At 42.9% G+C, this 72089-nt stretch overlaps 5 protein-coding genes and 1 pseudogene across 5 annotated transcripts; 5 read left to right on the top strand and 1 right to left on the bottom strand.

Annotated features, from left to right (window-relative positions):
* Window positions 1–16407: 16407 nt before the first annotated feature.
* On the top strand, window positions 16408–17656 carry LOC123055413 (26 kDa endochitinase 1-like). Its single transcript, XM_044479428.1, has one exon. It carries the CDS (start codon window positions 16467–16469, stop codon window positions 17478–17480), a length of 1014 nt encoding a protein of 337 aa, XP_044335363.1. The 5' UTR covers window positions 16408–16466; the 3' UTR covers window positions 17481–17656.
* An 11673-nt stretch (window positions 17657–29329) lies between these two features.
* Window positions 29330–30344, top strand: LOC123056203 (chitinase 2-like; annotated as a pseudogene).
* A 10171-nt stretch (window positions 30345–40515) lies between these two features.
* LOC123055415 (26 kDa endochitinase 1-like) lies at window positions 40516–41764 on the top strand. The gene has a single exon (XM_044479430.1). The coding sequence runs from the start codon at window positions 40575–40577 to the stop codon at window positions 41586–41588; it is 1014 nt and encodes a 337-aa protein (XP_044335365.1). The 5' UTR covers window positions 40516–40574; the 3' UTR covers window positions 41589–41764.
* Window positions 41765–53442: 11678 nt separating this feature from the next.
* On the top strand, window positions 53443–54615 carry LOC123055416 (chitinase 2-like). The gene has a single exon (XM_044479431.1). The coding sequence runs from the start codon at window positions 53444–53446 to the stop codon at window positions 54446–54448; it is 1005 nt and encodes a 334-aa protein (XP_044335366.1). The 5' UTR covers window position 53443; the 3' UTR covers window positions 54449–54615.
* A 293-nt stretch (window positions 54616–54908) lies between these two features.
* Window positions 54909–57709, bottom strand: LOC123055412 (DNA-directed RNA polymerase II subunit RPB1). The gene is made up of 4 exons (XM_044479427.1): window positions 55812–57709; window positions 55582–55653; window positions 55412–55477; window positions 54909–55304 (listed from the first exon to the last, which is right to left on the bottom strand). Exons 1-4 carry the CDS (start codon window positions 57557–57559, stop codon window positions 55211–55213), a joined length of 1980 nt encoding a protein of 659 aa, XP_044335362.1. The 5' UTR covers window positions 57560–57709; the 3' UTR covers window positions 54909–55210.
* Window positions 57710–64621: 6912 nt separating this feature from the next.
* LOC123055414 (26 kDa endochitinase 1-like) lies at window positions 64622–65870 on the top strand. The gene has a single exon (XM_044479429.1). It carries the CDS (start codon window positions 64681–64683, stop codon window positions 65692–65694), a length of 1014 nt encoding a protein of 337 aa, XP_044335364.1. The 5' UTR covers window positions 64622–64680; the 3' UTR covers window positions 65695–65870.
* The last annotated feature ends 6219 nt before the right edge of the window (window positions 65871–72089 follow it).

The raw sequence follows: 72089 nt of genomic DNA, 5'->3' as shown, positions 1-72089 counted from the left end.
GAAATCATGGCACTCGGGCCCTAGTGACAAGCATTAAGCATAGCAAAGTCATAGCAACATCAATCTCAGAACATAATGGATACTAGGGATCAAACCCTAACAAAACTAACTCGATTACATGGTAAATCTCATCCAACCCATCACTGTCCAGCAAGCCTACGATGAAATTACTCATGCACGGCGGTGAGCATCATGAAATTGGTGATGGAGGGTGGTTGATGATGACAACGGCGACGGATTCCCCTCTCCGGAGCCCCGAACGGAGTCCAGATCAGCCCTCCCGAGAGAGATTAGGGCTTGGCGGCGGCTCCGTATCGTAAAACGCGATGAATCCTTCTCTCTGTTTTTTTCTCCCCGAACGTGAATATATAGAGTTGGAGTTGAGGTCGGTGGACCATCAGGGAGCCTACGAGGCAGGGGGCGCGCCTAGGGGGTGCCCAGGGGGCGCCCCCCACCCTCGTGGACAGGGTGTGGGCCACCTGACCTTGATTCTTTCGCCAGTATTTTTTATTAATTCCAAAAATATTCTCCGTGGAGTTTTAGGTCATTCCGAGAACTTTTATTTCTGCACAAAAATAACACCATGGCAATTCTGCTGAAAACTGCGTCAGTCCGGGTTAGTTCCATTCAAATCATGCAAGTTAGAGTCCAAAACAAGGGCAAAAGTGTTTGGAAAAGTAGATACGATGGAGACGTATCAGACACCTCTCCGGTCATTAACCAATAGCGGAACCTGGATGCTCATATTGGCTCCCACATACTCTACGAAGATCTTTATCGGTCGAACTGTTATGACAACATACGTTATTCCCTTTGTCATGGGTATGTTACTTTCCTGAGATTCGATCGTCAGTATCTCATACCCAGTTCAATCTCGTTACCGGCAAGTCTCTTTACTCGTTCCTTAATGCATCATCCCGCAACTAACTCATTAGGCACATTGCTTGCAAGGCTTCTTATGATGTGACTTACCGAGAGGGCCCAGAGATACCTCTCCGATACTCGGAGTGACAAATCCTAATCTTGATCTATGCCAACCCAACAAACACCTTCGGAGATACCTATAGAGCATCTTTATAATCACCCAGTTACGTTGTGGCGTTTGATAGCACATAAGGTATTCCTCCAGTATCCGGGAGTTGCATAATCTCATGGTCGGAGGAATTTGTATTTGACATGAAGAAAGCAGTAGCAATAAAACTGAACGATCATTATGCTAAGCTACCAGATGGGTCTTGTCCATTAAATCATTCTCCTAATGATGTGATCATGTTCATCAAATGACAACACATGTCTATGGCTAGGAAACTTAACCATCTTTGATCAACGAGCTAGTCAAGTAGAGGCATACTAGGGATACGGTGTTTTGTCTATGTATCCACACATGTATCAAGCTTCCGGTTAATACAATTCTAGCATGAAATATAGACATTTATCATTTTGGCGGAAATTTGTCTTTTTCACCAGAAGTGGATTGAAACTTTTGACACAACCATTTGGTCAATTGTGCATTAAACATGGCCTAATATTTTATAAAATTGATTTGGTCCAATTTTGCAACAAATATATGGTAGGTCCTTCACGAAAAACTCATTTTGTGCACTCGAAAAAATGGAAAATGAATTTTTAGTTAACTACGACCAATTTTGTAGTTAACTACGACCAATTTAGATGGTCATGACATCGTATGTGTGTACTGCATTTTGATTGGTCCGTGGGCGTTTCATGCGGATCGTGGATGGAACACCGTCGGATTCTTGCGGATCCAACGGCAGTCCTCACCCCAAGCCCACCTAAGCCGAAACCCTAGTCCTCATGGACATTTTCCATCCACCCCCCGCCTCCTTTCTTTCTCCCCTCGCTCTCCGGCCGCGCACGCCTCCCCTCTCCTCCTCCCCTCCCCGCTCCCTCCCATGGCGAACCCCGTCGCCTCCCCTCTCCTCCTTCCCTCATGCGCGCGTCGGCCACCTCCGTCGACCCCCACCCCCCAAGCGCCGCTGCTCCACCCTCTCCCGTCACTACTAGGGAAAACCTTATACACAGAAAATTAGCAACATCGCGGGTCAAAAAAGGGCGCTAGTGCTAGATAGCAGTAGCGTTTCAGAAAAACCGCGCTACAGATACAACATTAGCAGTAGCGCGTGTAGTGGCAAAAGCGCTACTACTAATATCCCCATTGCTAGAATGATAGGCTACGCATAGCAGTAACGGGCTTGGAAGAAGCGCCCTACCGCTAGTGAATAAGTAGTAGTGCGTCTGCTAAGAAGAGCGCTACTACTAACGGAAATAAAATAAGATGAAAAACAAATAGAAAAGTAAATGAAAATGAAAGAAATAGAAAAAGGAGAAAGGAAAAAATAAAATGTAAAGCAAAATAAATGAAAAAGCGAAAAAATGGTGGAAGGCGTAGCAGCAGCGTGTGTTCATAAGAGGCGCTATAGCTAACGTAGCTGCAGCGCGTGTCCTAGACCCCCGCTATAGAAACAGAAAAGGAAACTAAAAAATGGAAGAAAATTACATAGCTATAGCAGCAGCGCGTTTTGTAAAAACCGCTATAGCTATCTTAAACGCGCTGCCGCTAAGTTTGACTTAACCAAAAAACCGTTTCCCCCCGGCCACCACTTCTCCCCCAAATCCCTCAACCCACCCCGCGCGCCGCCGTCTCCCCGATTCGCCGTCGTCCCACTTCGCCGCCGTCTCCTGCCGACGTCAACGCCACCAGAGCGGTGCACCGTCGACGCCACCGGAGCCGCCCCCAACGCCATGGAGCCGCCCGGCCTCGTCAACGCCACCGGAGCCGCCGTCGACGCCACCGGATCCTTCCTCGCCACAACTGCCTCCCTCGCCGTCACCGGAGACGCCCCTGCCTCCCTCGTCGTCACCGGAGACGCCCCTGCCTCCCTCGCCACCACTGCCTCCCTCGCCACCACCGGAGCCATCCTCTGTAAGCCCCCACCCCTCCTCTCTCTATCTCATGCATAGGTTAGCTAGTTTAATTAGGCTAATTATCTAGGTTAGGGAAAAAATTTAGTTAGGGCTTTGACAGAGAAGTAGTTAGGTTAACTAGTTTAATTAGGTTAATTATCTAGGTTAGTGCAAAATTTTAGTTAGGGCTTTGACAGAGAACTAGTCAGGTTAACTAGTTTAATTAGGTTAATTATCTAGGTTAATTAGTGCAAAAATTTATTTAGGGCTTTGACAAAGAACTAGCTGTGTTAACTAGTTTAATTAGGGTTAATTATCTAGGTAAACTAGATTAACTAACTAGGATAAATAGGTAGGTTAATTAGGTTCGTTGGATTAACAAGCTAGGTTAAATAGGTTGGCTAGGTTAGAGGAAAATTTTATTTTAGAGCATTAGGTCAGAAGGGTTAGAGAAATGGAGTTCCTTTGCAATTTAATTGGGTTCTGTCCTAGGCAGAGAAGGGTTAGAGATAATAATGTGTGTTTGTGTGAGAGAGAGGAATAGCTAGACCAACATAATTTGGGTTCTGTCCTAGGCAGAGAAGTGTTTAGTGAGGTCATTTTGCAAAGGTTTTTGATTTTTGAAAAGACCACTATTTTTCAAGGAAAAGAATTTAGGAAAATTTTATTTTAAAGATGATCCCTTCCTAGACTTTTATTGTTGATTATATCTTTTCATTGAAGTGGTCATGTTATATCTTTTCATTGAAGTTGTTAGATTGTGCCCAAGTGGCTTTGTTGTTTCCAGGGAATGATGCTGAATGGCCTATGTTTTGCCGGAATGTTGATTCATTTCTGTTCCGGCAAATTTCAGGTTCTCGATTTGTCCACTTTTTAGCAAAGGTCATGCCGAAATTTTCCGTGAATTTCGGCATGACTTGTGCTACAAACTAGGACATATCGAGTGCCCGGGATTTGCCGCACCAGGAAGGAGTCAACATTCCTGCAAAACAATAGGCCTTTTTTATGTCATTATTCATTTTATTAGGTCTAGAATTAATTGACTAGATTTAATCATAGGAAACATGGCTAGCAACGATGAAGGACAGGGTTCTGGTGATTGCGACGACGTCTACCGGGCGGCAGACGAATTTTTTAGCCTTACCGACGATCAACCGATTTGTTGCTGGGCCCACCGGTGGCATCGGGGACTGAGACCGACACGCAGTCCGGTGCTAAGACTGAGACCGGTGCTGAGATTCAGACCGGCATCGAGACCGGCGCTGAGACCGGTGTTGCCTCGGGGAGCGGAGCCGGTGTAGAACCGAAAGCAAAGAGGCAACGGGTTCCTAACAAACTCAGGACTACTAGACTGGTGGTCACGGAGGAGGACGACGGCAATTTTGAGCCAAAGGCGCCCGATGAACCGTGCGCGTGCTACGGCAATCAAATAGGCTGCAACGTACAGACAACCACCACCATCAACGATGAGAAACTACAGAAGATAGAAAATATGAGGAGCTCCCTCCTAAAGAAGTTTCACCAGATATTCTTCTTCCCGGGCTGGAATGAGAAGGATTATGAAGATCCAGACGAGGACCCGGCAATGAAGAAGATAAACAAACACGCCATGACCAAGTTTAGCGACGCGTTGGCCACCTGGAAAACTCGAGTGAAAGCAAAGATCATCGACAAGAACGAACCCTACTCCGAGATTGTAAAGGATAATCCGACAATCATGGAAGAGCAGTTTCAAATATTCAAGGAGGCTTGCGAGGCCGAAGCTGCCAAAAAAAAGTCTAAGTACATGAAGGGGCTTCAAGAGAGGAACATTGGGAGCCACCACCTCGGAAGCCGTGGTTACGGCGGAAAGAGGTCCAAATGGGCCAAGGAGGATGCGGAAGCCGCGAGTCTGGGCATCCCAGACCCCTTGGCGGATTTCACCGTCCCGCAAGAGCGTGACGTCCTGAGGGCCAGGCACCGTTGGGACCCAGTGAAGAAGGTTTACGAGACAACACCGGTCACTACGGAGTTCATGAGACTGCTGGTAATTTTAGTTTCCGATCAATTCGACTGCACACGTTAGTTAGTCATATTTGTAAACGATCCTTGTGCCTTTTGTAGAGAGAGCAGCACCGGATTGCGGCCGAAAGCGACTCGCCGTCTGAGGCATTGGCGAGGCCCAAGTGGGACACTCCATTCAACCGGGCGTTGAACATATTGAAATGAAAACCGGTGGATACTCGACCGTCGTATGGACGCGTGCACGGTGTCAGAGACGGCGCCACGTGGAAGAAGTACTACCGTGAGACCACGGAGGAGAGAAAGGAAAGACGGAGGTTAACTGAAGAAAACATCGACAAGAAGGTTGAGATTGCGGTTGAGAAGAAATCATCTCAGACAGTCGCAACAGCGGTAGCTGCCGCAAAACAGGTGGTTGCAGATTTGTCTACTTCCTTGGTGACGGGCGTTTTCACTTGGACAAGGCAAAATCCAGAAAAAAAATGCAGAGGACTTTCCCCTTGCTGACTTCATGGGAGCACCTACTCCCGCACCGGCTCCCGCACCGGCTCCCGCACCGGACGTGCTCGGTGGTGCCTCGTCTTTGGCTAAGCTCGACGCCCTCACGGTATCTGTCACACCGGCCCCCTTCAATATAAATGTATAATCTCCCGTTTTCGTTGCCTTTCGGATGTCTCCCGTCGCAGACTTTTCTTTGCAGGCCGACGAAACCCCGTGCACCATATTGTACACCATCGGCGAACAGAAGGTGGATGTGGGGAAGGCGACGATAATGGAGCCGAAGGAACCATTGTTCCACAGCCGGCCGATCCCCCCGAACGTCTTCAAGGTTTCCGTGGCCAGTGTCAAACCGGGCCACGAGAAGTTGCCTCCTCTAATACTAGTGGGGGATGACGACGAGACCCCGTGGCGGCTTGGTGATTGTTGCAATGGGTGGGTCCTGTTGTGGCCAAAGAGTCTGCTTCGTCTGGAGGCGGCCGGGAGCACACCCACGAGCACGCAGCCTCAGCAAGGTATGAACATCAACACCCCACCTACCCAATTAGCGTCGGGTGTCGGGTTGGGTGATAGCGGACGGGGTAAGGAGGAGGCTCCATTAGTCGTTGATGACGTCGCCATGGATGAGGATGAGGATGACGATGGCGCTGAACAGTATGTCTATACTGGCGCCTCCTCAGGGTTTGAGCGTCATGAGTCGGTGTCTGAATTACCGTCTCAACGTATTATGGACGACCTTCCGGTATTAAAGAAGTCTAGGAAGAGAGCGAGGAAAGGCAAAAAAGCTGATTCTATGATCCAGCCGCCTCAGCAGCCTCGGCTTCAGGACCGTATAGATATCCCCGATGTAGATAAATGGCATATCCCCGGTCAACCAATCCTACCTGCAACAGCGCTACGGGCCAGATTCGGCGATCTAAGGAGACTTCATGACGATGTGCTGCGGGTAGAGAAAGGCCTCATCGCCTCGAAAGATCCAGGATACCCACTCTACGTGGTTAACGTTCCGCGGAAAATGTCGTACATCGACAGCTTCCCCGCGGATAAGTTCTTCCTCCGATTCGATTACATATTCGACATGTTTCACGTGAAGAAGCTGGATTTTACGTTTGTCCGCCTTTATGCCTTGCACATGAACTACATCATTGGGGTTGAGCAGATACGTCATATCTGTGTCGCTAACCCGTACTACATGCACGAGGGCTTCTTGGGAGTCTGCGCAGAGCACCGTGAATACGCGAGGGATTACATCGTCAGTTTCATGCTCGCCAATAAGGACAAGGAGGCGATTCTCGTGCCTTATCATCCCGTGTAAGTCATCCGCGCTGCTATCCTTCATTCGATTTCAATAATTCATTTGCACGGTGGAGGCTAATTAATTTGAGGTGTACTTATTTTGCGCAGCGGCGGGCGCGCCGTCCTCATCATCCTCTACCCCCGATTCTCCCACGCTCTTTACTTGGACTCGTCAAAGAACATTCACAAAAAGGATTACACCCACATCAAAGATGTTCTCGACTGTGCTATGTTTTACTACCAAGCAAGGGGTGGAGAGGTTAGGGACAAGAAGAGAAGGGGCGGCAGGGTCGCATTCAGCCATAAGACCGACTTCTGCTGCATCCAGCAACCGAACGATTCTCTTAATGATGGATTCTATGTCCTACACCACATGCTGGAATACAGACGGGATCACCAGAACCTTCGCATGTCACCTAGATCTGGCGATGCCCATATTCTGCAATGGGCAAAGGACATAGGAGATATCGAGGATCATCGACTTCGAGCTGAGTTCTATAACATCCAGCGCAAACTTGCCCAAATCATCATGAAGGAGGTCGTCGGAAAAACAGGGATGTTCTACGGAGAAGGACAAATGTCGCGGGAAGACGTCCGAACATGGATAGCCTCTCAGCGTCTCGACATGAAGCCTTTCACTAAGCTCGAGGACTATCTCCCTGACATGGATGGATGGCGCGACATGGTGGAGTGATTGTCGATATATGACAATGTGTCCGTTTAGTCCATACTTTCTGTATGACAAAACTTTGAGTTATGCACGGTGAAACTTTATTTGTGATGTAATTAAACCGTCCTCCTCCTCGACTAGCGAAAATCACTCTAGTTAGGGCATTTTGGGTACGATGAACTTTGTTATTTATGCTTATGATATGTTGTTTCTATTTTTGCCAAGTCTGTCTCTTTCTGTTGCTCAACTATACATGTTGCATATCATCGACTCATGTGACGATGCAGGTGCATAGATCATAGATGGCGAAGAAGTGCTACGCCAGGAGTATATATACGACAAGTGGCCGGAGTGTCAGGCCCAGGTGTACCGGTTTCCAGTTTCCGAGCGATAGGCAGTAGTTAGTTTAGGTTCACGCTAATGCGAGAGAGGGATACGAACTCATGTACTGATTGTGATAGCTCTTCTCACGTATATCATTGTTTAGATGGATGACGATGTATTTGCTAGTAATCGAGACTTGTATCGCTATTTTCGAGATTGATGACGAGAGACCACTTTGTGTTGGATGATGATTATGATGATGACATGATTTGATGAGACTAATTGTATGTATATGCTATGATTACATTTATATGTGTATGATATGCTAAAGATTATTGTATAAAGCATATTCAAATACAAAACAAATATGCAGGAAAAAAACTAATAAAACTAGTAGTAGCGAGGGAGGAAATTTAGCAGTAGCGCCACCTTACCAGTAGCGCTTCCCTGTAAACAGCGCTGCAGATAATATCAGTAGCGCCCTTCTCTAAAGAGCGCTACAACTATTCATGTATAGCAGTAGCGTGGAACAATAGGCGCTACTGCTATACGTTAGCTGTAGCGCCTTATTAGTAGCGCCGGTCCCAGCGCTACTGAGAGGCCCAAAACCCGCGCTGCTGCTAGGCTTTTCCTTAGTAGTGCGTGCCCATCCGCAGATCGAGCGAGGGGCGAGGCAGCGCCCAGATCCACCGCCCTGCCGGAACGAGATGCAGCATCGGATCCCTCCTCTAGCGGCGCCGCGGCCATGGCAAGGATCCGAAGCAGGTCAGCCGGCGGCGGCCATGGCGCATCTCTCTTCTCAGGCGGGGCAGCCGTCGTCAAGGGGCACAAGTGGATGCGCGGGAGCCACGTGATGCGGTGGGACTGCCACGGCCTCCCCGTCGAGTTCAAGATCGACAAGCTCATCGGCACCACCAACCGCCAGCAGGTGCTCGACCTCGGCATCGGCAAGTACAACGAGACCTGTCGCAGCATCGTCGCCAAGCACATCCCTGAGTGGGAGGCCGTCGTCATGCGCTTGGGGAGGTGGATCGACTACAAGGCCGACTGCACGGGGAGGTGGTCCATCGCCTTGGCCGTCCTAACCGTCGGCTTCTCTCCTCTAAGTTATCCCACTGATTCCTCCCCTCTGCTTATCTCCCATGCTCTATGTGCTAAATCTTATGATGGCCTTGGCGCCATGGAAATTTCTGCTTTGGCCATAAGATGTTGGACTTGCTGTCATCTTGGATTGATTATAATCTTGCTGTTGTCCTGGCTTCTCAGAACTAAGAATAGTAACCCTCCAAAGTGATAATATTCAGAAGCTCGTTGCACATTTAGCTCTCAAGAATTGTTCTACTCACAATTTATATCAAACTTCTTAGACATTCAGTTCAGCTAGGACCAGGAGCTAGTAGTTGAGAGCTCGAGTTGTTGCACAATGCCAAGAACTTTGACTCAATTTGGTAGTCCTAGTGCTGGCTGCTGCTACTGTAATTCTAGATAAGATGATAATAAATTTATGTAATTATTAAGCTCATGAGGTGATGATGATAAACTAGGATACGTATTGAAGTGTATGTATTACATGGTTACTATCTCATTGCAATTTTTGTTTGTTTGGTATACATTTATTAATCAGGCTGCTAAAATAAAAATGTTGTGTGCTTTCATTGCCTGCATGTTCAGTTAACTGAGAGCCAGCTACCTGCAAGGTTGTTTGAAGGTCTAATGATGTGTGAAGAGCAGGCTTGCAATGCCTGTCTTTTCTCATACTGCTCCAAATGTAACTATGGCCTTCTCACGAGGGGATTCTATGGTATGTCCCCATTTCTCTTTGTAGGTAAAGATACCGTTGGCATATAATATCACCAGCATGTTTTCATAAACAAAATTAAAAATGTTGATTTTGGTCCAGATGGGTGTCTGCGCAATTTAGCCTTTCTGTTTCCTGCGTCCCTAGTTTAGGTGTGTGTTCAAGCAAAAAAGGTGGGTGTTGATGTTGTTATTGTGTCCTGGAGCCTCGAGTAAAGGGCAAGGACGCAATGCTTGTCTTTCTCATACTGCTCCAAAGAGTAACCGTGGCCTTCTCATGGAGAGTATGATGCCTTGTATAGGTAATTAGTATTATGTCCATGTTGTTGTTGGCTAAATGGTAATGGCACATCAGAATATACACACATGAGTGTATCATAACAATTGGCAGAGTCACCAGAATATATACACATTAAATCTATTGTTCTGTTTTCTCATTGTGCTGCATATGATTCTAACTCCACTATTTCTGTTTTTCTTTACCACCTTATCCAACATTGTAGATTCCTGTATTGATGCATGCCAACTATGAATATGATCTTGTATTAAGCTTTAGCTGGCTGTTAATTATGTTGTGCTAGCTGCTGACTAACCATGGCATGTGGCGGCTGGGTGTTTCTTTTAGGCGCAGGTGACTTGTACACGAAGTTGTACGACTAGCTAAATGGTCATGATTGGCGATGGAGAGCTTGCACCTTGAAGTTGGGATTTTCCAGTTATGTTAATTTCGTGATGGGGTAAGTGACGCTCCAGGACCATGGTTGTGATGTGCTTGGTTTTAGTGGTCCTGATGTTAATTTGCTGCTACTCCAAATTTGCTTACATGCTTGATTAAATTTCATTGTTTGCCAATTAAGTTGCTTGCTTGATGCGCCAAGATTCAGTAGAATCTTGACTATCAATTGGTTTTGTTAGTTTCCTCCCAAGTTAAAGTGAAGTTGTTAGAAATAGGTGGCTGTTATCCAATTGGTTCAGTAGAATAAAAATTGATGGCTGACATGTGTTGTTTGCTATCTTTTATCTCACCTTATGTTGTTAAAGTTATCTTCTCTTGTCTAGGTTTTTGCTGTGGTAACTATTAATTTGGAAGATACAGTGATGGCCAATTATATGTATATATCCACACAACAAATATTCCATATTGTATTATGGTTATGCTACTAGTATCACCAGTAATTTCTAGCTCTAGCACCTTTGTCTTTCTTTACTGTCTTCATATGTACTGTTTGCTCAAAATTAAGTATAAGTTAGGCCACCATGTTAAGGATAACCTGAGAACAGTTGCTCTTGTATGTCTTTATTAAGGTTGGCTAGCCTTATAAATGTCGTTCTTCTTTCATCTATAGGACAATATCATGTATATGTTTTTGTGGTTTGAACTTTGTATATGTTCATTCAGTTTGAACACTGCATGACATGAAGTAGTTATTTTCTGTGTTTTTCTCAACTTGTTTTTGCTGTCACTTCATACATACTTAATTTGTACTTGAAGTTGTGGGTTAACGATGGTGCTTTTGTTCTACTTGAATGCACTGGTACCCCCATCATCGAGCGCATGGAAGCAACGGTGGCAAGATGGTCCGTGTGCGTCATCAAGCACACCATGGCGCTAATTCACCTCCTCACAGATGCCAACTCAATCCAGATCATCGCGATGCTATCATCCTTTGGTATCTCTCTTCGCTCCCTTTATTCTCTCGTGAGTATGCGTGCTCTGACTAGTAATGTTAAATCTTGCCTGTTGAATGGTGGTTGCGGTAGTAGAATGGTATTGTTGTTTAGGCGCAATTTGTTGCAGTGAAGTTTTTTGCTCGACCCGCACATGTGCAATGCATATTCATATCGTGTCCCTGTTTTCTTGTATGAATGAGTATCTCATTTCATATTCATATCGTGTCTCTGTTTTCTTGTATGAATGAGTATCTCATTTTAGCTATCTAGAGAACAAAAAGTATGGTACTAGCTGAATTTGTGTCGTCAATCTAATATAAATAACTGTCATTTTTTGAATGGTCTCTTCTTGGTATATTGGTTCCAGTTTTTCTAATTCTATTCGGCTGATTTTTTTAACGCTAATTCTTCTCTGTTGATTCATCTAATAGGGTGACCGTGGAGGGCATATCACCGTTCTGTTAGCCCAGTCCTGACAGGAGCAGGTGCCTAGTTTACGATCGCTATCGAAGGAGCTCCATGCTGAAGAACATAGCTTGTAATCGTATCTTGTTATTACAATGTGGAGCTTGTAGTCGTGATTGCCTACTTTAAGAGATTGTAGCTAATTATTACACTTGTAGTGCTTCTGGTAGAGCTTGTATATGTTAGAGCTTATTACGTGTAGAGCTTGTAAAGTATATGTTAGAGCTTATTACCTGTTATTTGTACAATAGGAGCTCTGTACTGAATCTGGAGTATTACGTGTGTTTTTTGTTTGTGCCAATTTGAATACTGGTTATATTTTTCCTGTTAAATTGAAATATGAAGAATATGACCTTGCTAGCTGGGGCCCACTTACCAAAACCTGACAATTGGGACCCATTTGACTAGTGCAAAAAAACTGAAGCTGTTGAGGCAAAAAGGCCATGGCCCAGAAATTAAAAAGGCCGAATAGTTGGGCCTGGCCCATATAGCTGACCGAAATTAATAAGAAAAAAATATATGTAAGGCTGAATTGTTGGGCTCAGCCCATGTAAAACACCAAATTGGACCGGGCCGATTCTAATTTACGACCTTTTCAATTGGTCGCAATTTTGCCACGTCGGATCCGACGTGGCCTTGGCAGACAGCCAGTGACCAAAACAAAATGTCGTTGGTTCAACGACCTTTTGTTTTGGCCGTAAACGTCTACGACCTTATCCCGAAGAAGGTCGTTAATTTTAGTTTACGATGGCCAACTTTTGACCATCTTTTTTTGGTCAAAAAAAGGTCACAGATGGAAAACAATGACCATTCAGTGACCAATAGTGATGGTCTCAAGTTGAAGTATTTCTTGTAGTGCATTCATAATGGTTTTGTTCTTCTTTACAGGCTAATTACATGATAAATGCAATTGGAACGAAATGGTAGTAACACAGGAACTGACATAGAGCAGATGTTAGTTGATGAAACCACACACTCCAAGACCCTGCCATTATCACGTATTGAGGACATCACACGTAGTTTCTCCGAGGACCGGGAGATTGGAAGCAGTGGATTTGCAATGGTTTACAAGGTACTCCCTCCGTTCCAAAATAGATGACTCAACTTTGTACTTACAAAGTTGAGTCATCTATTTTGGAACGGAGGGAGTAGTATGCATAACGCAGGTGTTCTAGTATTAATCACGCTTGATTTGGAAACTCAAACATATGCTCATACATGTGAGTGATAGGGAATACTTGATGATAGCGCGGTCACCATGAAGAGGCTATCCAATGCTTTTATGGATGAAACACAATTTCATCGAGGGGTTGAATGCCTGATGCGGGTAAAGCATAAAAATGTGTAAGGTTTTTGGGATATTGTGCTGAAGACTACCAAAAACTGCTTTACTTTGAGTATAGACCTAAAGGGAGTCTCGATAAGTATATCATCGGTACGACCATGTATCGTATAAGCTTCTCTTTATTTTATATATTCATGTACTACAAATTGTAACATGCATCATTTGGTATTCAAAAGTTAATGCATCAAGTGTCTCATGTAATAAACCTAATTTCTCCTATCCCCTTTATAGATGCATATCCCGAGTGGGGAACATGTCATAAAACAATCTAAGGGATTTGTGAGGGTCTACAGTAGCTTCATGATAACCATATCATTCACTTGGACCCGAAACCCGCCAATATACTACTTGACGATAACATGCTGCCGATATCACCGATTTTGAACTACCAAGATGTTTTGACGAAAATCAAAGTTGGGATATTACCAAAACTACAGTAGCAACAATGTAAGCTAACTCACTTATTGAAGCTCGGTAATTTGTCCTATGTTATTTATATTGCACTATCGTTGAACTCCCTCCGTTTTTGTTTACTCCTCATATTAGATTTGACTGAAGTCAAACTTTATAAAGATTGACCAAGTTTGTAGAAAACAATATGAACATTTACAGTAATAATTTTATATGATGTGAAAATATATTCAATGATGAATTCAATGGTATTGATTTGGTGGCGTATTTGTTAATATATTTTCTACAAACTTGTTAAAAGTATATAAAGTTTGACTTCAGATTAAGTTAATATGTGGAGTAAATAAAAATGAAGGGATTACATTAATTGACGGAACTTCATATTTTCATACAGTGGATATTTGGCACATGAACTTCGTGAACGGGATGTAATCACACGCAGTGCTGACTTTGTATAGTCTCGGTGTTATTATGATAGAAATACTGACTGGACAGAAGGGTTACTAATCTACTACGGATGTATGGAAAATATATTGCCACTGCTACAAACATAATAACTCAATATCATTTTTGGCTAAGAAGAATTGACTCCAAAATAATTGTCACGATTCGACTTCACATATTTCCATTACATTTTCGTTTGAGATTTGACATAATATCATTTATGGAGGAAGAACATCTAATAGTGGAAAGCACAAATTGGATGCAAAAGAATCAACACAACATATTACCTTTTATTTATTTTTGTTAATTTGATGCTTCATTTCTGAAAGTTCAATTTTACATGGTGATAGATCTGACTACTTGGGGCAGATTGTACTTTTCAGAAAGAAAAAAAGTGTTGTTAGTTTGATGGCTGAATATATATATTTTTTTCGAAAAGGAGGATAACCTCCAGCCTCTGCATCAGTCGATGCATGCCATATTATTAAAAAGCGTAACAAAGTCTCACAATCCAAGTAAGCTAAAAAATTGCTGAATGTATATGGTTGGCATATACCATAAATATTTAAATTTCTTATATGAAAAGATGGAGTTGATACATTTGAATCATACCTCAAGACTACAAAATTTTGGGTACTTGAAAGTTGGAGTTGTGGGTTGGAGAGATCACAACGAGATACATTATGCGATCGAATATGAGAATGCTACGAGACAAATTTAGAGTCCAGAGACTTCAATCCTAAGAAGAGACCAGCTCGTGCATGTGATATTATTGACATGCTTCACAAATGTCTAGGTATATATCTTAAAAAATTAAGAGTTTCTTCCTTAAATTTTGAGATGCAATACATACCACATGCATCCTTGCACTAGAACCGTTTGAATTGCTACAGGTTGGGCTTTGGTACTTCAGGAACAGGGACAGGGGTTCCATGACGTTAGTTGCTTTACTCACATATCCCTATTTAGACACTAGGCCCTTTTCTAGATACTATATATATTCCATAATACTAGTAGTTTCAAGCGTGTGTCCTCCTCCATAGCCAAATCCAATACCAATAGCTTCTTCGATGACATTCACGACGATGGCCTTGGCCGCGCACCACGCCTCATTGAAGACGGCGGCATGGCAGTCGAGTAGACAAGTGAAGAAGTGTCGTCCGAGGCCGCCATCCTCCTCTGTAGCTCGTCGGGCAGTGCGGAGGCTACCATCCTCCTTTGTAGATCATCGGGTGGTGGGAAGGCCCCCGTCCTCCACCGGAGCTCGTCCAGTAGTGGGGAGACCGCCATCCCGTGGTAGAGCATGGTGATCTTGCCAGGTTGCAGCCTCCTCCAGCTCGTCTGACCGCGCATGGGGCAGATCCGGGGATGATGTAGGTGGTGTCGGCGCCACATACATGGATCCGACAGGGGACAGACATGTGGGTACGGTCCGTGAGGTAGGTGCATGTTGGGCCGGCCTGGACTACGCCAAGGGGTTGGCATACGAGGTGGAAGGGCTGCTCATGTAGTGTTTGAAGAAATGCCAAGAAGAAAGGGAGAGGAGGAAGAAGAAGAAGACCAAGCCAATTTGCCTGCGTGGCATTTTTTCTACCAACTCAGCCTGATGGGTGGGCCCGGTCAATTAGTGACATCATCCAAATGCTTAGCATATACCATCAATGTTTTTTGCCACGGTTAATTTCTCAGTGTCATGCATTCTGCAATATTTTATAAAGTGGTGGTTTTTTGTGTTGTGTGACACAGATTGTGATGGTTGTGTGTTGATTTTACTCTATTGGCTAAGTACTATAAACAGCTTTTAAAAAAAAAATATCTTTGTTATGCCAATTTAGATCATTATAGTTTATGCTTCTTAGAAATGATGAATTTGTAAACATATAGTTTCTTGGTATTTTTCCAATCTAACAAAATGCAATTAGATACCTCTAATCCCGCAAAAAATAAAAAGACTAGATAGTTGTAAGATACTGAGTCAACAAATAAGGTATCTTGTCCACATACGAGTGGCAATGTAGAGTAGCCCAACAACATACAACCACATACAGGCTCTGCTCTGTGGCCAGAATTGAAGTTAGTGGTTGATTATTAGTGGCCCGAGCGTGAGAATTATTGGTCGATCTTATCGTACCCTACCCCGCTGCCTTGCCTGCTATGAGAATCAATGATCGATCTTATCTAGCAAGACATATTTCAGATTTTTTTTAGGCTAAAATTACAAGATTTTGCAATGCATTTTTGTTTGTAGGAGTCTCATAGTTTACGTTTCTTTGCAAGGATATCCCACCACGTCTTCATCGCGTATTCACTAATTTATCAGTCGAACGTGGTTGATCGGCCCATTCCGTCTATTTATGAGAGCAGACCTGGTCACATGGTCCTGCGTAGTAATGAAGAAGATAATGGAAATTTGTGGCGTGCCATGCAGCATAATTCAAACGATGATCAATGAGTGAGTACAATGGCGTTGCACGCACCTTTCTCCAGGCCCATTCTGCACCGATTTTCCACACACACGATTGATCTAGTTTTAAGGCACACCACGACTTTTCTCCACAGAAGGCCTATAAATGGCGGAACTTGGTGCCATAATCTATCAGGCACCACCCAAGATCGATCATGAAGCCATACATGCCCACGGTACTGAGACCCCCTAGGGTGGTGGCCATCCTGGCCGTGGTCCTGGCGGCGGCGCTCGCCACAGCCGTGAACGCTCAGCAGTGCGGCTCCCAGGCTGGTGGCGCGACGTGCGCAAACTGTCTCTGCTGCAGCAAATTCGGGTACTGCGGCAGCGGCGACGCCTACTGCGGTGCCGGCTGTCAGAGCCAGTGCAGCGGCTGCGGCCCCACCCCTCCCGGCCCCAGCCCCGGCGGGGGCGTGTCGTCCATCATCTCCAGGGACCTCTTCGAGCGGCTCCTTCTTCACCGCAATGACTGCCAAGAGGCCCGCGGGTTCTACACGTACGACGCCTTCCTCGCCGCCGCCGCCGCGTTCCCGTCATTCGGCACCACGGGGAGCACGGAGACGCGGAAGCGGGAGGTGGCGGCCTTCCTGGGGCAAACTTCCCACGAGACCACTGGCGGGTGGCCCGCGGCGCCCGACGGACCGTACGCCTGGGGCTACTGCTTCAAGCAGGAGCAGGGCTCGCCGGGAAGCTACTGCGAGCCAAAGCCGGAGTGGCCGTGCGCGTCGGGCAAGAAATACTACGGTCGCGGCCCCATCCAGCTCTCATGGAACTACAACTATGGCCCCGCGGGGCGTGCCATCGGGGTGGACCTGCTCAACAACCCGGACCTGGTCGCCGCGGACGCGACGGTGTCGTTTAAGACGGCGTTATGGTTTTGGATGACGGCTCAGGCGAACAAGCCGTCGTCCCATGCCGTGATCACAGGCCAATGGACCCCGTCGGGCACGGACAACGCTGCTGGTCGGGTGCCTGGGTACGGTGTCATCACCAACATAATCAACGGCGGGCTCGAGTGCGGTAGGGGGCAGGATGACCGTGTTGCTAACCGGATCGGGTTCTACAAGCGCTACTGCGATGTCCTCGGCGTTGGCTATGGTAACAACCTCGACTGCTACAACCAGAGGCCGTTTAACAGTGGGCTCTCGATGGGGCTTGCCACTGAGTGACAACATACTAAGACTGTGAGCGAGTCCTCCATGCATGGATGTATGAATGTGATCACCCATAAATAAGCTTGAGAAGTACTGTTTGGGTAAATTTCCCATTGTTGTGTGAGTATCTCTCGACTCGGTGTAGAGGTTGAGAATGTTGCATCTTTATTAAAAGGACTTTGCTACACCTACGTAATTTAGCTACGTAAGCTTATGTACTAGCTGATTTGGCCTATTTTCGTTGGATGACAAATTAGGCCCAGGCCCACATCGTGAAAATCGGAGGGGAGGGGGGAGGGGGACGAGACTTGCCGTAGGATGAAGTGGGAGCACGGATGGGAGCATGGGGAGGGAGCAGGCAAGCCGGATCCGGGGGAGGGGGCTGATTAGTTTAGAAAGGAAATTATGTAGATAGATTGCGTAGGTCTAGCATTATTGTTATTAAAAACATGTCCTTCTGTGTTCTTGATACGAGGCACACTTGACCCAAGATTGATTACCGTCATAATATGTGGATCTTGAGCATGTTTCGTGTTGGATAGATAGATATACATCCATGCTTACAGTTTATTTTTGACCTTGGAAGTAACTTTTGCCAAGCGGAATTGAGGGGTAGAAAGTTGAATTTTATGATAAATATGGGGTCAACACAAGTTCCTCATCTTCTATTTTTACTTGGAGACACCAAGCGTCACCAAGAAGGGGTTGGAGCTGGATGGTTTTATTTGAGATGACACCGGCATCATTGTCGGTGCGACGTCACCGCAATCCTAAAACCTACTCCCTCCGTTCTTAAAACAGTGTACTTTCAACTTCGTTGGAGGGTCAAACTATCTCAAAATTTGACCGAGTTTGTGCAAAAATATATCAATGTTTGTGAAATCAAATAGATATATGATGAAGATATATTTTCATGAATCTAATGCTACTAATTTGATGGCCCAAATGTTGGTGTATTATTGTATAAATCCTGTCAAACATAAAAAAAGTTTGACTTTTCAACAAAGTTTGAAGTACACTTTTTCAAAGACGGAGGGAGTACTACACAAAGAATGAGAGACGAGAATCCCTTCCCGTCTACCTCACAGCACAGGGCAACAGTCGGATCCGAAGGGGCGAGGAGATTGATCTGGCGTGGCGGCTATGATCTTGTTTGTAAGGAAACAAGAAGTCGAGGGTGATGGCTGCAAATTGTTAGGGACTTGATTGCAAGATTATGTTGTTTGTGAGGATGCAAAAAGAATTGTTTGTATGAGAAAGCGGTCGAGGTTGATGCATGTACGTACACCGGTACGGTTGAACACTCGAACTTGAACAGCAGCAGAATTAGCTAGCGTGTAGTGTGAGCACTTGAACATGTATGGTCAAATACATGATTAACATTATTTTTAATATATTTTTAATGTCTACTTTTCTCCATACACATTTTTCATTTTTATATACATCAGGAACATTTTTTTATACATGTTAGCATTATTTCAAATATATATTTTGATGTCTATTTTTCTCATGTAAGTTTATATTTTTGTACATTGCCTTAACATTTTTCAAATCATGGATTTTTACTTCTTTAAATAATTTTTAAGTTTTGAAATATATGTGTTTCAAACTTGATCATAATTTTGAAATTTAATTATGATTTTCAAAATATAAACAAAATGGGAAAAATGTGCATGACATCATCATTACGTCAGCCAAACAAAAGGTACTGGGCCAGACCACTAACCGGCTACCCGAGGGGAGGCCCACTACTGTGTAGGAGATCTCCTAGTCGGTGCCTATAGTGTGTGTTGAAGAACTTTGTTAGTGTGGGCATGTCTATTTAGATACGGAAGATAGGCAAAATAAGCAAAGTAAACATTGCCTCCTCTTCCATTCCATTATTTATACAAGGAGAAATGATGTTAGTCAACTGCTAACATTTCTAGAGACAAGCATAGATAGAGCAAGAAAAGGGAGCAAAATATAGCACAATTATGTTTAGTAAGGCAAGCAACATGCATGTCTACTTCTCTCTCTGAAGCCACCGCCACCATCCAATCTTTCTGACCCGTTGATGTTTTGAGAAGGCGCCTTCCTTGGAGAAACTCGCTGCTCGACAACTAGGACTGGCCATATGACAGGCAAACATGATAGCCGACTTGGGTCCCAAGCGGGGGAGGGTGCAAAATATAAAAAATATACTAGTAACCACTATACTATTATCCATTACATCCAAAGAATACCAAAGATATTAAAAAAAACTCTATTCGCAAGGGCAACTCTACACAACTGACTAATATCAGTATTAGTAAAAACAACCCAATTTGACCGTGATAGTTTTGTTGTGAGAGACTCGCAGGAGATCTTGTATAAAGCCTATGAATAATCAAATTGTATGCACACAAAAGTAAGTTTGGCACCCTTTTTATGTTAGTCGTCGATTATTTTAAGAGATGTATTTTAATTCCAAGTAAAAACATGCACATGTAGTCAACATATCACTAATCCCAAAATTCAAGACCTATGTACCAATGGCACAATTTATATCCTTGAAGTTTCCATAAATATAATTAACCAATAGAAACTGCAAACCACTACTAAGATATTGAATAGACGTTGCACTTTAAAGATATCTACACTGTAATGATATTAGTATATATAGGGACACATGTAGACACACAGAAATACATAAATATACACTACATGAGTTATGTAATTATTAAAGTTTAATCATTTTTATTACAACATACAATTCAAATTTTGTGGAAACAAATTTATCCATAATAGAAGTCACAATTGTATAGAAAGAATAATAATTCTTATTTAACAATTTTGCATTGTTAATTATCACAACTAAGTATTAAAAATGATACTCAGTAAGAACATATTATAATAAAAATAAATTGAAAACAAGTATAAAAGTTTTGTATAAAGATATTTGTTTTATTTCGCCAATTTACTCGCATGATAAAAATAAAATAGCATCAAAAAAACTTTATCAATATGTAATGCAACAATTACTAAACTATAATTGGTCTGTCGCTCAAACATTTGCGGTGCAGCCTTACTCTTATTTTCAAAAGATGCTTACATATGCCTTTGGAGGAATAACTTCAAGCAGATTAAAGAAAAAAAAACAGTATTGCCACAAGCATAGAACCTAACATAAGGGAACTCAATAAAACCTGGAAGATAAAAAATAATCAAAACTAACCAAATTGTACCTGTGTAATTTTCGCAACTCACACAAGAAGAAGATACACCAGATTGTAATTCATGTGATGAAGGCTTTTAAAAATCATTATGCAACACGAAAAATCTTAGTGTAAGCCTAGTACTAATATAAGGAAAGGAAACACAATAGTAAATTGGTAAGTTAACAGTACAATCGTTGTCAATTTTTAAATGTACATTGTTTGAACAGAAAACAAAAGAACAGAAAGGGGAAAATTAGCACACCTTCAGATGAGAGGAGGCATAGAGGCGAGCGTAGCAACGTGGCATAGATTCAGATGGAAAACAAGGAGAGCAAGGGTTACAAATGAGAAAAGGGTCTTGGCGAGAGGAGGATTATGAATGAAAATTAAAATAAGTTAAGATTTGAGATGGAACACAGCAACAACATGGAAGAAACAAGCTCAGAAGAATGCAAGAAGAGAAACTAAAATCACCTTCTTCAGATTGATTCGTGTCGTTCTTTCTGCTCAAAGAGTAAATATCTCAAACGAGAATTTCTTGTCATGCTCCCTTTTAGACTGGAATTGGAAGGGAAAGGGTTAGATAAAGGTGTTACAGCTCTCCAGTGTCCCTACACCCTCATGAATAGTAAATTCAAAACCAATTGAAAACAAAATCAAAAAAGTCTGAAACTTTGGGACATCACACATGATCAAACTTTCGATGATCTTGCAAAGTTTATGCCACAAATAACATTCATGGAGCACTCACCGGAAAATCAAAAATCACTGCGCAAAAGTGCACACAAAGACGAGACCTCCTAGTCAGCGCCACGAAGCAAACTGACTCTCACCCCCAGCAGCAGCATGGGTTGGCCCGTTAAAGAGCACCAAATGTTTGAAATAAGAGACTGATCCATGTTGACTGCTATACGTCTCCAAAGTATCTATAATTTTTTATTGTTCCATGCTATATTATATTCTGTTTTGGACATTATTAGGCTTTATTTTACACTTTTATATTATTATTTGGACTAACCTATTAACCGGAGGCCCAGCCCAGAATTGCTGTTTTTTTGCCTATTTCAGAGTTTCGCAGAAAAGAATATCAAACGGAGTCCAAACGGAATGAAACCTTCGGAACGTGATTTTCGGAACGAACGTGATCCAGAGGAGTTGGACCCTACGTCAAGACATCAACCAGGAGGGCACGAGGTAGGGGGGCGCGCCTACCCCCCCCCCCCGGGCGCGCCCTCCACCCTCGTGGGCCCCACGTTGCTCACCACGTACTTCTTCCTCCTACATATACCTACGTACCCCCAAACTACCAGAGACGGAGCCAAAACCCTATTTCCACCGCCGCAACTTTCTGTACCCGTGAGATCCCATCTTGGGGCCTTTTCCGGTGCTCCGCCGGAGGGGGCATTGATCATGGAGGGCCTCTACATCATCTCCAAGGCCTCTCCGATGAAGTGTGAGTAGTTTACCTCAGACCTTCGGGTCCATAGTTATTAGCTAGATGGCTTCTTCTCTCTTTTTGGATCTCAATACAAAGTTCTCCCCCTCTCTTATGGAGATCTATTCGATGTAATCTTCTTTTGCGGTGTGTTTGTCGAGATCCGATGAATTGTGGGTTTATGATCAAGATTATCTATGAACAATATTTTGAATCTCCTCTGAATTCTTTTATGTATGATTGGTTATCTTTGCAAATCTCTTCGAATTATCAGTTCGGTTTGGCCTACTAGATTGATCTTTCTTGCAATAGGAGAAGTGCTTAGCTTTGGGTTCAATCTTGCGGTGTCCTTTCCCAGTGACAGTAAGGGCAGCAAGGCACGTATTGTATTGTTGCCATCGAGGATAAAAAGATGGGGTTATATCATATTGCATGAGTTATCCCTCTACATCATGTCATCTTTCTTAATGCGTTACTCTGTTCTTCATGAAACTTAATACTCTAGATGCATGCTGGATAGCGGTTGATGTGTGGAGTACTAGTAGTAGATGCAGGCAGGAGTCGGTCTACTTGTCGCGGACGTGATGCCTATATACATGATCATACCTAGATATTCTCATAACTATGATCAATTCTATCAATTGCTCGATAGTATTTGTTTTACCCATCGCAATACTTATGCTACCTTGAGAGAAGCCACTAGGTGAAACCTATGGCCCCGGGTCTATTTGCCATCATATTAATCTTTCAACACTTTGCTATTTCTATTTCTGTTTATTTTACTTTGCATCTTTATCATAAAAATACCAAAAATATTATCCTATCATCTCTATCAGATTTCACTCTCGTAAGTGACCGTGAAGGATTGACAACCTCTTTATCGCGTTGGTTGCGAGGTTCTTGTTTGTTTGTGTAGGTGCGAGGGACTCGCGCGTGGACTCCTACTGGATTGATACCTTGGTTCTTAAAACTGAGGGAAATAATTATGTACTTTACTGCATCACCCTTTCCTCTTCAAGGGAAAACCAACGCAGTGCTCAAGAGGTAGCAACTGCTCACTCTTTGACCTACTAATAGGTGCCACAGTAACTAATACCCTAGTAGATCGATGACCATTGAGTCAAAAAAATACAGAGAATTCAAAAAGAAATTCACAAAATTTGAACAAGTTCGTAAATGTGAAAAAATTCATGAAAGGAAAAGTTTGCAATTTTGGGAAAATCGCCAAAAATTGAACACAAAGTTCACAAATTTGAAAATCTCATGAAAATGAAAAACAAACATGATTTCAAAAAATTCACAAAATCAAATCAAAGTTCATGAATTTTATTTCCGCAAAACAAGTTCACAAATTTCAAAACAGTTTGCGTATTGAATTCACGAAAATGAAAGAAAGATCACGAATGTAAGAAAAAAGATTCGAATTTTAAAAACGTTTCCCATTTTGGGAAAATTGGATAAAGGAAAAAACCAAAAAAAACTTGTGTCGGAAACCGAAGGAGAAACCGCCAGAAAAAATACTTTTTAGGCAAATAATGTTACATGGACTGACGCTTTTGTACCTAGTTTCTTTCTTTAGTGAGGGGTGTGGCGCCATTGACGAAAGTCCCTATATGTGGCGCTTGAGGAGCCAAAATAGGAATTGGCTCATGGTATGCTCGCCCACTATGGGCACTGCCTGGAGAGCCGGCCTATCAGAGGTTGCACGTGGGATTGGGGCACAAATTAACGAAGCTTCCAATAGCTTCCATCTTGTTTGGGGAAGGTCTGCAACCTTCCGTCGTTTTTTTTCTCTCAACTTTTTTCTGGTTTCGGTTTTGGTCTGTTATTTTGTTTTAAATTCCTTTTCTATTTTTATTTTATCTTGGTGGGTTGTTGTACCTTTTTTCAATAATAAAAAAATGTTCGAAAATTTCAAATTTTTGTTTCGAGTTCTCCAATTTTTTCTGAAATTTCAAAAAATGTTTCACATATCCAGAAATGTTTGAAAATTCAAATTACTTGTATAAATGTTCCAAATTTCAAAAAATAATCACAATTTTCAACTATTATTTTGAATGCAAGAACTTGTTTCACACTTTCTATCATTGTTTCTAACTTGCGAATATTTTCCGAAATTCTGAACATTTTTTAATCCACGAAACAAACTTGAACTCTGCGTGAACATTTTCTGACTACATGAATTTTTGTTCGTGGACATTTTCTGAATTCACAAACATATTTTGTTGCAGAGTGTTTTTCATATCCCCCAACCTTTTTTGAACTCCGCATGAATATTTTTTTCAATTCATGAATTATTTTGTATTTGCAAACATTTTTTGGAATTAGCAAATAATTTCTGTTTTGGCAAAACAATTTCGAACTCATGACATTTTTTGGTATGCATGATTTTTTTAAATATGAGATTATTTTATAAAATTTGTGAACATATATTAAACCTATATAAAACCAATCAATATGTATCTTTGACGGTAATAAAACCGACCTATGTAAAATAAATAGGTGTAAAACATAATAATAGTAATATAATAAACTACACTACGTGTGGCACGCTGGCTCGCTTGGCCAGTCCATCTAGCAACGTTGAGAGCGATGTATCACTTTTGCGTGAGGCATAGTTGGTCCAATGGAATATATGTCACTCGAGTTGTCACTAGAAAGATAAAATTGCTTTAGTGTAACATAAATAGTTTAAAATACTGCAGTTAGTTCTTGGGGAGGCGGTGTTTTTGTTCGTTTCCTTGGTGAGTTGTGATGGGTGTTAGGTCCCAGTTTCATGATGTGATTGAGCAGGTCCTTTGACGGTGCTGGCAAAAATATCAGTTTGTAACATGGTTTCGACCGAGCAGGTCCTTCAACGACCGCGTCATCTCAACTCACTTACATCTTTCATCGGAAAAAAATACCCGCTCGCATCTTCTTCTTTTTTGGCCCTAAGGGAATTGTTGAACCTAGAGCAGTGGTTCCCATGTTAGATGCAGGACCAAACAAATGTGCGTTTAGTTCTCAAAAAACAACAAACGTGCTCTTTTCGAAAACTGTCTTGTAAATAGTGTATATATTGGTAATACATGGCAGCTTAGCTCGCGGAGAAGAAAAAAAGAATGGAAAAATGACCACGGCCAGGGGACATTGCTACAGTTGCATGTCCACTTTCAGTGGCTACAGCAAACTTTCAGTGGTTCCGTAGACGTGCGTGCATCACATGTACAGTCACGGTCGGTCTCTGTTAATTGCCGGAGTTCTACAAGTCACTATTAATTAGTTGTTACAGTAGTAGCCACAGGCATCGGCAAATGGCTGGCACCATGGAATTGTCTAATCCTAGTGCCCTTGCCTTCTGGCTGAGGAAGAGCGCGATGGAGGGAACAACACGTATACCCCGGCTTGACGACCGGGCTGAAAGTTTGGTCGAAATAAAGGTTCAAAGCGATCGAGGGTACCGTCCCGCTAGAGCTTGAGGCGAAAAATCACGACGTTGAGTTTGGCTACTGCGGCGGTAGGTTAAATCAAATGGTTACTCCTTTTGTTGTCGGAGGAAATACGCAAACTAATGTTTGAACGATGTTTTAAATGTTTACCCAATTGACTAATAACACCTCTAAGCAATTGGAAGAGAATACAAACTAATATGAAATCTAGTCGCTCAAATACGCGGTTGTTTTCGTATCAGTACGTCTCCAAGTTTTAAATGTTATGTATGGGACTAGAAATATGAACTAGTTTCTGGTACGGAGTACACCTACTATGTGGCTCTTAGTTTGATTTGGATTGCTGAATCACTTTTACATCAAGTAAAATCATATTCCGTGCAGGGCTGGTAATAAGAACCCATGGCTGCAATCTAAACACTTCCTTTCACTTAACCACTTGCCTACCCAACATTAATATTGATTGGATGAGATAACAAGAGAACAACATATAACTAAAGCAAGCAAGAGAGGCGGCGTCTCATCTCTATGTACCTTCGTATTCCTATATATCTAGCTAGCTAAGTCCTGTCTCTATCTAAATTTTGTTTTCCTATATATCTTGCAACATGACAAGATAACAGCACCGTCTTGTCTGTATCGGCCTACATACTCCTCTCGTGGCTAGCTAAGTCCCCAGGGCCCCCAATAAATCATCAGTTGTTAGATGAATGAATGCAAGGATTATTCATCCACCACACGTCAAAATTATGCATGGTTCTATGTGAAAATGATGCATGGACGACTCCAAGCAAAGTCAGTAAATTTCATTGGTTTTCTCACGTTTATATGGGACTTGTATTGGCAAGTTGCCTAACTTGTTCCCGTATGAGTCACTTCCTTTTATCAGTAAACTAAATTGAAACTAAAAGATGTTATTCTATCTACAATATAGTCAATTAAGGGCATTGGTACTACCCTGAAAGAAGTAAAAAAAAGGAAAGGAAACCTCATAAAAAATGATTTAAAAACTTGCACATATGCATAAATCTTACAATATGCAAGAACAACCATGCAATAATGTAACTTTCATAGAATAGTATGATATGCACACAAATTGTAAAACTTTCATGTATATGTCGAGTGTTCGAACAACAGTTAGCGATTGACCATCCCTTTGACATGTTAAAGATTAACTGCATCTCATGTCGGAGAGGCAGAAACGACAAATTTTGACCTATGGACGAAACAATATCACAAAATAAACCGTTGACAAAAAAAATTCATCCGGCTGACCCTTTTGTGTAGTGCCCGACAGCTAGGCGTCACACTACACTTGCAGCGCCAGACTGACAGGCGCTACATGTGTGGCCAGCATTAGTGTAGAGCCTAAATCTCAGGCGTTACACACTGACTTAACATTTTTCAGGCAGCCCGGGGTGCTACACTGGCCAAGCGTGTAGCGCCTGTCAGTCAGACGCTGTACAGTGTAGTGTGGCGCCTAGCTGTCGGGCGCTACACAAAAGACTCAGTCGGGTGAAAAAAATTCGCCAAACGGTTCATTTTGTGATATTGTTTCGTCCACATGTCAGAACAGTGATTTTTGCCTGTTGGAGATGTTACCCCCATTTCTCTATCTCTCCCTCACACACACACACACACACACAAGAGCACGCATACACAAAGAGAGAAAGACTAAAACAAAGGAAAAGATTGACTCGAACAGAAGCAAAATAACATGCAACTAAGAAATAAAAAAACTACATTTATTAGCCTTTTTATCTCACGGTGTGGCAACGTGCCCAACACGAAACTGTCCTGGCTTTTACATGCATCCCGTCTAGCTTACATACCATATGCAAACTCTTTCCTAAACTGAATTGAAATTCAGCTTGAACTGAATACATCTAGGACCCTATAAAGATGCAATCTAAGACACATCACTACTAGGTTAACTATAATCTATCGTACACATACAAAATTTAGGTTGCACTGTACATGCAGTTAGAATACACACATTTAGACGGTGTCTAGCAGTCGTTGCCTATCTCAGGATCCATGCGCACACGTGCGGATAGCGGCTAGGGGTTTCCTGCTATGAACTCTACCTTATGGGCACGTGCCAAGCCACTTTCATTTTAATCAATACTTTGGCAGACGACATGACAAAAATGTTATTGATGTCTTGGTGGCACAGAAATGTTTCTAGAGATTGACAGTCATTTTTGGTTCGCTCCAACACTTCAACACTATATATGGATCTATGGTACCCTTCCAACAGTTCCATTATTCGCTCTCTCCATTCTGTCTAAGAGCAACTTCATGTGTTACTTTGTTGGTAATATTGTCTATGTCATCAACCAATAAGCCATCATTCAATTATTCGAATAGAGCGTGTCTAAGTTGTCCTATAGAAGGTGAGAGAAAAGTATAAATTTACTCTCTATTTATACCTCACAGCTTGTGCAAGATTTTCTGGTTAACATACATATATACAACCTTGATTTTTTTAACTTGTTTATTTTTGTGCTGCATCATTACATGTAGCCATTGGAGATGACCTAAACGACACATCGAAGCAACAACACTGTGACTTTGCGTCTTTTCTACATGCCACTCACATTAATGGAGGAAAATTACAGTACAACTCTGTTGATTCTGAACGTTTCTAGTCGCCCATCAAATAGCCATTTCATAGATGGTAGCATGTGTTAGAATAAAATATGGAGTGCATATTGTTTTTTTAGAGAAACAGTACATGTGCAGGTTCTCACAGGTGCACACACTCACATCTACGAGCGCATGCATGCACACCCATCCCTGTGAGTATCTCCAAGAGACCGAGGCGATGAGTCTTGAGATTGACGAAGTCACCATATGTGAGTTATTGTTGTTGGGAACATCACTTACCACTGAAAAAATAAAGTCGTTAAATCCTGAAATAAATCTAGGAATGTGCGAGCACCTCGCACCGATAACATATCTATTTTAGATAAAATGCACAAGGGGTGCTCGGATTTAAATTAATAAAGCAGTACCAACACCAGCCAACTCGAAACTCCACACCAACCTGCCCACAATCCGGAGATTAGTGGGAGAACTCTTCGAAGACGCCTTTGAGAAGGATAACGACGCCCATGGTTTCGTCGCCGCCGTCATCGCCCCTTGTCAAAGACTTAAGCTTTCACCCAGAGTGACCCACAACAGCCCCACCAGACCTTGGAAGACGGCCAGGCACACCAATAGCCCCAAGGCCAAGGCCCGCGCTACCTGTGACCCTTGTGTAATACACTATAGTACACATTCGCAAGTTGCAGTACATGTTCTTTTTTAGTAAGCTAATTTTATCATCCTTTTTTAAGCTAATCCCATGTGTATACCTAGTAGGAGGTACAACGACTCCAAATTTGAGCAGATCATTATAACTTTTAGGAACAGGACAACATGCAGGCCTAATCCTGTTGTCTTCTTGGTTGACGATCAAATCCCAAACAGTGAACGTCTTCGTCACATGGTTCAATGAAGATATGCCACATGGTTCAACGAAGATATGCCACAATGGTTCATCAGTATGAAACTAATTTATCAATCAGATGTGGCTAATCGGTTATTGTTGGCTACATTTCAACAATTTATGAGAGAAGACATGCACATGGTCCTGTAGATAATGAAGATGATAACGGGGAACTCGTGACATGTCATGTCCAGACTTGAACCAACGAGCAGCACGCCCTTTCTCCAACCGATTTTCCACACATAGAATTGATCATAGACCAGAGATCTATAAATAGCGGCACTTGTTGGCGCCATAATCTATCCGGCACCAAGATTGATCCGACCATGCCTATACTGAGAATGAGAGCCTCGGGGGTGGCGGCCATCCTGGCTGTGGTCCTGGCGGCGGCGCTCGCCACGGCGGCCCGCGCCCAGCAGTGTGGCTCGCAGGCCGGCGGCGCGACGTGCCCGAACTGCCTCTGCTGCAGCCGCTTCGGTTACTGTGGCAGCACCTCCCACTACTGCGGCGCCGGCTGCCAGAGCCAGTGCAGCGGCTTGCGGCCCCACCCCCTCCCGGACCCAGCCCCGGCGGGGGCGTGTCGTCCATCATCTCCAGGGACATCTTCGAGCAGTTCCTGCTCCACAGCAGCCAATGCTTCAGATGCCGGCGGGTTCTACAACGTACGACGCTTCCTGGCCGCCGCCGCCGCGTTCCCGGCCTTCGGCACCACCGGGAAGCACCGAGACGCGGAAGCAGGAGGTGGCAGCCTTCTTCGGGCAGACCTCCCACGAGACCACCGGCGGGTGGCCACCGCGCCCGACGGCCCCTACTCCTGGGCTACTGCTTCAAGCCGGGAGCTGGGTTCACCGCCCGACTACTGCCAGCCATCGTCAGAGTGGCCCTTGCGCGCAAGGAAGGCAGTACTACGGCCGCGGCCCCATCATGCTCTCCTGGAACTACAACTACGGCCCCTGCGGGCCGCGCCATCGGCCGAGGACCTGCTCAACAACCCAGACCTTGTGGCCACCGATGCCACGGTGTCGTTCAAGACGGCGTGTGGTTTCTGGATGACGCCACAAGGCAAACAAGCCGTCCTCACCACGTCCGTGATCAACCGGCCAGTGGACACCGACGGCCGCAGACAATGCGGCGGGAAGGGTGCCCGGGTACGGCGTCATCACCAACATCATCACAGGGGCTCGAGTGCGGCAGGGGGGCAGGACAGCCGTGTTGCCGACCGGATCAGGTTCTACCAGCGCTACTGCAACATCCTTGGCGTCGGCTACGGGAGCAACCTCGACTGCTACAAACCAGAGGCCCTTCGTCGAGGGGCTTTTGATCCAGCAAGTGACGCAGTAACAACATACTACGATCTAAATCTAGCGTCAGTCCTCGATGCATGCCTGTGTGCAATGTGATACTGATAAATAATCTCGAGGAGTAGTCTATAAGTAAATAAATGGATGAATAAAGTTGCCGTTGTGTGTGAGCATCGCTCCACCCGATCACAGGTTCTTTATTGAAAACATGTCTTCCATGTATGCATAACTCTAGCCAAGTAGGTCTATACCTGGTCACAAAGCAAACAGCGAAAATTTCAGAGAATTAAACAAAAAAATTGTGCAAGTAATATGAAAATTAGAGAAAAAAACTTGTACCTGACAGCAGTAACAGTACAAGTTGTAACCCTTTAATCCTTACTCAGGTGTGAAGTTTGATAGAAATTAGCACAAGAGGGGGAGCTTCACAGGAAATCGAGGACATGGTGCAGCTCAAAACATTAAAGCACAGTTAAGGCCAACCAAACGCATAGCAAGCCATAAGGAAATCTGCAGGACTTGGCAAAATAATAAGAAGTTCCAATGGAAATATTAACATAACAATCCGATCAACCAACATCATTTAACATAACAATCCGATCAACGCGCATTATTAAGTACAATTGGCAAATTCTCAACAACCAGTTACTGGGAGTCACTCACAACATCTATCATACATAACAAACTCAAGTTCAGCAGCAATTTATCGGCAAGCGCAGCAAACCCAAGGCCCGTTCTGGCAACGCGGAAGGAAACAAGAACAGCAGCTAGTGGCCAGCAGCAATTTTCTCTGAGTTGTGGCTTCAGGGAGCAATCTCCTTGTCCTTGTCACTAGTTTGCGGCTCGGTGGATATCGGCGAGTAGCCCGGTGCGGTGGGGGAGTAGCTTGCAGTGGGGCTGCATGCTCAAAAGTGATATCATCAGAAGAGCTAACCAATGGTGTGCTTCCATCAAGGGCAGATCGACGAGATAGATAAGCCTGATTACGCACTTAATTTAATTACCTGTAGTTTGGAGAAGTTGGGGTGTAATCTGGGCTAGGTCCTCCAGATCCTGAGGTAGTGATCGGGCTGCAGCATGCACGCAGTGAGTTAGGCAACCCATTGTATTTGTCACAGCAACAGGTGTTCTTTAAGTTGAAACAAGGAGGATGATCAACTGAAATTCGGCTCACCTTGTGGGGCTGTATGACGGGCTTGGTTGCGCATACGACGGTGAGGTGGGCGAGTAGGACGGTGAGGTCGGGCTGCAGAAACAGATATGTGAGCACAAATAAGCACAAGTATTTTGCTTCGAGCATCAACCGATAATAAGGCCAGGGCTATCCACTTTACGGAAAAGAAAACTAAAAATGTATGAATAGAATACCACCAGAAAGTCTATGAACAGAAGTTACAGAATTACCTGTAGTTTGGAGAAGTCTGACTGTACGGGCTCATCATCCTTGGCTGCTTGGAGAATAGATATTTGAAGGACTGTACTTGGCCGAAGAAGGGCTGTAGCTCGGTGAAGTAGGGCTGTAGCTCGGTGACGTTGGGCAGTAACCAGGCGATGACGGACTGTATGCAGGTGATGTTGGGCTGTACGAGGGCGATGTCGGTTTGTATGAAGGCGACGTCGGGCTATAAGTTGGCGATGTAGGGCTGTATGAAGGAGATGTGGGGCTGTATGATGGCGACGTCGGGCTGTATGAAGGTGATGTCGGGCTGTATGAAGGAGATGTCGGGCTATAAGATGGCGACGTTGGGTTATAAGATGGCGACGACGGACTGTATGCAGGAGAGGTCGGGCTGTATGCAGGAGATGTCGGGCAGTATGCCGGAGAGGTTGGACTGTAGCTTGGCGAAGTGGGGCAGTATGCCGGAGAGGTTGGACTGTAGCTAGGAGATGTGGGGGCTGTAGCTCGGAGATGTCGGAGAGTATGACGGACTGGTTGGAGAGTATGATGGACTGCTCGGACTGTAGGAAGGAGAGCCAGGCGTATATGATGGTGATGCAGGGCTATAGCTGGGCGATGCGGGGCTGTATGACGGAGAAGTGGGGCTGTAACTGTGTCCTGGCCCTGGCTGAACACCGGAGAAGATGGACTGTAACCCCCAGAGGACGGGCTGTAGTTCGACGGCATGGGCGAGAACGCCATGCCGCCAACATACGGCGAGAACTGAGCTTCTGTGAGGGGGAAGCCCGGAAATTCGGGGCTCAGCAATGGCGACATCATTCCATCATGGTACGGTGTCCCGGAGGGTGAACGCGCCGGTGTGACACCATAGTCCAGACTGTCAATATAGCTCGGGAGTTGGAGCTCAATGGCCTGCTTCAGCATCTGGTCATTCAGATACAATCCACACCCTCCTGTACCAATAGGAGCAAGCTGGCCAAGCATAATGTTCTCGGTGACACCTCTCAGGTAATCGGATTCCGCATATACAGCAGCATCAAGCAGGATATCCACCGTCTCTTCAAAAGAACATCTCATGAGGGGCCCTGTGTCGTTACGATTTATGCCGTGCCTGGTAATCGCCATCAGGTGACCTCTGTACGTCATCGTATCGCAGAGAATGGCCAGATGCCGTAGTTCACATAAGACCCATCAAAAGATATCACCACCCTCAACTCATCCAAGAGGGACCTGCGGACAGCCTCGATGCCAAGAACTTCAATCACTTCAATCAAATGATTACTTGTTGTCCTAGAAGGATCAACGTCCTCATGACACATGACGGCCAAGAGGTTTACACCTTCTGTATCAAGCATCCACTCCTCTTCTCCTTTGAAACCTTCCTTCTCATCAAATTTATTCACCTTCCCCTTTTTGATGAAGACCTTGTTAATATCTGGAATGCTCGAAGGGCCATCTCAGTCAACATGTTCCCCTCAATCTTCTTGAGGAAGACGTCGTCCTCGGCAGATTCACCCTGTGCCTCTCCTCCTTTCGGAGGAGCTTCGTCGTTTGCAATGCGGACACGAAGGATGAGCTTATCTGCGTTGTCATCGTTGAATATGCATGACAAGTCGTCATCAAACTCATGATTGATCTTCTCTGCAATATCAGCCATGCTCAACTTCTTATCAACCATCATCTCGCGGTTCAGTTCAATACGCAGCAGCCAAGGAGACATCTTATCTGGGTCGACATCCTCATCAGGCATCTCATAGTATGACCTGACAAAGTCCACATCCTCAGGAATGAGGGTTCCTAGAGGATCAGGATCATACCATATCTCAGTGGCATGGGTCACACTTCGTAGCGTGGTGTACTCCAAGGCACACTGGACATTCTTGGCCAATTCTTTCCTGCTGTTCACGAGGGGATTCTATGGTATGTCCCATTTCTCTTTGTAGGTAAAGATACCGTTGGCATATAATATCACCAGCATGTTTTCATAAACAAAATTAAAAATGTTGATTTTGGTCCAGATGGGTGTCTGCGCAATTTAGCCTTTCTGTTTCCTGCGTCCCTAGTTTAGGTGTGTGTTCAAGCAAAAAAGGTGGGTGTTGATGTTGTTATTGTGTCCTGGAGCCTCGAGTAAAGGGCAAGGACGCAATGCTTGTCTTTCTCATACTGCTCCAAAGAGTAACCGTGGCCTTCTCATGGAGAGTATGATGCCTTGTATAGGTAATTAGTATTATGTCCATGTTGTTGTTGGCTAAATGGTAATGGCACATCAGAATATACACACATGAGTGTATCATAACAATTGGCAGAGTCACCAGAATATATACACATTAAATCTATTGTTCTGTTTTCTCATTGTGCTGCATATGATTCTAACTCCACTATTTCTGTTTTTCTTTACCACCTTATCCAACATTGTAGATTCCTGTATTGATGCATGCCAACTATGAATATGATCTTGTATTAAGCTTTAGCTGGCTGTTAATTATGTTGTGCTAGCTGCTGACTAACCATGGCATGTGGCGGCTGGGTGTTTCTTTTAGGCGCAGGTGACTTGTACACGAAGTTGTACGACTAGCTAAATGGTCATGATTGGCGATGGAGAGCTTGCACCTTGAAGTTGGGATTTTCCAGTTATGTTAATTTCGTGATGGGGTAAGTGACGCTCCAGGACCATGGTTTGTGATGTGCTTGGTTTTAGTGGTCCTGATGTTAATTTGCTGCTACTCCAAATTTGCTTACATGCTTGATTAAATTTCATTGTTTGCCAATTAAGTTGCTTGCTTGATGCGCCAAGATTCAGTAGAATCTTGACTATCAATTGGTTTTGTTAGTTTCCTCCCAAGTTAAAGTGAAGTTGTTAGAAATAGGTGGCTGTTATCCAATTGGTTCAGTAGAATAAAAATTGATGGCTGACATGTGTTGTTTGCTATCTTTTATCTCACCTTATGTTGTTAAAGTTATCTTCTCTTGTCTAGGTTTTTGCTGTGGTAACTATTAATTTGGAAGATACAGTGATGGCCAATTATATGTATATATCCACACAACAAATATTCCATATTGTATTATGGTTATGCTACTAGTATCACCAGTAATTTCTAGCTCTAGCACCTTTGTCTTTCTTTACTGTCTTCATATGTACTGTTTGCTCAAAATTAAGTATAAGTTAGGCCACCATGTTAAGGATAACCTGAGAACAGTTGCTCTTGTATGTCTTTATTAAGGTTGGCTAGCCTTATAAATGTCGTTCTTCTTTCATCTATAGGACAATATCATGTATATGTTTTTGTGGTTTGAACTTTGTATATGTTCATTCAGTTTGAACACTGCATGACATGAAGTAGTTATTTTCTGTGTTTTTCTCAACTTGTTTTTGCTGTCACTTCATACATACTTAATTTGTACTTGAAGTTGTGGGTTAACGATGGTGCTTTTGTTCTACTTGAATGCACTGGTACCCCCATCATCGAGCGCATGGAAGCAACGGTGGCAAGATGGTCCGTGTGCGTCATCAAGCACACCATGGCGCTAATTCACCTCCTCACAGATGCCAACTCAATCCAGATCATCGCGATGCTATCATCCTTTGGTATCTCTCTTCGCTCCCTTTATTTCTCTCGTGAGTATGCGTGCTCTGACTAGTAATGTTAAATCTTGCCTGTTGAATGGTGGTTGCGGTAGTAGAATGGTATTGTTGTTTAGGCGCAATTTGTTGCAGTGAAGTTTTTTGCTCGACCCGCACATGTGCAATGCATATTCATATCGTGTCCCTGTTTTCTTGTATGAATGAGTATCTCATTTCATATTCATATCGTGTCTCTGTTTTCTTGTATGAATGAGTATCTCATTTTAGCTATCTAGAGAACAAAAAGTATGGTACTAGCTGAATTTGTGTCGTCAATCTAATATAAATAACTGTCATTTTTTGAATGGTCTCTTCTTGGTATATTGGTTCCAGTTTTTCTAATTCTATTCGGCTGATTTTTTTAACGCTAATTCTTCTCTGTTGATTCATCTAATAGGGTGACCGTGGAGGGCATATCACCGTTCTGTTAGCCCAGTCCTGACAGGAGCAGGTGCCTAGTTTACGATCGCTATCGAAGGAGCTCCATGCTGAAGAACATAGCTTGTAATCGTATCTTGTTATTACAATGTGGAGCTTGTAGTCGTGATTGCCTACTTTAAGAGATTGTAGCTAATTATTACACTTGTAGTGCTTCTGGTAGAGCTTGTATATGTTAGAGCTTATTACGTGTAGAGCTTGTAAAGTATATGTTAGAGCTTATTACCTGTTATTTGTACAATAGGAGCTCTGTACTGAATCTGGAGTATTACGTGTGTTTTTTGTTTGTGCCAATTTGAATACTGGTTATATTTTTCCTGTTAAATTGAAATATGAAGAATATGACCTTGCTAGCTGGGGCCCACTTACCAAAACCTGACAATTGGGACCCATTTGACTAGTGCAAAAAAAACTGAAGCTGTTGAGGCAAAAAGGCCATGGCCCAGAAATTAAAAAGGCCGAATAGTTGGGCCTGGCCCATATAGCTGACCGAAATTAATAAGAAAAAAATATATGTAAGGCTGAATTGTTGGGCTCAGCCCATGTAAAACACCAAATTGGACCGGGCCGATTCTAATTTACGACCTTTTCAATTGGTCGCAATTTTGCCACGTCGGATCCGACGTGGCCTTGGCAGACAGCCAGTGACCAAAACAAAATGTCGTTGGTTCAACGACCTTTTGTTTTGGCCGTAAACGTCTACGACCTTATCCCGAAGAAGGTCGTTAATTTTAGTTTACGATGGCCAACTTTTGACCATCTTTTTTTGGTCAAAAAAAGGTCACAGATGGAAAACAATGACCATTCAGTGACCAATAGTGATGGTCTCAAGTTGAAAGTATTTCTTGTAGTGCATTCATAATGGTTTTGTTCTTCTTTACAGGCTAATTACATGATAAATGCAATTGGAACGAAATGGTAGTAACACAGGAACTGACATAGAGCAGATGTTAGTTGATGAAACCACACACTCCAAGACCCTGCCATTATCACGTATTGAGGACATCACACGTAGTTTCTCCGAGGACCGGGAGATTGGAAGCAGTGGATTTGCAATGGTTTACAAGGTACTCCCTCCGTTCCAAAATAGATGACTCAACTTTGTACTTACAAAGTTGAGTCATCTATTTTGGAACGGAGGGAGTAGTATGCATAACGCAGGTGTTCTAGTATTAATCACGCTTGATTTGGAAACTCAAACATATGCTCATACATGTGAGTGATAGGGAATACTTGATGATAGCGCGGTCACCATGAAGAGGCTATCCAATGCTTTTATGGATGAAACACAATTTCATCGAGGGGTTGAATGCCTGATGCGGGTAAAGCATAAAAATGTGTAAGGTTTTTGGGATATTGTGCTGAAGACTACCAAAAACTGCTTTACTTTGAGTATAGACCTAAAGGGAGTCTCGATAAGTATATCATCGGTACGACCATGTATCGTATAAGCTTCTCTTTATTTTATATATTCATGTACTACAAATTGTAACATGCATCATTTGGTATTCAAAAGTTAATGCATCAAGTGTCTCATGTAATAAACCTAATTTCTCCTATCCCCTTTATAGATGCATATCCCGAGTGGGGAACATGTCATAAAACAATCTAAGGGATTTGTGAGGGTCTACAGTAGCTTCATGATAACCATATCATTCACTTGGACCCGAAACCCGCCAATATACTACTTGACGATAACATGCTGCCGATATCACCGATTTGAACTACCAAGATGTTTTGACGAAAATCAAAGTTGGGATATTACCAAAACTACAGTAGCAACAATGTAAGCTAACTCACTTATTGAAGCTCGGTAATTTGTCCTATGTTATTTATATTGCACTATCGTTGAACTCCCTCCGTTTTTGTTTACTCCTCATATTAGATTTGACTGAAGTCAAACTTTATAAAGATTGACCAAGTTTGTAGAAAACAATATGAACATTTACAGTAATAATTTTATATGATGTGAAAATATATTCAATGATGAATTCAATGGTATTGATTTGGTGGCGTATTTGTTAATATATTTTCTACAAACTTGTTAAAAGTATATAAAGTTTGACTTCAGATTAAGTTAATATGTGGAGTAAATAAAAATGAAGGGATTACATTAATTGACGGAACTTCATATTTTCATACAGTGGATATTTGGCACATGAACTTCGTGAACGGGATGTAATCACACGCAGTGCTGACTTTGTATAGTCTCGGTGTTATTATGATAGAAATACTGACTGGACAGAAGGGTTACTAATCTACTACGGATGTATGGAAAATATATTGCCACTGCTACAAACATAATAACTCAATATCATTTTTGGCTAAGAAGAATTGACTCCAAAATAATTGTCACGATTCGACTTCACATATTTCCATTACATTTTCGTTTGAGATTTGACATAATATCATTTATGGAGGAAGAACATCTAATAGTGGAAAGCACAAATTGGATGCAAAAGAATCAACACAACATATTACCTTTTATTTATTTTTGTTAATTTGATGCTTCATTTCTGAAAGTTCAATTTTACATGGTGATAGATCTGACTACTTGGGGCAGATTGTACTTTTCAGAAAGAAAAAAAGTGTTGTTAGTTTGATGGCTGAATATATATATTTTTTCGAAAAGGAGGATAACCTCCAGCCTCTGCATCAGTCGATGCATGCCATATTATTAAAAAGCGTAACAAAGTCTCACAATCCAAGTAAGCTAAAAAATTGCTGAATGTATATGGTTGGCATATACCATAAATATTTAAATTTCTTATATGAAAAGATGGAGTTGATACATTTGAATCATACCTCAAGACTACAAAATTTTGGGTACTTGAAAGTTGGAGTTGTGGGTTGGAGAGATCACAACGAGATACATTATGCGATCGAATATGAGAATGCTACGAGACAAATTTAGAGTCCAGAGACTTCAATCCTAAGAAGAGACCAGCTCGTGCATGTGATATTATTGACATGCTTCACAAATGTCTAGGTATATATCTTAAAAAATTAAGAGTTTCTTCCTTAAATTTTGAGATGCAATACATACCACATGCATCCTTGCACTAGAACCGTTTGAATTGCTACAGGTTGGGCTTTGGTACTTCAGGAACAGGGACAGGGGTTCCATGACGTTAGTTGCTTTACTCACATATCCCTATTTAGACACTAGGCCCTTTTCTAGATACTATATATATTCCATAATACTAGTAGTTTCAAGCGTGTGTCCTCCTCCATAGCCAAATCCAATACCAATAGCTTCTTCGATGACATTCACGACGATGGCCTTGGCCGCGCACCACGCCTCATTGAAGACGGCGGCATGGCAGTCGAGTAGACAAGTGAAGAAGTGTCGTCCGAGGCCGCCATCCTCCTCTGTAGCTCGTCGGGCAGTGCGGAGGCTACCATCCTCCTTTGTAGATCATCGGGTGGTGGGAAGGCCCCGTCCTCCACCGGAGCTCGTCCAGTAGTGGGGAGACCGCCATCCCGTGGTAGAGCATGGTGATCTTGCCAGGTTGCAGCCTCCTCCAGCTCGTCTGACCGCGCATGGGGCAGATCCGGGGATGATGTAGGTGGTGTCGGCGCCACATACATGGATCCGACAGGGGACAGACATGTGGGTACGGTCCGTGAGGTAGGTGCATGTTGGGCCGGCCTGGACTACGCCAAGGGGTTGGCATACGAGGTGGAAGGGCTGCTCATGTAGTGTTTGAAGAAATGCCAAGAAGAAAGGGAGAGGAGGAAGAAGAAGAAGACCAAGCCAATTTGCCTGCGTGGCATTTTTTCTACCAACTCAGCCTGATGGGTGGGCCCGGTCAATTAGTGACATCATCCAAATGCTTAGCATATACCATCAATGTTTTTTGCCACGGTTAATTTCTCAGTGTCATGCATTCTGCAATATTTTATAAAGTGGTGGTTTTTTGTGTTGTGTGACACAGATTGTGATGGTTGTGTGTTGATTTTACTCTATTGGCTAAGTACTATAAACAGCTTTTAAAAAAAAAATATCTTTGTTATGCCAATTTAGATCATTATAGTTTATGCTTCTTAGAAATGATGAATTTGTAAACATATAGTTTCTTGGTATTTTTCCAATCTAACAAAATGCAATTAGATACCTCTAATCCCGCAAAAAATAAAAAGACTAGATAGTTGTAAGATACTGAGTCAACAAATAAGGTATCTTGTCCACATACGAGTGGCAATGTAGAGTAGCCCAACAACATACAACCACATACAGGCTCTGCTCTGTGGCCAGAATTGAAGTTAGTGGTTGATTATTAGTGGCCCGAGCGTGAGAATTATTGGTCGATCTTATCGTACCCTACCCCGCTGCCTTGCCTGCTATGAGAATCAATGATCGATCTTATCTAGCAAGACATATTTCAGATTTTTTTTAGGCTAAAATTACAAGATTTTGCAATGCATTTTTGTTTGTAGGAGTCTCATAGTTTACGTTTCTTTGCAAGGATATCCCACCACGTCTTCATCGCGTATTCACTAATTTATCAGTCGAACGTGGTTGATCGGCCCATTCCGTCTATTTATGAGAGCAGACCTGGTCACATGGTCCTGCGTAGTAATGAAGAAGATAATGGAAATTTGTGGCGTGCCATGCAGCATAATTCAAACGATGATCAATGAGTGAGTACAATGGCGTTGCACGCACCTTTCTCCAGGCCCATTCTGCACCGATTTTCCACACACACGATTGATCTAGTTTTAAGGCACACCACGACTTTTCTCCACAGAAGGCCTATAAATGGCGGAACTTGGTGCCATAATCTATCAGGCACCACCCAAGATCGATCATGAAGCCATACATGCCCACGGTACTGAGACCCCCTAGGGTGGTGGCCATCCTGGCCGTGGTCCTGGCGGCGGCGCTCGCCACAGCCGTGAACGCTCAGCAGTGCGGCTCCCAGGCTGGTGGCGCGACGTGCGCAAACTGTCTCTGCTGCAGCAAATTCGGGTACTGCGGCAGCGGCGACGCCTACTGCGGTGCCGGCTGTCAGAGCCAGTGCAGCGGCTGCGGCCCCACCCCTCCCGGCCCCAGCCCCGGCGGGGGCGTGTCGTCCATCATCTCCAGGGACCTCTTCGAGCGGCTCCTTCTTCACCGCAATGACTGCCAAGAGGCCCGCGGGTTCTACACGTACGACGCCTTCCTCGCCGCCGCCGCCGCGTTCCCGTCATTCGGCACCACGGGGAGCACGGAGACGCGGAAGCGGGAGGTGGCGGCCTTCCTGGGGCAAACTTCCCACGAGACCACTGGCGGGTGGCCCGCGGCGCCCGACGGACCGTACGCCTGGGGCTACTGCTTCAAGCAGGAGCAGGGCTCGCCGGGAAGCTACTGCGAGCCAAAGCCGGAGTGGCCGTGCGCGTCGGGCAAGAAATACTACGGTCGCGGCCCCATCCAGCTCTCATGGAACTACAACTATGGCCCCGCGGGGCGTGCCATCGGGGTGGACCTGCTCAACAACCCGGACCTGGTCGCCGCGGACGCGACGGTGTCGTTTAAGACGGCGTTATGGTTTTGGATGACGGCTCAGGCGAACAAGCCGTCGTCCCATGCCGTGATCACAGGCCAATGGACCCCGTCGGGCACGGACAACGCTGCTGGTCGGGTGCCTGGGTACGGTGTCATCACCAACATAATCAACGGCGGGCTCGAGTGCGGTAGGGGGCAGGATGACCGTGTTGCTAACCGGATCGGGTTCTACAAGCGCTACTGCGATGTCCTCGGCGTTGGCTATGGTAACAACCTCGACTGCTACAACCAGAGGCCGTTTAACAGTGGGCTCTCGATGGGGCTTGCCACTGAGTGACAACATACTAAGACTGTGAGCGAGTCCTCCATGCATGGATGTATGAATGTGATCACCCATAAATAAGCTTGAGAAGTACTGTTTGGGTAAATTTCCCATTGTTGTGTGAGTATCTCTCGACTCGGTGTAGAGGTTGAGAATGTTGCATCTTTATTAAAAGGACTTTGCTACACCTACGTAATTTAGCTACGTAAGCTTATGTACTAGCTGATTTGGCCTATTTTCGTTGGATGACAAATTAGGCCCAGGCCCACATCGTGAAAATCGGAGGGGAGGGGGGAGGGGGACGAGACTTGCCGTAGGATGAAGTGGGAGCACGGATGGGAGCATGGGGAGGGAGCAGGCAAGCCGGATCCGGGGGAGGGGGCTGATTAGTTTAGAAAGGAAATTATGTAGATAGATTGCGTAGGTCTAGCATTATTGTTATTAAAAACATGTCCTTCTGTGTTCTTGATACGAGGCACACTTGACCCAAGATTGATTACCGTCATAATATGTGGATCTTGAGCATGTTTCGTGTTGGATAGATAGATATACATCCATGCTTACAGTTTATTTTTGACCTTGGAAGTAACTTTTGCCAAGCGGAATTGAGGGGTAGAAAGTTGAATTTTATGATAAATATGGGGTCAACACAAGTTCCTCATCTTCTATTTTTACTTGGAGACACCAAGCGTCACCAAGAAGGGGTTGGAGCTGGATGGTTTTATTTTGAGATGACACCGGCATCATTGTCGGTGCGACGTCACCGCAATCCTAAAACCTACTCCCTCCGTTCTTAAAACAGTGTACTTTCAACTTCGTTGGAGGGTCAAACTATCTCAAAATTTGACCGAGTTTGTGCAAAAATATATCAATGTTTGTGAAATCAAATAGATATATGATGAAGATATATTTTCATGAATCTAATGCTACTAATTTGATGGCCCAAATGTTGGTGTATTATTGTATAAATCCTGTCAAACATAAAAAAAGTTTGACTTTTCAACAAAGTTTGAAGTACACTTTTTCAAAGACGGAGGGAGTACTACACAAAGAATGAGAGACGAGAATCCCTTCCCGTCTACCTCACAGCACAGGGCAACAGTCGGATCCGAAGGGGCGAGGAGATTGATCTGGCGTGGCGGCTATGATCTTGTTTGTAAGGAAACAAGAAGTCGAGGGTGATGGCTGCAAATTGTTAGGGACTTGATTGCAAGATTATGTTGTTTGTGAGGATGCAAAAAGAATTGTTTGTATGAGAAAGCGGTCGAGGTTGATGCATGTACGTACACCGGTACGGTTGAACACTCGAACTTGAACAGCAGCAGAATTAGCTAGCGTGTAGTGTGAGCACTTGAACATGTATGGTCAAATACATGATTAACATTATTTTTAATATATTTTTTAATGTCTACTTTTCTCCATACACATTTTTCATTTTTATATACATCAGGAACATTTTTTATACATGTTAGCATTATTTCAAATATATATTTTGATGTCTATTTTTCTCATGTAAAGTTTATATTTTTGTACATTGCCTTAACATTTTTCAAATCATGGATTTTTACTTCTTTAAATAATTTTTAAGTTTTGAAATATATGTGTTTCAAACTTGATCATAATTTTGAAATTTAATTATGATTTTCAAAATATAAACAAAATGGGAAAAATGTGCATGACATCATCATTACGTCAGCCAAACAAAAGGTACTGGGCCAGACCACTAACCGGCTACCCGAGGGGAGGCCCACTACTGTGTAGGAGATCTCCTAGTCGGTGCCTATAGTGTGTGTTGAAGAACTTTGTTAGTGTGGGCATGTCTATTTAGATACGGAAGATAGGCAAAATAAGCAAAGTAAACATTGCCTCCTCTTCCATTCCATTATTTATACAAGGAGAAATGATGTTAGTCAACTGCTAACATTTCTAGAGACAAGCATAGATAGAGCAAGAAAAGGGAGCAAAATATAGCACAATTATGTTTAGTAAGGCAAGCAACATGCATGTCTACTTCTCTCTGAAGCCACCGCACCATCCAATCTTTCTGACCCGTTGATGTTTTGAGAAGGCGCCTTCCTTGGAGAAACTCGCTGCTCGACAACTAGGACTGGCCATATGACAGGCAAACATGATAGCCGACTTGGGTCCCAAGCGGGGGAGGGTGCAAAATATAAAAATATACTAGTAACCACTATACTATTATCCATTACATCCAAAGAATACCAAAGATATTAAAAAAAACTCTATTCGCAAGGGCAACTCTACACAACTGACTAATATCATGTATTAGTAAAAACAACCCAATTTGACCGTGATAGTTTTGTTGTGAGAGACTCGCAGGAGATCTTGTATAAAGCCTATGAATAATCAAATTGTATGCACACAAAAGTAAGTTTGGCACCCTTTTTATGTTAGTCGTCGATTATTTTAAGAGATGTATTTTAATTCCAAGTAAAAACATGCACATGTAGTCAACATATCACTAATCCCAAAATTCAAGACCTATGTACCAATGGCACAATTTATATCCTTGAAGTTTCCATAAATATAATTAACCAATAGAAACTGCAAACCACTACTAAGATATTGAATAGACGTTGCACTTTAAAGATATCTACACTGTAATGATATTAGTATATATAGGGACACATGTAGACACACAGAAATACATAAATATACACTACATGAGTTATGTAATTATTAAAGTTTAATCATTTTTTATTACAACATACAATTCAAATTTTGTGGAAACAAATTTATCCATAATAGAAGTCACAATTGTATAGAAAGAATAATAATTCTTATTTAACAATTTTGCATTGTTAATTATCACAACTAAGTATTAAAAATGATACTCAGTAAGAACATATTATAATAAAAATAAATTGAAACAAGTATAAAAGTTTTGTATAAAGATATTTGTTTTATTTCGCCAATTTACTCGCATGATAAAAATAAAATAGCATCAAAAAAAACTTTATCAATATGTAATGCAACAATTACTAAACTATAATTGGTCTGTCGCTCAAACATTTGCGGTGCAGCCTTACTCTTATTTTCAAAAGATGCTTACATATGCCTTTGGAGGAATAACTTCAAGCAGATTAAAGAAAAAAAAACAGTATTGCCACAAGCATAGAACCTAACATAAGGGAACTCAATAAAACCTGGAAGATAAAAAATAATCAAAACTAACCAAATTGTACCTGTGTAATTTTCGCAACTCACACAAGAAGAAGATACACCAGATTGTAATTCATGTGATGAAGGCTTTTAAAAATCATTATGCAACACGAAAAATCTTAGTGTAAGCCTAGTACTAATATAAGGAAAGGAAACACAATAGTAAATTGGTAAGTTAACAGTACAATCGTTGTCAATTTTTAAATGTACATTGTTTGAACAGAAAACAAAAGAACAGAAAGGGGAAATTAGCACACCTTCAGATGAGAGGAGGCATAGAGGCGAGCGTAGCAACGTGGCATAGATTCAGATGGAAAACAAGGGAGAGCAAGGGTTACAAATGAGAAAAGGGGTCTTGGCGAGAGGAGGATTATGAATGAAAATTAAAATAAGTTAAGATTTGAGATGGAACACAGCAACAACATGGAAGAAACAAGCTCAGAAGAATGCAAGAAGAGAAACCTAAAATCACCTTCTTCAGATTGATTCGTGTCGTTCTTTCTGCTCAAAGAGTAAATATCTCAAACGAGAATTTCTTGTCATGCTCCCTTTTAGACTGGAATTGGAAGGGAAAGGGTTAGATAAAGGTGTTACAGCTCTCCAGTGTCCCTACACCCTCATGAATAGTAAATTCAAAACCAATTGAAAACAAAATCAAAAAAGTCTGAAACTTTGGGACATCACACATGATCAAACTTTCGATGATCTTGCAAAGTTTATGCCACAAATAACATTCATGGAGCACTCACCGGAAAATCAAAATCACTGCGCAAAAGTGCACACAAAGACGAGACCTCCTAGTCAGCGCCACGAAGCAAACTGACTCTCACCCCCAGCAGCAGCATGGGTTGGCCCGTTAAAGAGCACCAAATGTTTGAATAAGAGACTGATCCATGTTGACTGCTGATACGTCTCCAAAGTATCTATAATTTTTTATTGTTCCATGCTATATTATATTCTGTTTTGGACATTATTAGGCTTTATTTTACACTTTTATATTATTATTTGGACTAACCTATTAACCGGAGGCCCAGCCCAGAATTGCTGTTTTTTTGCCTATTTCAGAGTTTCGCAGAAAAAGAATATCAAACGGAGTCCAAACGGAATGAAACCTTCGGGAACGTGATTTTCGGAACGAACGTGATCCAGAGGAGTTGGACCCTACGTCAAGACATCAACCAGGAGGGCACGAGGTAGGGGGGGCGCGCCTACCCCCCCCCCCCCGGGCGCGCCCTCCACCCTCGTGGGCCCCACGTTGCTCCACCAACGTACTTCTTCCTCCTACATATACCTACGTACCCCCAAACTACCAGAGACGGAGCCAAAACCCTATTTCCACCGCCGCAACTTTCTGTACCCGTGAGATCCCATCTTGGGGCCTTTTCCGGTGCTCCGCCGGAGGGGGCATTGATCATGGAGGGCCTCTACATCATCTCCAAGGCCTCTCCGATGAAGTGTGAGTAGTTTACCTCAGACCTTCGGGTCCATAGTTATTAGCTAGATGGCTTCTTCTCTCTTTTTGGATCTCAATACAAAGTTCTCCCCCTCTCTTATGGAGATCTATTCGATGTAATCTTCTTTTGCGGTGTGTTTGTCGAGATCCGATGAATTGTGGGTTTATGATCAAGATTATCTATGAACAATATTTGAATCTCCTCTGAATTCTTTTATGTATGATTGGTTATCTTTGCAAATCTCTTCGAATTATCAGTTCGGTTTGGCCTACTAGATTGATCTTTCTTGCAATAGGAGAAGTGCTTAGCTTTGGGTTCAATCTTGCGGTGTCCTTTCCCAGTGACAGTAAGGGCAGCAAGGCACGTATTGTATTGTTGCCATCGAGGATAAAAAGATGGGGTTTATATCATATTGCATGAGTTTATCCCTCTACATCATGTCATCTTTCTTAATGCGTTACTCTGTTCTTCATGAACTTAATACTCTAGATGCATGCTGGATAGCGGTTGATGTGTGGAGTACTAGTAGTAGATGCAGGCAGGAGTCGGTCTACTTGTCGCGGACGTGATGCCTATATACATGATCATACCTAGATATTCTCATAACTATGATCAATTCTATCAATTGCTCGATAGTAATTTGTTTACCCATCGCAATACTTATGCTACCTTGAGAGAAGCCACTAGTGAAACCTATGGCCCCCGGGTCTATTTGCCATCATATTAATCTTTCAACACTTTGCTATTTCTATTTCTGTTTATTTTACTTTGCATCTTTATCATAAAAATACCAAAAATATTATCCTATCATCTCTATCAGATTTCACTCTCGTAAGTGACCGTGAAGGGATTGACAACCTCTTTATCGCGTTGGTTGCGAGGTTCTTGTTTGTTTGTGTAGGTGCGAGGGACTCGCGCGTGGACTCCTACTGGATTGATACCTTGGTTCTTAAAACTGAGGGAAATAATTATGCTACTTTACTGCATCACCCTTTCCTCTTCAAGGGAAAACCAACGCAGTGCTCAAGAGGTAGCAACTGCTCACTCTTTGACCTACTAATAGGTGCACAGTAACTAATACCCTAGTAGATCGATGACCATTGAGTCAAAAAATACAGAGAATTCAAAAGAAATTCACAAAATTTGAACAAGTTCGTAAATGTGAAAAAATTCATGAAAGGAAAAAGTTTGCAAATTTTGAAAATCGCCAAAAATTGAACACAAAGTTCACAAATTTGAAAAATCTCATGAAAATGAAAACAAACATGATTTCAAAAAAATTCACAAAATCAAATCAAAGTTCATGAATTTTATTTCCGCAAAACAAGTTCACAAATTTCAAACAGTTTGCGTATTTGAATTCACGAAAATGAAAGAAAGATCACGAATGTAAGAAAAAGATTCGAATTTTAAAAACGTTTCCCATTTGGAAAATTGGATAAAGGAAAAAACCAAAAAAAACTTGTGTCGGAAAACCCCGAAGGAGAAACCGCCCAGAAAAAATACCTTTTTAGGCAAATAATGTTACATGGACTGACGCTTTTTGTACCTAGTTTTCTTTCTTTAGTGAGGGGTGTGCGCCATTGACGAAAGTCCCTATATGTGGCGCTTGAGGAGCCAAATAGGAATTGGGCTCATGGTACTGCTCGCCCACTATGGGCACTGCCTGAGAGCCGGCCTATCAGAGGTTGCACGGTGGGATTGGGGCACAAATTAACGAAGCTTCCAATAGCTTCCATCTTGTTTGGGGAAGGTTCTGCAACCTTCCGTCGTTTTTTTCTCTCAACTTTTTTCTGGTTTCGGTTTTTGGTCTGTTATTTTGTTTTAAATCCTTTTTATTTTTATTTTTATCTTTGGTGGGTTTGTTGTACCTTTTTTCAATATAATAAAAAATGTTCGAAAATTTCAATTTTTGTTTGAGTTCTCCAATTTTTTCTGAAATTTCAAAAATGTTTCACATATCCAGAAATGTTTGAAAATTCAAAATTACTTGTATAAATGTTCCAAATTTCAAAAAATTAATCACAATTTTCAACTATTATTTTGAATGCAAGAACTTGTTTCACACTTTCTATCATTGTTTCTAACTTGCGAATATTTTCCGAAATTCTGAACATTTTTTAATCCACGAAACAAACTTGAACTCTGCGTGAACATTTTCTGACTACATGAATTTTTGTTCGTGGACATTTTCTGAATTCACAAACATATTTTGTTGCAGAGTGTTTTTCATATCCCCAACCTTTTTGAACTCCGCATGAATATTTTTTCAATTCATGAACTTATTTTGTATTTGCAAACATTTTTGGAATTAGCAAATAATTTCTGTTTTGGCAAACAATTTCGAACTCATGACATTTTTTGGTATGCATGATTTTTTTAAATATGAGATTATTTATAAAATTTGTGAACATATATTAAACTATAATAAAACCAATCAATATGTATCTTTGAGGTAATAAAACCGACCTATGTAAAATAAATAGGTGTAAAAATAATAATAGTAATATAATAAACTACACTACGTGTGGCACGCTGGCTCGCTTGGCCAGTCCATCTAGCAACGTTGAGAGCGATGTATCACTTTTGCGTGAGGCATAGTTGGTCCAATGGAATATATGTCACTCGAGTTGTCACTAGAAAGATAAAATTGCTTTAGTGTAACATAAATTAGTTTAAAATACTGCAGTTAGTTCTTGGGGAGGCGGTGTTTTTGTTCGTTTCCTTGGTGAGTTGTGATGGGTGTTAGGTCCCAGTTTCATGATGTGATTGAGCAGGTCCTTTGACGGTGCTGGCAAAAATATCAGTTTTGTAACATGGTTTCGACCGAGCAGGTCCTTCAACGACCGCGTCATCTCAACTCACTTACATCTTTCATCGGAAAAAAATACCCGCTCGCATCTTCTTCTTTTTTGGCCCTAAGGGAATTTGTTGAACCTAGAGCAGTGGTTCCCATGTAGATGCAGGGACCAAACAAATGTGCGTTTAGTTCTCAAAAACAACAAACGTGCTCTTTCGAAAACTGTCTTGTAAATAGTGTATATATTGGTAATACATGGCAGCTTAGCTCGCGGAGAAGAAAAAAGAATGGAAAAATGACCACGGCCAGGGGACATTGCTACAGTTGCATGTCCACTTTCAGTGGCTACAGCAAACTTTCAGTGGTTCCGTAGACGTGCGTGCATCACATGTACAGTCACGGTCGGTCTCTGTTAATTGCCGGAGTTCTACAAGTCACTATTAATTAGTTGTTACAGTAGTAGCCACAGGCATCGGCAAATGGCTGGCACCATGGAATTGTCTAATCCTAGTGCCCTTGCCTTCTGGCTGAGGAAGAGCGCGATGGAGGGAACAACACGTATACCCCGGCTTGACGACCGGGCTGAAAGTTTGGTCGAAATAAAGGTTCAAAGCGATCGAGGGTACCGTCCCGCTAGAGCTTGAGGCGAAAAATCACGACGTTGAGTTTGGCTACTGCGGCGGTAGGTTAAATCAAATGGTTACTCCTTTTGTTGTCGGAGGAAATACGCAAACTAATGTTTGAACGATGTTTTAAATGTTTACCCAATTGACTAATAACACCTCTAAGCAATTGGAAGAGAATACAAACTAATATGAAATCTAGTCGCTCAAATACGCGGTTGTTTTCGTATCAGTACGTCTCCAAGTTTTAAATGTTATGTATGGGACTAGAAATATGAACTAGTTTCTGGTACGGAGTACACCTACTATGTGGCTCTTAGTTTGATTTGGATTGCTGAATCACTTTTACATCAAGTAAAATCATATTCCGTGCAGGGCTGGTAATAAGAACCCATGGCTGCAATCTAAACCACTTCCTTTCACTTAACCACTTGCCTACCCAACATTAATATTGATTGGATGAGATAACAAGAGAACAACATATAACTAAAGCAAGCAAGAGAGGCGGCGTCTCATCTCTATGTACCTTCGTATTCCTATATATCTAGCTAGCTAAGTCCTGTCTCTATCTAAATTTTGTTTTCCTATATATCTTGCAACATGACAAGATAACAGCACCGTCTTGTCTGTATCGGCCTACATACTCCTCTCGTGGCTAGCTAAGTCCCCAGGGCCCCCAATAAATCATCAGTTGTTAGATGAATGAATGCAAGGATTATTCATCCACCACACGTCAAAATTATGCATGGTTCTATGTGAAAATGATGCATGGACGACTCCAAGCAAAGTCAGTAAATTTCATTGGTTTTCTCACGTTTATATGGGACTTGTATTGGCAAGTTGCCTAACTTGTTCCCGTATGAGTCACTTCCTTTTATCAGTAAACTAAATTGAAACTAAAAGATGTTATTCTATCTAAAATATAGTCAATTAAGGGCATTGGTACTACCCTGAAAGAAGTAAAAAAAAGGAAAAGGAAACCTCATAAAAAATGATTTAAAAACTTGCACATATTGCATAAATCTTACAATATGCAAGAACAACCATGCAATAATGTAACTTTCATAGAATAGTATGATATGCACACAAATTGTAAAACTTTCATGTATATGTCGAGTGTTCGAACAACAGTTAGCGATTGACCATCCCTTTGACATGTTAAAGATTAACTGCATCTCATGTCGGAGAGGCAGAAACGACAAATTTGACCTATGGACGAAACAATATCACAAAATAAACCGTTGACAAAAAAAATTCATCCGGCTGACCCTTTTGTGTAGTGCCCGACAGCTAGGCGTCACACTACACTTGCAGCGCCAGACTGACAGGCGCTACATGTGTGGCCAGCATTAGTGTAGAGCCTAAATCTCAGGCGTTACACACTGACTTAACATTTTTCAGGCAGCCCGGGGTGCTACACTGGCCAAGCGTGTAGCGCCTGTCAGTCAGACGCTGTACAGTGTAGTGTGGCGCCTAGCTGTCGGGCGCTACACAAAAGACTCAGTCGGGTGAAAAAAATTCGCCAACGGTTCATTTTGTGATATTGTTTCGTCCACATGTCAGAACAGTGATTTTTGCCTGTTGGAGATGTTACCCCCCATTTCTCTATCTCTCCCTCACACACACACACACACACACACACAAGAGCACGCATACACAAAGAGAGAAAGACTAAAACAAAGGAAAAGATTGACTCGAACAGAAGCAAAATAACATGCAACTAAGAAATAAAAAAACTACATTTATTAGCCTTTTTATCTCACGGTGTGGCAACGTGCCCAACACGAAACTGTCCTGGCTTTTACATGCATCCCGTCTAGCTTACATACCATATGCAAACTCTTTCCTAAACTGAATTGAAATTCAGCTTGAACTGAATACATCTAGGACCCTATAAAGATGCAATCTAAGACACATCACTACTAGGTTAACTATAATCTATCGTACACATACAAAATTTAGGTTGCACTGTACATGCAGTTAGAATACACACATTTAGACGGTGTCTAGCAGTCGTTGCCTATCTCAGGATCCATGCGCACACGTGCGGATAGCGGCTAGGGGTTTCCTGCTATGAACTCTACCTTATGGGCACGTGCCAAGCCACTTTCATTTTAATCAATACTTTGGCAGACGACATGACAAAAATGTTATTGATGTCTTGGTGGCACAGAAATGTTTCTAGAGATTGACAGTCATTTTTGGTTCGCTCCAACACTTCAACACTATATATGGATCTATGGTACCCTTCCAACAGTTCCATTATTCGCTCTCTCCATTCTGTCTAAGAGCAACTTCATGTGTTACTTTGTTGGTAATATTGTCTATGTCATCAACCAATAAGCCATCATTCAATTATTCGAATAGAGCGTGTCTAAGTTGTCCTATAGAAGGTGAGAGAAAAGTATAAATTTACTCTCTATTTATACCTCACAGCTTGTGCAAGATTTTCTGGTTAACATACATATATACAACCTTGATTTTTTTAACTTGTTTATTTTTGTGCTGCATCATTACATGTAGCCATTGGAGATGACCTAAACGACACATCGAAGCAACAACACTGTGACTTTGCGTCTTTTCTACATGCCACTCACATTAATGGAGGAAAATTACAGTACAACTCTGTTGATTCTGAACGTTTCTAGTCGCCCATCAAATAGCCATTTCATAGATGGTAGCATGTGTTAGAATAAAAATATGGAGTGCATATTGTTTTTTTAGAGAAACAGTACATGTGCAGGTTCTCACAGGTGCACACACTCACATCTACGAGCGCATGCATGCACACCCATCCCTGTGAGTATCTCCAAGAGACCGAGGCGATGAGTCTTGAGATTGACGAAGTCACCATATGTGAGTTATTGTTGTTGGGAACATCACTTACCACTGAAAAAATAAAGTCGTTAAATCCTGAAATAAATCTAGGAATGTGCGAGCACCTCGCACCGATAACATATCTATTTTAGATAAAATGCACAAGGGGTGCTCGGATTTAAATTAATAAAGCAGTACCAACACCAGCCAACTCGAAACTCCACACCAACCTGCCCACAATCCGGAGATTAGTGGGAGAACTCTTCGAAGACGCCTTTGAGAAGGATAACGACGCCCATGGTTTCGTCGCCGCCGTCATCGCCCCTTGTCAAAGACTTAAGCTTTCACCCAGAGTGACCCACAACAGCCCCACCAGACCTTGGAAGACGGCCAGGCACACCAATAGCCCCCAAGGGCCAAGGCCCGCGCTACCTGTGACCCTTGTGTAATACACTATAGTACACATCGCAAAGTTGCAGTACATGTTCTTTTTAGTAAGCTAATTTTATCATCCTTTTTTAAGCTAATCCCATGTGTATACACTAGTAGGAGTACACGACTCCAAATTTGAGCAGATCATTATAACTTTTAGGAACAGGACAACATGCAGGCTAATCCTGTTGTCTTCTTGGTTGAGATCAAATCCCAACAGTGAACGTCTTCGTCACATGGTTCAATGAAGATATGCCACATGGTTCAACGAAGATATGCCACATGGTTCATCAGTATGAACTAATTTATCAATCAGATGTGGCTAATCGGTTATTGTTGGCTACATTTCAACAATTTATGAGAGAAGACATGCACATGGTCCTGTAGTAATGAAGATGATAAGGGGAACTCGTGACATGTCATGTCCAGACTTGAACCAACGAGCAGCACGCACCTTTCTCCACCGATTTTCCACACATAGAATTGATCATGACCAGAGATCTATAAATAGCGGCACTTGGTTGGCGCCATAATCTATCCGGCACCAAGATTGATCCGACCATGCCTATACTGAGAATGAGAGCCTCGGGGGTGGCGGCCATCCTGGCTGTGGTCCTGGCGGCGGCGCTCGCCACGGCGGCCCGCGCCCAGCAGTGTGGCTCGCAGGCCGGCGGCGCGACGTGCCCGAACTGCCTCTGCTGCAGCCGCTTCGGTTACTGTGGCAGCACCTCCCACTACTGCGGCGCCGGCTGCCAGAGCCAGTGCAGCGGCTGCGGCCCCACCCCTCCCGGACCCAGCCCCGGCGGGGGCGTGTCGTCCATCATCTCCAGGGACATCTTCGAGCAGTTCCTGCTCCACAGCAGCCAATGCTCAGATGCCGGCGGGTTCTACACGTACGACGCATTCCTGGCCGCCGCCGCCGCGTTCCCGGCCTTCGGCACCACCGGGAGCACCGAGACGCGGAAGCAGGAGGTGGCAGCCTTCTTCGGGCAGACCTCCCACGAGACCACCGGCGGGTGGGCCACCGCGCCCGACGGCCCCTACTCCTGGGGCTACTGCTTCAAGCGGGAGCTGGGTTCACCGCCCGACTACTGCCAGCCATCGTCAGAGTGGCCTTGCGCGCAAGGAAGGCAGTACTACGGCCGCGGCCCCATCATGCTCTCCTGGAACTACAACTACGGCCCCGCGGGGCGCGCCATCGGCGAGGACCTGCTCAACAACCCAGACCTTGTGGCCACCGATGCCACGGTGTCGTTCAAGACGGCGTTGTGGTTCTGGATGACGCCACAGGCAAACAAGCCGTCCTCCCACGCCGTGATCACCGGCCAGTGGACACCGACGGCCGCAGACAATGCGGCGGGAAGGGTGCCCGGGTACGGCGTCATCACCAACATCATCAACAGGGGGCTCGAGTGCGGCAGGGGGCAGGACAGCCGTGTTGCCGACCGGATCAGGTTCTACCAGCGCTACTGCAACATCCTTGGCGTCGGCTACGGGAGCAACCTCGACTGCTACAACCAGAGGCCCTTCGTCGAGGGGCTTTTGATCCAGCAAGTGACGCAGTAACAACATACTACGATCTAAATCTAGCGTCAGTCCTCGATGCATGCCTGTGTGCATGTGATTACTGATAAATAATCTCGAGGAGTAGTCTATAAGTAAATAAATGGATGAATAAAGTTGCCGTTGTGTGTGAGCATCGCTCCACCCGATCACAGGTTCTTTATTGAAAACATGTCTTCCCATGTATGCATAACTCTACCAAGTAGGTCCTATACCTGGTCACAAGCAAACAGCGAAAATTTCAGAGAATTAAACAAAAAAATTGTGCAAGTAATATGAAAATTAGAGAAAAAAACTTGTACCTGACAGCAGTAACAGTACAAGTTGTAACCCTTAATCCTTACTCAGGTGTGAAGTTTGATAGAAATTAGCACAAGAGGGGGAGCCTTCACAGGAAATCGAGGACATGGTGCAGCTCAAAAACATTAAAGCACAGTTAAGGCCAACCAAACGCATAGCAGCATAAGGAAATCTGCAGGACTTGGCAAAATAATAAGAAGTTCCAATGGAAATATTAACATAACAATCCGATCAACAACATCATTTAACATAACAATCCGATCAACGACGCATTATTAAGTACAATTGCAAATTCTCAACAACACAGTTACTGGGGAGTCACTCACAACATCTATCATACATAACAACTCAAGTTCAGCAGCAATTTATCGGCAAGCGCAGCAAACCCAAGGCCCGTTCTGGCAACGCGGAAGGAAACAAGAACAGCAGCTAGTGGCCAGCAGCAATTTTCTCTGAGTTGTGGCTTCAGGGAGCAATCTCCTTGTCCTTGTCACTAGTTTGCGGCTCGGTGGATATCGGCGAGTAGCCCGGTGCGGTGGGGGAGTAGCTTGCAGTGGGGCTGCATGCTCAAAAGTGATATCATCAGAAGAGCTAACCAATGGTGTGCTTCCATCAAGGGCAGATCGACGAGATAGATAAGCCTGATTACGCACTTAATTTAATTACCTGTAGTTTGGAGAAGTTGGGGTGTAATCTGGGCTAGGTCCTCCAGATCCTGAGGTAGTGATCGGGCTGCAGCATGCACGCAGTGAGTTAGGCAACCCATTGTATTTGTCACAGCAACAGGTGTTCTTTAAGTTGAAACAAGGAGGATGATCAACTGAAATTCGGCTCACCTTGTGGGGCTGTATGACGGGCTTGGTTGCGCATACGACGGTGAGGTGGGCGAGTAGGACGGTGAGGTCGGGCTGCAGAAACAGATATGTGAGCACAAATAAGCACAAGTATTTTGCTTCGAGCATCAACCGATAATAAGGCCAGGGCTATCCACTTTACGGAAAAGAAAACTAAAAATGTATGAATAGAATACCACCAGAAAGTCTATGAACAGAAGTTACAGAATTACCTGTAGTTTGGAGAAGTCTGACTGTACGGGCTCATCATCCTTGGGCTGCTTGGAGAATAGATATTTGAAGGACTGTACTTGGCCGAAGAAGGGCTGTAGCTCGGTGAAGTAGGGCTGTAGCTCGGTGACGTTGGGCAGTAACCAGGCGATGACGGACTGTATGCAGGTGATGTTGGGCTGTACGAGGGCGATGTCGGTTTGTATGAAGGCGACGTCGGGCTATAAGTTGGCGATGTAGGGCTGTATGAAGGAGATGTGGGGCTGTATGATGGCGACGTCGGGCTGTATGAAGGTGATGTCGGGCTGTATGAAGGAGATGTCGGGCTATAAGATGGCGACGTTGGGTTATAAGATGGCGACGACGGACTGTATGCAGGAGAGGTCGGGCTGTATGCAGGAGATGTCGGGCAGTATGCCGGAGAGGTTGGACTGTAGCTTGGCGAAGTGGGGCAGTATGCCGGAGAGGTTGGACTGTAGCTAGGAGATGTGGGGCTGTAGCTCGGAGATGTCGGAGAGTATGACGGACTGGTTGGAGAGTATGATGGACTGCTCGGACTGTAGGAAGGAGAGCCAGGCGTATATGATGGTGATGCAGGGCTATAGCTGGGCGATGCGGGGCTGTATGACGGAGAAGTGGGGCTGTAACTGTGTCCTGGCCCTGGGCTGAACACCGGAGAAGATGGACTGTAACCCCCAGAGGACGGGCTGTAGTTCGACGGCATGGGCGAGAACGCCATGCCGCCAACATACGGCGAGAACTGAGCTTCTGTGAGGGGGGAAGCCCGGAAATTCGGGCTCAGCAATGGCGACATCATTCCATCATGGTACGGTGTCCCGGAGGGTGAACGCGCCGGTGTGACACCATAGTCCAGACTGTCAATATAGCTCGGGAGTTGGAGCTCAATGGCCTGCTTCAGCATCTGGTCATTCAGATACAATCCACACCCTCCTGTACCAATAGGAGCAAGCTGGCCAAGCATAATGTTCTCGGTGACACCTCTCAGGTAATCGGATTCCGCATATACAGCAGCATCAAGCAGGATATCCACCGTCTCTTCAAAAGAACATCTCATGAGGGGCCCTGTGTCGTTACGATTTATGCCGTGCCTGGTAATCGCCATCAGGTGACCTCTGTACGTCATCGTATCGCAGAGAATGGCCAGATGCCGGTAGTTCACATAAGACCCATCAAAAGATATCACCACCCTCAACTCATCCAAGAGGGACCTGCGGACAGCCTCGATGCCAAGAACTTCAATCACTTCAATCAAATGATTACTTGTTGTCCTAGAAGGATCAACGTCCTCATGACACATGACGGCCAAGAGGTTTACACCTTCTGTATCAAGCATCCACTCCTCTTCTCCTTTGAAACCTTCCTTCTCATCAAATTTATTCACCTTCCCCTTTTTGATGAAGACCTTGTTAATATCTGGAATGCCTCGAAGGGCCATCTCAGTCAACATGTTCCCCTCAATCTTCTTGAGGAAGACGTCGTCCTCGGCAGATTCACCCTGTGCCTCTCCTCCTTTCGGAGGAGCTTCGTCGTTTGCAATGCGGACACGAAGGATGAGCTTATCTGCGTTGTCATCGTTGAATATGCATGACAAGTCGTCATCAAACTCATGATTGATCTTCTCTGCAATATCAGCCATGCTCAACTTCTTATCAACCATCATCTCGCGGTTCAGTTCAATACGCAGCAGCCAAGGAGACATCTTATCTGGGTCGACATCCTCATCAGGCATCTCATAGTATGACCTGACAAAGTCCACATCCTCAGGAATGAGGGTTCCTAGAGGATCAGGATCATACCATATCTCAGTGGCATGGGTCACACTTCGTAGCGTGGTGTACTCCAAGGCACACTGGACATTCTTGGCCAATTCTTTCCTGCTGTTCACGAGGGGATTCTATGGTATGTCCCCATTTCTCTTTGTAGGTAAAGATACCGTTGGCATATAATATCACCAGCATGTTTTCATAAACAAAATTAAAAATGTTGATTTTGGTCCAGATGGGTGTCTGCGCAATTTAGCCTTTCTGTTTCCTGCGTCCCTAGTTTAGGTGTGTGTTCAAGCAAAAAAGGTGGGTGTTGATGTTGTTATTGTGTCCTGGAGCCTCGAGTAAAGGGCAAGGACGCAATGCTTGTCTTTCTCATACTGCTCCAAAGAGTAACCGTGGCCTTCTCATGGAGAGTATGATGCCTTGTATAGGTAATTAGTATTATGTCCATGTTGTTGTTGGCTAAATGGTAATGGCACATCAGAATATACACACATGAGTGTATCATAACAATTGGCAGAGTCACCAGAATATATACACATTAAATCTATTGTTCTGTTTTCTCATTGTGCTGCATATGATTCTAACTCCACTATTTCTGTTTTTCTTTACCACCTTATCCAACATTGTAGATTCCTGTATTGATGCATGCCAACTATGAATATGATCTTGTATTAAGCTTTAGCTGGCTGTTAATTATGTTGTGCTAGCTGCTGACTAACCATGGCATGTGGCGGCTGGGTGTTTCTTTTAGGCGCAGGTGACTTGTACACGAAGTTGTACGACTAGCTAAATGGTCATGATTGGCGATGGAGAGCTTGCACCTTGAAGTTGGGATTTTCCAGTTATGTTAATTTCGTGATGGGGTAAGTGACGCTCCAGGACCATGGTTGTGATGTGCTTGGTTTTAGTGGTCCTGATGTTAATTTGCTGCTACTCCAAATTTGCTTACATGCTTGATTAAATTTCATTGTTTGCCAATTAAGTTGCTTGCTTGATGCGCCAAGATTCAGTAGAATCTTGACTATCAATTGGTTTTGTTAGTTTCCTCCCAAGTTAAAGTGAAGTTGTTAGAAATAGGTGGCTGTTATCCAATTGGTTCAGTAGAATAAAAATTGATGGCTGACATGTGTTGTTTGCTATCTTTTATCTCACCTTATGTTGTTAAAGTTATCTTCTCTTGTCTAGGTTTTTGCTGTGGTAACTATTAATTTGGAAGATACAGTGATGGCCAATTATATGTATATATCCACACAACAAATATTCCATATTGTATTATGGTTATGCTACTAGTATCACCAGTAATTTCTAGCTCTAGCACCTTTGTCTTTCTTTACTGTCTTCATATGTACTGTTTGCTCAAAATTAAGTATAAGTTAGGCCACCATGTTAAGGATAACCTGAGAACAGTTGCTCTTGTATGTCTTTATTAAGGTTGGCTAGCCTTATAAATGTCGTTCTTCTTTCATCTATAGGACAATATCATGTATATGTTTTTGTGGTTTGAACTTTGTATATGTTCATTCAGTTTGAACACTGCATGACATGAAGTAGTTATTTTCTGTGTTTTTCTCAACTTGTTTTTGCTGTCACTTCATACATACTTAATTTGTACTTGAAGTTGTGGGTTAACGATGGTGCTTTTGTTCTACTTGAATGCACTGGTACCCCCATCATCGAGCGCATGGAAGCAACGGTGGCAAGATGGTCCGTGTGCGTCATCAAGCACACCATGGCGCTAATTCACCTCCTCACAGATGCCAACTCAATCCAGATCATCGCGATGCTATCATCCTTTGGTATCTCTCTTCGCTCCCTTTATTCTCTCGTGAGTATGCGTGCTCTGACTAGTAATGTTAAATCTTGCCTGTTGAATGGTGGTTGCGGTAGTAGAATGGTATTGTTGTTTAGGCGCAATTTGTTGCAGTGAAGTTTTTTGCTCGACCCGCACATGTGCAATGCATATTCATATCGTGTCCCTGTTTTCTTGTATGAATGAGTATCTCATTTCATATTCATATCGTGTCTCTGTTTTCTTGTATGAATGAGTATCTCATTTTAGCTATCTAGAGAACAAAAAGTATGGTACTAGCTGAATTTGTGTCGTCAATCTAATATAAATAACTGTCATTTTTTGAATGGTCTCTTCTTGGTATATTGGTTCCAGTTTTTCTAATTCTATTCGGCTGATTTTTTTAACGCTAATTCTTCTCTGTTGATTCATCTAATAGGGTGACCGTGGAGGGCATATCACCGTTCTGTTAGCCCAGTCCTGACAGGAGCAGGTGCCTAGTTTACGATCGCTATCGAAGGAGCTCCATGCTGAAGAACATAGCTTGTAATCGTATCTTGTTATTACAATGTGGAGCTTGTAGTCGTGATTGCCTACTTTAAGAGATTGTAGCTAATTATTACACTTGTAGTGCTTCTGGTAGAGCTTGTATATGTTAGAGCTTATTACGTGTAGAGCTTGTAAAGTATATGTTAGAGCTTATTACCTGTTATTTGTACAATAGGAGCTCTGTACTGAATCTGGAGTATTACGTGTGTTTTTTGTTTGTGCCAATTTGAATACTGGTTATATTTTTCCTGTTAAATTGAAATATGAAGAATATGACCTTGCTAGCTGGGGCCCACTTACCAAAACCTGACAATTGGGACCCATTTGACTAGTGCAAAAAAACTGAAGCTGTTGAGGCAAAAAGGCCATGGCCCAGAAATTAAAAAGGCCGAATAGTTGGGCCTGGCCCATATAGCTGACCGAAATTAATAAGAAAAAAATATATGTAAGGCTGAATTGTTGGGCTCAGCCCATGTAAAACACCAAATTGGACCGGGCCGATTCTAATTTACGACCTTTTCAATTGGTCGCAATTTTGCCACGTCGGATCCGACGTGGCCTTGGCAGACAGCCAGTGACCAAAACAAAATGTCGTTGGTTCAACGACCTTTTGTTTTGGCCGTAAACGTCTACGACCTTATCCCGAAGAAGGTCGTTAATTTTAGTTTACGATGGCCAACTTTTGACCATCTTTTTTTGGTCAAAAAAAGGTCACAGATGGAAAACAATGACCATTCAGTGACCAATAGTGATGGTCTCAAGTTGAAGTATTTCTTGTAGTGCATTCATAATGGTTTTGTTCTTCTTTACAGGCTAATTACATGATAAATGCAATTGGAACGAAATGGTAGTAACACAGGAACTGACATAGAGCAGATGTTAGTTGATGAAACCACACACTCCAAGACCCTGCCATTATCACGTATTGAGGACATCACACGTAGTTTCTCCGAGGACCGGGAGATTGGAAGCAGTGGATTTGCAATGGTTTACAAGGTACTCCCTCCGTTCCAAAATAGATGACTCAACTTTGTACTTACAAAGTTGAGTCATCTATTTTGGAACGGAGGGAGTAGTATGCATAACGCAGGTGTTCTAGTATTAATCACGCTTGATTTGGAAACTCAAACATATGCTCATACATGTGAGTGATAGGGAATACTTGATGATAGCGCGGTCACCATGAAGAGGCTATCCAATGCTTTTATGGATGAAACACAATTTCATCGAGGGGTTGAATGCCTGATGCGGGTAAAGCATAAAAATGTGTAAGGTTTTTGGGATATTGTGCTGAAGACTACCAAAAACTGCTTTACTTTGAGTATAGACCTAAAGGGAGTCTCGATAAGTATATCATCGGTACGACCATGTATCGTATAAGCTTCTCTTTATTTTATATATTCATGTACTACAAATTGTAACATGCATCATTTGGTATTCAAAAGTTAATGCATCAAGTGTCTCATGTAATAAACCTAATTTCTCCTATCCCCTTTATAGATGCATATCCCGAGTGGGGAACATGTCATAAAACAATCTAAGGGATTTGTGAGGGTCTACAGTAGCTTCATGATAACCATATCATTCACTTGGACCCGAAACCCGCCAATATACTACTTGACGATAACATGCTGCCGATATCACCGATTTTGAACTACCAAGATGTTTTGACGAAAATCAAAGTTGGGATATTACCAAAACTACAGTAGCAACAATGTAAGCTAACTCACTTATTGAAGCTCGGTAATTTGTCCTATGTTATTTATATTGCACTATCGTTGAACTCCCTCCGTTTTTGTTTACTCCTCATATTAGATTTGACTGAAGTCAAACTTTATAAAGATTGACCAAGTTTGTAGAAAACAATATGAACATTTACAGTAATAATTTTATATGATGTGAAAATATATTCAATGATGAATTCAATGGTATTGATTTGGTGGCGTATTTGTTAATATATTTTCTACAAACTTGTTAAAAGTATATAAAGTTTGACTTCAGATTAAGTTAATATGTGGAGTAAATAAAAATGAAGGGATTACATTAATTGACGGAACTTCATATTTTCATACAGTGGATATTTGGCACATGAACTTCGTGAACGGGATGTAATCACACGCAGTGCTGACTTTGTATAGTCTCGGTGTTATTATGATAGAAATACTGACTGGACAGAAGGGTTACTAATCTACTACGGATGTATGGAAAATATATTGCCACTGCTACAAACATAATAACTCAATATCATTTTTGGCTAAGAAGAATTGACTCCAAAATAATTGTCACGATTCGACTTCACATATTTCCATTACATTTTCGTTTGAGATTTGACATAATATCATTTATGGAGGAAGAACATCTAATAGTGGAAAGCACAAATTGGATGCAAAAGAATCAACACAACATATTACCTTTTATTTATTTTTGTTAATTTGATGCTTCATTTCTGAAAGTTCAATTTTACATGGTGATAGATCTGACTACTTGGGGCAGATTGTACTTTTCAGAAAGAAAAAAAGTGTTGTTAGTTTGATGGCTGAATATATATATTTTTTTCGAAAAGGAGGATAACCTCCAGCCTCTGCATCAGTCGATGCATGCCATATTATTAAAAAGCGTAACAAAGTCTCACAATCCAAGTAAGCTAAAAAATTGCTGAATGTATATGGTTGGCATATACCATAAATATTTAAATTTCTTATATGAAAAGATGGAGTTGATACATTTGAATCATACCTCAAGACTACAAAATTTTGGGTACTTGAAAGTTGGAGTTGTGGGTTGGAGAGATCACAACGAGATACATTATGCGATCGAATATGAGAATGCTACGAGACAAATTTAGAGTCCAGAGACTTCAATCCTAAGAAGAGACCAGCTCGTGCATGTGATATTATTGACATGCTTCACAAATGTCTAGGTATATATCTTAAAAAATTAAGAGTTTCTTCCTTAAATTTTGAGATGCAATACATACCACATGCATCCTTGCACTAGAACCGTTTGAATTGCTACAGGTTGGGCTTTGGTACTTCAGGAACAGGGACAGGGGTTCCATGACGTTAGTTGCTTTACTCACATATCCCTATTTAGACACTAGGCCCTTTTCTAGATACTATATATATTCCATAATACTAGTAGTTTCAAGCGTGTGTCCTCCTCCATAGCCAAATCCAATACCAATAGCTTCTTCGATGACATTCACGACGATGGCCTTGGCCGCGCACCACGCCTCATTGAAGACGGCGGCATGGCAGTCGAGTAGACAAGTGAAGAAGTGTCGTCCGAGGCCGCCATCCTCCTCTGTAGCTCGTCGGGCAGTGCGGAGGCTACCATCCTCCTTTGTAGATCATCGGGTGGTGGGAAGGCCCCCGTCCTCCACCGGAGCTCGTCCAGTAGTGGGGAGACCGCCATCCCGTGGTAGAGCATGGTGATCTTGCCAGGTTGCAGCCTCCTCCAGCTCGTCTGACCGCGCATGGGGCAGATCCGGGGATGATGTAGGTGGTGTCGGCGCCACATACATGGATCCGACAGGGGACAGACATGTGGGTACGGTCCGTGAGGTAGGTGCATGTTGGGCCGGCCTGGACTACGCCAAGGGGTTGGCATACGAGGTGGAAGGGCTGCTCATGTAGTGTTTGAAGAAATGCCAAGAAGAAAGGGAGAGGAGGAAGAAGAAGAAGACCAAGCCAATTTGCCTGCGTGGCATTTTTTCTACCAACTCAGCCTGATGGGTGGGCCCGGTCAATTAGTGACATCATCCAAATGCTTAGCATATACCATCAATGTTTTTTGCCACGGTTAATTTCTCAGTGTCATGCATTCTGCAATATTTTATAAAGTGGTGGTTTTTTGTGTTGTGTGACACAGATTGTGATGGTTGTGTGTTGATTTTACTCTATTGGCTAAGTACTATAAACAGCTTTTAAAAAAAAAATATCTTTGTTATGCCAATTTAGATCATTATAGTTTATGCTTCTTAGAAATGATGAATTTGTAAACATATAGTTTCTTGGTATTTTTCCAATCTAACAAAATGCAATTAGATACCTCTAATCCCGCAAAAAATAAAAAGACTAGATAGTTGTAAGATACTGAGTCAACAAATAAGGTATCTTGTCCACATACGAGTGGCAATGTAGAGTAGCCCAACAACATACAACCACATACAGGCTCTGCTCTGTGGCCAGAATTGAAGTTAGTGGTTGATTATTAGTGGCCCGAGCGTGAGAATTATTGGTCGATCTTATCGTACCCTACCCCGCTGCCTTGCCTGCTATGAGAATCAATGATCGATCTTATCTAGCAAGACATATTTCAGATTTTTTTTAGGCTAAAATTACAAGATTTTGCAATGCATTTTTGTTTGTAGGAGTCTCATAGTTTACGTTTCTTTGCAAGGATATCCCACCACGTCTTCATCGCGTATTCACTAATTTATCAGTCGAACGTGGTTGATCGGCCCATTCCGTCTATTTATGAGAGCAGACCTGGTCACATGGTCCTGCGTAGTAATGAAGAAGATAATGGAAATTTGTGGCGTGCCATGCAGCATAATTCAAACGATGATCAATGAGTGAGTACAATGGCGTTGCACGCACCTTTCTCCAGGCCCATTCTGCACCGATTTTCCACACACACGATTGATCTAGTTTTAAGGCACACCACGACTTTTCTCCACAGAAGGCCTATAAATGGCGGAACTTGGTGCCATAATCTATCAGGCACCACCCAAGATCGATCATGAAGCCATACATGCCCACGGTACTGAGACCCCCTAGGGTGGTGGCCATCCTGGCCGTGGTCCTGGCGGCGGCGCTCGCCACAGCCGTGAACGCTCAGCAGTGCGGCTCCCAGGCTGGTGGCGCGACGTGCGCAAACTGTCTCTGCTGCAGCAAATTCGGGTACTGCGGCAGCGGCGACGCCTACTGCGGTGCCGGCTGTCAGAGCCAGTGCAGCGGCTGCGGCCCCACCCCTCCCGGCCCCAGCCCCGGCGGGGGCGTGTCGTCCATCATCTCCAGGGACCTCTTCGAGCGGCTCCTTCTTCACCGCAATGACTGCCAAGAGGCCCGCGGGTTCTACACGTACGACGCCTTCCTCGCCGCCGCCGCCGCGTTCCCGTCATTCGGCACCACGGGGAGCACGGAGACGCGGAAGCGGGAGGTGGCGGCCTTCCTGGGGCAAACTTCCCACGAGACCACTGGCGGGTGGCCCGCGGCGCCCGACGGACCGTACGCCTGGGGCTACTGCTTCAAGCAGGAGCAGGGCTCGCCGGGAAGCTACTGCGAGCCAAAGCCGGAGTGGCCGTGCGCGTCGGGCAAGAAATACTACGGTCGCGGCCCCATCCAGCTCTCATGGAACTACAACTATGGCCCCGCGGGGCGTGCCATCGGGGTGGACCTGCTCAACAACCCGGACCTGGTCGCCGCGGACGCGACGGTGTCGTTTAAGACGGCGTTATGGTTTTGGATGACGGCTCAGGCGAACAAGCCGTCGTCCCATGCCGTGATCACAGGCCAATGGACCCCGTCGGGCACGGACAACGCTGCTGGTCGGGTGCCTGGGTACGGTGTCATCACCAACATAATCAACGGCGGGCTCGAGTGCGGTAGGGGGCAGGATGACCGTGTTGCTAACCGGATCGGGTTCTACAAGCGCTACTGCGATGTCCTCGGCGTTGGCTATGGTAACAACCTCGACTGCTACAACCAGAGGCCGTTTAACAGTGGGCTCTCGATGGGGCTTGCCACTGAGTGACAACATACTAAGACTGTGAGCGAGTCCTCCATGCATGGATGTATGAATGTGATCACCCATAAATAAGCTTGAGAAGTACTGTTTGGGTAAATTTCCCATTGTTGTGTGAGTATCTCTCGACTCGGTGTAGAGGTTGAGAATGTTGCATCTTTATTAAAAGGACTTTGCTACACCTACGTAATTTAGCTACGTAAGCTTATGTACTAGCTGATTTGGCCTATTTTCGTTGGATGACAAATTAGGCCCAGGCCCACATCGTGAAAATCGGAGGGGAGGGGGGAGGGGGACGAGACTTGCCGTAGGATGAAGTGGGAGCACGGATGGGAGCATGGGGAGGGAGCAGGCAAGCCGGATCCGGGGGAGGGGGCTGATTAGTTTAGAAAGGAAATTATGTAGATAGATTGCGTAGGTCTAGCATTATTGTTATTAAAAACATGTCCTTCTGTGTTCTTGATACGAGGCACACTTGACCCAAGATTGATTACCGTCATAATATGTGGATCTTGAGCATGTTTCGTGTTGGATAGATAGATATACATCCATGCTTACAGTTTATTTTTGACCTTGGAAGTAACTTTTGCCAAGCGGAATTGAGGGGTAGAAAGTTGAATTTTATGATAAATATGGGGTCAACACAAGTTCCTCATCTTCTATTTTTACTTGGAGACACCAAGCGTCACCAAGAAGGGGTTGGAGCTGGATGGTTTTATTTTGAGATGACACCGGCATCATTGTCGGTGCGACGTCACCGCAATCCTAAAACCTACTCCCTCCGTTCTTAAAACAGTGTACTTTCAACTTCGTTGGAGGGTCAAACTATCTCAAAATTTGACCGAGTTTGTGCAAAAATATATCAATGTTTGTGAAATCAAATAGATATATGATGAAGATATATTTTCATGAATCTAATGCTACTAATTTGATGGCCCAAATGTTGGTGTATTATTGTATAAATCCTGTCAAACATAAAAAAAGTTTGACTTTTCAACAAAGTTTGAAGTACACTTTTTCAAAGACGGAGGGAGTACTACACAAAGAATGAGAGACGAGAATCCCTTCCCGTCTACCTCACAGCACAGGGCAACAGTCGGATCCGAAGGGGCGAGGAGATTGATCTGGCGTGGCGGCTATGATCTTGTTTGTAAGGAAACAAGAAGTCGAGGGTGATGGCTGCAAATTGTTAGGGACTTGATTGCAAGATTATGTTGTTTGTGAGGATGCAAAAAGAATTGTTTGTATGAGAAAGCGGTCGAGGTTGATGCATGTACGTACACCGGTACGGTTGAACACTCGAACTTGAACAGCAGCAGAATTAGCTAGCGTGTAGTGTGAGCACTTGAACATGTATGGTCAAATACATGATTAACATTATTTTTAATATATTTTTTAATGTCTACTTTTCTCCATACACATTTTTCATTTTTATATACATCAGGAACATTTTTTTATACATGTTAGCATTATTTCAAATATATATTTTGATGTCTATTTTTCTCATGTAAAGTTTATATTTTTGTACATTGCCTTAACATTTTTCAAATCATGGATTTTTACTTCTTTAAATAATTTTTAAGTTTTGAAATATATGTGTTTCAAACTTGATCATAATTTTGAAATTTAATTATGATTTTCAAAATATAAACAAAATGGGAAAAATGTGCATGACATCATCATTACGTCAGCCAAACAAAAGGTACTGGGCCAGACCACTAACCGGCTACCCGAGGGGAGGCCCACTACTGTGTAGGAGATCTCCTAGTCGGTGCCTATAGTGTGTGTTGAAGAACTTTGTTAGTGTGGGCATGTCTATTTAGATACGGAAGATAGGCAAAATAAGCAAAGTAAACATTGCCTCCTCTTCCATTCCATTATTTATACAAGGAGAAATGATGTTAGTCAACTGCTAACATTTCTAGAGACAAGCATAGATAGAGCAAGAAAAGGGAGCAAAATATAGCACAATTATGTTTAGTAAGGCAAGCAACATGCATGTCTACTTCTCTCTCTGAAGCCACCGCACCATCCAATCTTTCTGACCCGTTGATGTTTTGAGAAGGCGCCTTCCTTGGAGAAACTCGCTGCTCGACAACTAGGACTGGCCATATGACAGGCAAACATGATAGCCGACTTGGGTCCCAAGCGGGGGAGGGTGCAAAATATAAAAAATATACTAGTAACCACTATACTATTATCCATTACATCCAAAGAATACCAAAGATATTAAAAAAAACTCTATTCGCAAGGGCAACTCTACACAACTGACTAATATCATGTATTAGTAAAAACAACCCAATTTGACCGTGATAGTTTTGTTGTGAGAGACTCGCAGGAGATCTTGTATAAAGCCTATGAATAATCAAATTGTATGCACACAAAAGTAAGTTTGGCACCCTTTTTATGTTAGTCGTCGATTATTTAAGAGATGTATTTTAATTCCAAGTAAAAACATGCACATGTAGTCAACATATCACTAATCCCAAAATTCAAGACCTATGTACCAATGGCACAATTTATATCCTTGAAGTTTCCATAAATATAATTAACCAATAGAAACTGCAAACCACTACTAAGATATTGAATAGACGTTGCACTTTAAAGATATCTACACTGTAATGATATTAGTATATATAGGGACACATGTAGACACACAGAAATACATAAATATACACTACATGAGTTATGTAATTATTAAAGTTTAATCATTTTTTATTACAACATACAATTCAAATTTTGTGGAAACAAATTTATCCATAATAGAAGTCACAATTGTATAGAAAGAATAATAATTCTTATTTAACAATTTTGCATTGTTAATTATCACAACTAAGTATTAAAAATGATACTCAGTAAGAACATATTATAATAAAAATAAATTGAAACAAGTATAAAAGTTTTGTATAAAGATATTTGTTTTATTTCGCCAATTTACTCGCATGATAAAAATAAAATAGCATCAAAAAAAACTTTATCAATATGTAATGCAACAATTACTAAACTATAATTGGTCTGTCGCTCAAACATTTGCGGTGCAGCCTTACTCTTATTTTCAAAAGATGCTTACATATGCCTTTGGAGGAATAACTTCAAGCAGATTAAAGAAAAAAAAACAGTATTGCCACAAGCATAGAACCTAACATAAGGGAACTCAATAAAACCTGGAAGATAAAAAATAATCAAAACTAACCAAATTGTACCTGTGTAATTTTCGCAACTCACACAAGAAGAAGATACACCAGATTGTAATTCATGTGATGAAGGCTTTTAAAAATCATTATGCAACACGAAAAATCTTAGTGTAAGCCTAGTACTAATATAAGGAAAGGAAACACAATAGTAAATTGGTAAGTTAACAGTACAATCGTTGTCAATTTTTAAATGTACATTGTTTGAACAGAAAACAAAAGAACAGAAAGGGGAAATTAGCACACCTTCAGATGAGAGGAGGCATAGAGGCGAGCGTAGCAACGTGGCATAGATTCAGATGGAAAACAAGGGAGAGCAAGGGTTACAAATGAGAAAAGGGGTCTTGGCGAGAGGAGGATTATGAATGAAAATTAAAATAAGTTAAGATTTGAGATGGAACACAGCAACAACATGGAAGAAACAAGCTCAGAAGAATGCAAGAAGAGAAACCTAAAATCACCTTCTTCAGATTGATTCGTGTCGTTCTTTCTGCTCAAAGAGTAAATATCTCAAACGAGAATTTCTTGTCATGCTCCCTTTTAGACTGGAATTGGAAGGGAAAGGGTTAGATAAAGGTGTTACAGCTCTCCAGTGTCCCTACACCCTCATGAATAGTAAATTCAAAACCAATTGAAAACAAAATCAAAAAAGTCTGAAACTTTGGGACATCACACATGATCAAACTTTCGATGATCTTGCAAAGTTTATGCCACAAATAACATTCATGGAGCACTCACCGGAAAATCAAAATCACTGCGCAAAAGTGCACACAAAGACGAGACCTCCTAGTCAGCGCCACGAAGCAAACTGACTCTCACCCCCAGCAGCAGCATGGGTTGGCCCGTTAAAGAGCACCAAATGTTTGAATAAGAGACTGATCCATGTTGACTGCTGATACGTCTCCAAAGTATCTATAATTTTTTATTGTTCCATGCTATATTATATTCTGTTTTGGACATTATTAGGCTTTATTTTACACTTTTATATTATTATTTGGACTAACCTATTAACCGGAGGCCCAGCCCAGAATTGCTGTTTTTTTGCCTATTTCAGAGTTTCGCAGAAAAAGAATATCAAACGGAGTCCAAACGGAATGAAACCTTCGGGGAACGTGATTTTCGGAACGAACGTGATCCAGAGGAGTTGGACCCTACGTCAAGACATCAACCAGGAGGGCACGAGGTAGGGGGGGCGCGCCTACCCCCCCCCCCCGGGCGCGCCCTCCACCCTCGTGGGCCCCACGTTGCTCCACCAACGTACTTCTTCCTCCTACATATACCTACGTACCCCCAAAACTACCAGAGACGGAGCCAAAACCCTATTTCCACCGCCGCAACTTTCTGTACCCGTGAGATCCCATCTTGGGGCCTTTTCCGGTGCTCCGCCGGAGGGGGCATTGATCATGGAGGGCCTCTACATCATCTCCAAGGCCTCTCCGATGAAGTGTGAGTAGTTTACCTCAGACCTTCGGGTCCATAGTTATTAGCTAGATGGCTTCTTCTCTCTTTTTGGATCTCAATACAAAGTTCTCCCCCTCTCTTATGGAGATCTATTCGATGTAATCTTCTTTTGCGGTGTGTTTGTCGAGATCCGATGAATTGTGGGTTTATGATCAAGATTATCTATGAACAATATTTGAATCTCCTCTGAATTCTTTTATGTATGATTGGTTATCTTTGCAAATCTCTTCGAATTATCAGTTCGGTTTGGCCTACTAGATTGATCTTTCTTGCAATAGGAGAAGTGCTTAGCTTTGGGTTCAATCTTGCGGTGTCCTTTCCCAGTGACAGTAAGGGCAGCAAGGCACGTATTGTATTGTTGCCATCGAGGATAAAAAGATGGGGTTTATATCATATTGCATGAGTTTATCCCTCTACATCATGTCATCTTTCTTAATGCGTTACTCTGTTCTTCATGAACTTAATACTCTAGATGCATGCTGGATAGCGGTTGATGTGTGGAGTACTAGTAGTAGATGCAGGCAGGAGTCGGTCTACTTGTCGCGGACGTGATGCCTATATACATGATCATACCTAGATATTCTCATAACTATGATCAATTCTATCAATTGCTCGATAGTAATTTGTTTACCCATCGCAATACTTATGCTACCTTGAGAGAAGCCACTAGTGAAACCTATGGCCCCCGGGTCTATTTGCCATCATATTAATCTTTCAACACTTTGCTATTTCTATTTCTGTTTATTTTACTTTGCATCTTTATCATAAAAATACCAAAAATATTATCCTATCATCTCTATCAGATTTCACTCTCGTAAGTGACCGTGAAGGGATTGACAACCTCTTTATCGCGTTGGTTGCGAGGTTCTTGTTTGTTTGTGTAGGTGCGAGGGACTCGCGCGTGGACTCCTACTGGATTGATACCTTGGTTCTTAAAACTGAGGGAAATAATTATGCTACTTTACTGCATCACCCTTTCCTCTTCAAGGGAAAACCAACGCAGTGCTCAAGAGGTAGCAACTGCTCACTCTTTGACCTACTAATAGGTGCACAGTAACTAATACCCTAGTAGATCGATGACCATTGAGTCAAAAAATACAGAGAATTCAAAAGAAATTCACAAAATTTGAACAAGTTCGTAAATGTGAAAAAATTCATGAAAGGAAAAAGTTTGCAAATTTTGAAAATCGCCAAAAATTGAACACAAAGTTCACAAATTTGAAAAATCTCATGAAAATGAAAACAAACATGATTTCAAAAAAATTCACAAAATCAAATCAAAGTTCATGAATTTTATTTCCGCAAAACAAGTTCACAAATTTCAAACAGTTTGCGTATTTGAATTCACGAAAATGAAAGAAAGATCACGAATGTAAGAAAAAGATTCGAATTTTAAAAACGTTTCCCATTTGGAAAATTGGATAAAGGAAAAAACCAAAAAAAACTTGTGTCGGAAAACCCCGAAGGAGAAACCGCCCAGAAAAAATACCTTTTTAGGCAAATAATGTTACATGGACTGACGCTTTTTGTACCTAGTTTTCTTTCTTTAGTGAGGGGTGTGCGCCATTGACGAAAGTCCCTATATGTGGCGCTTGAGGAGCCAAATAGGAATTGGGCTCATGGTACTGCTCGCCCACTATGGGCACTGCCTGAGAGCCGGCCTATCAGAGGTTGCACGGTGGGATTGGGGCACAAATTAACGAAGCTTCCAATAGCTTCCATCTTGTTTGGGGAAGGTTCTGCAACCTTCCG

Source organism: Triticum aestivum, chromosome 2D (genome assembly GCF_018294505.1).
Source record: "Triticum aestivum cultivar Chinese Spring chromosome 2D, IWGSC CS RefSeq v2.1, whole genome shotgun sequence".
Classification (NCBI taxonomy): Eukaryota; Viridiplantae; Streptophyta; class Magnoliopsida; order Poales; family Poaceae; genus Triticum; species Triticum aestivum.
This window is presented reverse-complemented; position numbering and strand designations above follow the sequence as displayed.

Coding starts and splice junctions, on each gene's coding strand:
- LOC123055413 (XM_044479428.1), top strand. CDS start 16,467: ATGAAGCCATACATGCCCACGGTACTGAGACCCCCTAGGGTGGTGGCC.
- LOC123055414 (XM_044479429.1), top strand. CDS start 64,681: ATGAAGCCATACATGCCCACGGTACTGAGACCCCCTAGGGTGGTGGCC.
- LOC123055416 (XM_044479431.1), top strand. CDS start 53,444: ATGCCTATACTGAGAATGAGAGCCTCGGGGGTGGCGGCCATCCTGGCT.
- LOC123055415 (XM_044479430.1), top strand. CDS start 40,575: ATGAAGCCATACATGCCCACGGTACTGAGACCCCCTAGGGTGGTGGCC.
- LOC123055412 (XM_044479427.1), bottom strand. CDS start 57,559: ATGCCTGATGAGGATGTCGACCCAGATAAGATGTCTCCTTGGCTGCTG. Junction 55,654..55,811: donor CAGACTTCTCCAAACTACAG/GTAATTCTGTAA, acceptor CTGTTTCTGCAG/CCCGACCTCACCGTCCTACT. Junction 55,478..55,581: donor CCGTCATACAGCCCCACAAG/GTGAGCCGAATT, acceptor TGCATGCTGCAG/CCCGATCACTACCTCAGGAT.